This window comes from Nilaparvata lugens, chromosome 4 (genome assembly GCF_014356525.2).
Source record: "Nilaparvata lugens isolate BPH chromosome 4, ASM1435652v1, whole genome shotgun sequence".
Classification (NCBI taxonomy): domain Eukaryota; kingdom Metazoa; phylum Arthropoda; class Insecta; order Hemiptera; family Delphacidae; genus Nilaparvata; species Nilaparvata lugens.
In genome coordinates, this window is record NC_052507.1 from 52,459,716 (window position 1) to 52,516,280 (window position 56,565).

The 56,565-nt window shown below is 34.5% G+C and overlaps 2 protein-coding genes across 3 annotated transcripts; both read right to left on the reverse strand.

Annotated features, from left to right (window-relative positions):
• Positions 1–8,071: 8,071 nt before the first annotated feature.
• LOC120350849 lies at positions 8,072–13,224 on the reverse strand. Its single transcript, XM_039425812.1, has 2 exons — positions 11,232–13,224; positions 8,072–10,616 (listed from the first exon to the last, which is right to left on the reverse strand). Exons 1-2 carry the CDS (start codon positions 12,640–12,642, stop codon positions 10,480–10,482), a joined length of 1,548 nt encoding a protein of 515 aa, XP_039281746.1. The 5' UTR covers positions 12,643–13,224; the 3' UTR covers positions 8,072–10,479.
• A 4,004-nt stretch (positions 13,225–17,228) lies between these two features.
• LOC111059986 (chromatin target of PRMT1 protein-like) lies at positions 17,229–55,905 on the reverse strand. Of its 2 annotated transcripts, none has more exons than XM_039425817.1 (7): positions 55,751–55,905; positions 53,170–53,250; positions 47,518–47,674; positions 45,981–46,149; positions 26,982–27,161; positions 21,043–21,196; positions 17,229–19,373 (listed from the first exon to the last, which is right to left on the reverse strand). In XM_039425817.1, exons 2-7 carry the CDS (start codon positions 53,238–53,240, stop codon positions 19,220–19,222), a joined length of 885 nt encoding a protein of 294 aa, XP_039281751.1. In that variant the 5' UTR covers positions 53,241–53,250; positions 55,751–55,905; the 3' UTR covers positions 17,229–19,219. The 2 variants fall into 2 exon arrangements, with proteins under 2 accessions (XP_039281751.1, XP_039281752.1); XM_039425818.1 differs by lacking the exon at positions 55,751–55,905 and adding an exon at positions 55,403–55,423.
• Between the last annotated feature and the right edge of the window lie 660 nt (positions 55,906–56,565).

A 56,565-nucleotide genomic window follows, 5' to 3' on the forward strand; every position in this document is an offset into this window, starting at 1 on the left:
AATTATCTTGTGTTTGTTTCATGTTATCAATCAGAGTTGTTAATTAAAATTGTAATCTTCAATATGATATTATATGTTTTAGATAGCTAGGCTATCTATAGAGAGATTTATACAAACTTTGAACTAGTATTCCCTTGAAGGTAAATCTTGAATGTGTTTGGAGAATCTTGTTTTGTCATGTGTATGAGCATAGTTAGTTTAAAATGGGCAGCAATTTAGTATTTGATTCAATTTATGGCTAATTTTCTTAAAGAAGACTGTCAATTTTGTGAGACAGTGTTAAGTGCTTTGATTAGGTCATCAAAACTTCTGGAATTATTGTAGAATTTTTCTTTTTTTGAGATTCTGAATAGATATTGGAAACCAACAAATGAATCGCCTAATGCCAAGAATCTCAAAGTTAGAGCCAATCGTTCTTGTGGAGTTATTGCTCCCCTCATGATGATATCATTTTTTGTTTAGATAACTAGTTGAATTAGATTCAGTATATTAACAACATAATGTTTTGACAACCTAAGAAAGATTGAATTGTCAATATTATGTCATGTAGCAATTTATTTCCTTACTTCAACCTACAATCGTTCAACCCACCAACATCGTTTGTCAAGTTTTATTTTTGATTTTATTATATAAGTCATTGAAATAAAATGATACTGCTGCAATTTGTGATAACTATCTTCAATGATGGAATGACGCCATTGTTGTCATGTTGTGGAAAATCTACATTGACCATGTCTTCGTGTCGTCTGCAAATCAGTTAGCTTTTTGAATGCTGAGGCATACGTGGATCGCGTCCACAAGGACGTACAGTGAATGTTGAGGCATATGTACATACGATTGTTCGCGCGAATCTGTACGGACGTGTGTACAAGGCTTTACTGTAACACTGACTGTGCATAAGCATGGTATACTCTTTTACTTAATCTGGTATCAAGTACTTGGCTCAACTGAGATAGACCATACAGCATCCGTCGTAGCCTTTGCTTGACACACTGCATATGTGGTGCCCAACTCAGCTGATGGTCAAAAATGACCCCCAGATATTTATATTGATCCACTCTGTCAATTACCCCGCAAGCACATGATAAAGATCCAACATCCCCACATGAGTGCATTTTCACCTGTCTCAGCCCTGGGTCTGGTTGGTTTCTTGTAACAACTGGCAAGTACTTGGTTTTGCCAAGATTCACAGTGAGGTTATTATGGTCAAACCAGTTTTTTATTTTAGAAAGATCTTTAGTGGCATTTTCATAAACTTCTTCCCATTCCCTACCTGTAGAAATAACCACTGTATCGTCAGCAAATAGGAATATCCTGCTTGTAGTATTGAGCCGGGAAATATTATTAATATATATCAAGAACAGTACTGGACCCAGCGTACTACCTTGAATGACGCCATAGTCTACACCATTCCTATCACTGTCTTCATCAATCTGAACAAATTGTTGGCGTTCACAAAAATAACTTTTGAACCACTGGAGAGAAGTGTCCCTAACTCCAATAGCTTCAAGTTTATTAAGAAGCTTGTCTCTATCTACTGAATCAAACGCCTTAGCCAGGTCCAGGAATGTCATGATAACTTTATTTTTAATTTTAACTGACTCTATTATGTATTTGTTTACCTGAAATAATGCATCATTGGTGTTTTTATCTTTTTGGAAGCCGTATTGGTTATGTGCTAGAATGTTATTTTCTTTCAAATATTCCATTAACTGTATTTTAATGCATTTTTCAATGATCTTTGACAGAGTAGATAACAGAGAAATGGGTCTATAGTTTGTAGGTTCGTTTTTGGGTCCTGATTTGTGGATTGGAATGATCTTCGCTATTTTTAGGTATTCTGGGAATACCTACAATGAATAATTACAATGAAGATTGAATGCAACATTAGAATATTGATAATATAGTATTGTAATATAACTACATAAATCAGCGGTGTTTCAACAATGAATAAATGATAATTTCAATGAATAAATATACACCCCACTATATATTATATGTGTTGGGGTATAAGTAATTAGTTGCTTATTGCGTGTAATAATTACTATTTACAAACTTCATTCACTGATATGGGATTAAAGTTTTTTATAATAAAATTAGTAAAAATGTATAATACAAACAAACAAAATTATGGAATTAGTAAATAAATATTAATGTTCTATTAAGGATAATAATAAGAAAGGTATTTTTAGAAAAAGAAAAACAGTAAAGAGTGGAATGAAGAATAAATAGTTTCAATATTTACAGTCTAACTAAATTTTCACAATTTTCCACTCCAATATCAACCAACCAGGAAAATAAACTTTTCTTGAACCTGCGTCTATTGAATTCTTCCCTAATGTAACTTGGTATTGAATTATAAATTTTTGGTCCCAAATATGTGTAGTTTCTTTGCCCAAATGTAGTGTTCATCCTTGGTACTATTGAATACGTGTTTCTCTGCCTTGTTTGATGGTTATGATCTGCCAGTCTTTACTGTCCTTGAAAAGAATGTTCGTGGGGAATTGATTCTCCTTGAAGCCTATTATTTTTAGTATTCGTTTTTGAAGTTTATAGAGAGGTTCAACATGTGTAAAATTCGTAGCTCCCCAGATAATTATGACATATCTTAAAATTGATTGCACTAAAGAAAAATAAACAGTTTTTAATGTCTCATAGTTGAGGATTTTACGGAGTTGATAGAATTTGTAGAGAAGCTTCCTGATCCGGGTAATTGATAGATTAATGTGCTTGTCCTATTTGAATTTGTTGTCCACTATTGTTCCTAAATATTTTATTTCATTGACTTGTTGAATTGAAGGGCAATCACACGGGTTGTTGGTGCTTCCACAGTGATGCAGGATTATTGAAGAATCCGGTGGTCTCGTCCGTTCTGTCAGAGAAAAGGCTAAAAATTTCGTTTTTGTTGCATTTACTGTAAGCAAATTTTCTCTTAACCATTTATCGACTTTGATCAATTCTTCCTGTGCCAGATTAAAAACTTCCTCCCAGGTGTTTCCTTCAAATAGTATACACGTATCATCAGCAAAAGCTATTACTCTTCCTCTTATCTTAATTGAACATAGCTCATTTGCATATGCCAAATACAGAATTGGCCCAAGAACTGTTCCTTGGGGAATCTATTATTGTCTCCGCCATTTCTTCACCTACATTTGTGAAAAAGTTATTCATGTGGTTGAGCACAGTTTCTGGATTTTCCTTTAGATTGAAAATCCTATCATCTATTTTAATAGCATTCAATTTCATTTTTGTTTTTGATTTAGAGTCAGTAGCATCTTTGATTACTTTCCACATTTTTTTATTATCCTTTCCAGCTTCATACAATTTCTCTCTATAGTATTGGTCCTTTGTTTCATGAATTAAAGCTGTGAGTGTATTCCTATACCGACGATAGAAGTTGGTTAAGTTAATGTTGTTTGGGTCTTCCTTTCTTCTTTTGTTGAGTAGATTTCTGGTTCTTATTGCTGCTACTATACCTCTGGTGATCCATGGTTTGATGGGTTTGTACTTCTTCTGCCGCCGATGCTGCTTGATATTATTTTGTATATGTTGTCTCAGAGTTGATAAGAAGGTGTCATAAGATGTATCTGGATTATTATCTTCTAAAACATGAATCCACTCCTCATTCAGTAGTTCATTCTTCAAGCTATTAATGTCTATTTTCTCGTTTATTTCATGTGTTCCAGTTTCATTTGCACTATTTCTCGAAATATGTTGCACTCCTAGAATTGTGGTGAAGTGGTCAGTTATTGTTGATTCATAAATGATTGGAAAAAGATTATCTCTGGAGTTGGTAGCAATGTGATCTATGCAAGAAGCAGTTTCTGTTGTAGTTCTGGTTGCTTGTTTAATGCAGAGTCTGAGCCCATGCTCGCTTAGAAGATCGCAGTAGTCATTCAATTGATGATGTGGACGAATTTGAAGGGTGTTAATATTCATGTCTCCGGCACATATGACTTGTTGCCCTCTTAATTCATTCAGGATCGATTCCAAGTCACTCAGGAAATCTGTAATATCATTGAAGGACGGTGATCTACACATATTATGTTCAGATAAGATTCTCTAAAAAAAGTTGCGTACAACATTATATGCAGTGCAACATCAATTTGGTATACGGTATTACATGAAAAACAGTAAGAGTGATTCTTTTTTGAAACTTTGTTTTTCATTCATTTTATTAAATTACTACCAAAAAATGTTTTTGCCTGACATTTTTCACTTTAAGTTCAAACCATGATGTCATCCTGATTCCATTTAAGCATTGGTGGGAGATTCAAAAGTTCCTATAGTGAGGTCCATGTTATAATGGCAGTGTGTGATTTGCGTAGTGTTTAGTCAGTGTGTGTAAATTTTTTTGGGACAGTCAAGGCAGTCAAGCAGGGCCTTAATGAAGCGTACTATATTTTCTCCTTTTATTAATGCTTATATTTCTTCATTTTTTCTTATTCGCCATTGCTGTTCATTAATCAAAGTTAATGATTAATTGAAAGTTATATTTTCTGTAATTTTTATGCATAAAATCAAATTGGGAATACGGATTAATAATAATACTGTAGTATTAGAGTGAATCATTTGCTTTGGTAAGAACTACTTAGTACAATTTATTTCAACAAAAAGTAGTTATTGTTTGATTCCTCTCTAACCCTATATTTCTATGTGATATCAGTGGACTTCAAAATAACATTTTTTCTTATTTAGGATCTTATAAAGGTCTATGTGATATTAGTGGACTTCAAAATAACATTTTTTTCTTATTCAGGATCTTATAATGGTTACTTCAAATATGCAATGTTAAAAAATATAAAATAAAAACAGTTCGCAAATTATTTACTTATGAATATTCATATTTTTTCTGAGTAAACTCTAAACCAAGAAGTCAAACTATAGTCCAGTCAAATGGTCGTTTTCAGGAAACAGCCCCGGAAGAATTTTTCTTTCTCTCGACTGTTCTATATGTATTTTGGGGCGTTGAAATCAAATCTGAAATTTGCTGACATTCCAGAGTGCGGCTTCATCCCCAAACCACCCCCCCAAAAAAAACCTCAGAAAAATAATTTTCTACAAAATTAAAAATAATAAAATTTCCAATGAATTGAGTGGTCGCGCAGGATTCTACCATTTTTGGTTCTGGAGCTACGAATTTTCAATAAAGGGGGATTTTTTAAGTGGTTTTCAAAATTATGCAAACCTACCACTTCTACCCTATACAACTTGGATATTTTTCTAGTATAAATAAAAACCACACATCACGTGAAAGAACAATTAATAATTCTGAACTGGATTCCTTAGGTGTTTTCAAATTTAGTAGTGGGCGGAGGGGTAATACACCCAAAAATAGAAAACCATGCCCTACAGCCAAAATACAAATTTTTCATTATAATACTTTTTCAAGGCCTTCCTAACAAAAAATACATATTTCGGTTGAAATCATCTCACAAGGGTTATTTTCTATGAGAATCACCCGTTATATGTAAACCCGAAATATGTATTTTTTGTTAGGAAGGTTTTGAAAAGGTATTATAATGAAAAATTTATATTTTGGCTGTAGGACATGAATTTCTATTTTTGGGTGTATTCCCCCTCCCACCACTACTAAATTCGAAAACTCCTAACGAGTCCTGTTGATGTGTGGTTTTTTATCTATACTAGAAAAATATCAAAGTTGTATAGGGTAGAAGTGGTAGGTTTGCATAATTTTGAAAAACACTTGAAAAATCCCCCTTTAGGCTATTGAAAGTTCGTAGCTCCGGAACCAAAAATGGTAGAATCCTGCGTGACCACTCAATTCATTGGAAATTTTGTCATCTTTAATTTAATTATTTTTCTCCAAAAACTCGAAGTTTTCGAGATTAAATGAAAAAATTTAAAAAAGTCCGAAATTTTAGGGGGTTTTGGGGGTGAAATCGCCCTCTGGCGTGTCAGCAAATTTCAGATTCGAATTCACGCCCAAAAATAAATATAGAACCGTCGAAAAAAATTCTTTCGGGGCTGTTTCCTGAAAACGACCATTTGACTGGACTACTAATCATAGGTAAGGAAAGTATTGCTTTCTGAAAAATATTAAGGTACCCCAATTTCTAAATTTCTATTTGTTTCAAGGTCCCATGAGTCCAAAAAAGTGGTTTTTGGGTATTGGTCTGTATGTGTATGTGTGTGTGTGTGTGTGTGTGTGTGTGTATGTGCGTCTGTGTACACGATATCTCATCTGCCAATTAACGGAATGACTTGAAATTTGGAACTTAAGGTCCTTACAATATAAGGATCCGACACGAACATTTTCAATCAAATTCAATTTAAGATTGCGGCTAAAATTATGTCAAAAACAGGGTTTTTCACGATTATCTCGAAAACGGCTTCAACGATTTTGATTAAATTTATACCTAAAATAGTCATTGATAAGCTCTATCAACTGCCACAAGTCCCATATCTGTAAAATTTCCAGGAGCTCCGCCCCATCTATGCAAAGTTTAATTTCAAATTCCCAATTATCAGGCTTTAGATACAATTTAAACAAAAAATTTCGAGTGGAAAAGATTGAGTATAAAAATCTCTACAATTAACGTTCAGTAAAATTTTCACCTAGAATCTAAAATAAGCTCGAAATTTGAGAAAATGTGATTATCCAATATTGCAAACTGTTGATTCTATTAAATGATTCACTATGAAGTGATAGCAGACCTCCTGTGTCTCTAGCGTTATTGTCCTGTCACCAGCTGGCTCAGATCTTTGTTTATAAGTAGACTTGAGATGCACGTGAACACTTGTGTCAGGTGATCAATTCTCATAATGGCAAGGAAAGTTGTGCGAGTGCTCCACACCAGATTTTTTCATATATTGGTATCAAACTACCTGACTGTTGAAATCTACCTGTATCAAACTACTGTTGTATCAAACTACCTGACAATTATTGCTTGTTGAAATTTCATTACAGCGTATTTTTATTACAAATATATGAGTTTCTACTATCTCTGCATTGATAATGATGCTCTACATCACAGCCTACTATAGATAAAGTAAGCCATGCCTACACGTATACTAATCATGTGAGCCCGGTTGTCTAGGTCACTATTTTACCAACGAACGTTTACCATCATCATAGACAACAGCAGCAGCAGCAACAACAACATCATCATCAACAGCAGCAGCAACAACAACATCATCATCAACAGCAGCAGCAACAACAACATCATCATCAACAGCAGCAGCAACAACAACATCATCATCAACAGCAGCAGCAACAACAACATCATCATCAACAGCAGCAGCAACAACAACATCATCATCAACAGCAGCAGCAACAACAACATCATCATCAACAGCAGCAGCAACAACAACATCATCATCAACAGCAGCAGCAACAACAACATCATCATCAACAGCAGCAGCAACAACAACATCATCATCAACAGCAGCAGCAACAACAACATCATCATCAACAGCAGCAGCAACAACAACATCATCATCAACAGCAGCAGCAACAACAACATCATCATCAACAGCAGCAGCAACAACAACATCATCATCAACAGCAGCAGCAACAACAACATCATCATCAACAGCAGCAGCAACAACAACATCATCATCAACAGCAGCAGCAACAACAACATCATCATCAACAGCAGCAGCAACAACAACATCATCATCAACAGCAGCAGCAACAACAACATCATCATCAACAGCAGCAGCAACAACAACATCATCATCAACAGCAGCAGCAACAACAACATCATCATCAACAGCAGCAGCAACAACAACATCATCATCAACAGCAGCAGCAACAACAACATCATCATCAACAGCAGCAGCAACAACAACATCATCATCAACAGCAGCAGCAACAACAACATCATCATCAACAGCAGCAGCAACAACAACATCATCATCAACAGCAGCAGCAACAACAACATCATCATCAACAGCAGCAGCAACAACAACATCATCATCAACAGCAGCAGCAACAACAACATCATCATCAACAGCAGCAGCAACAACAACATCATCATCAACAGCAGCAGCAACAACAACATCATCATCAACAGCAGCAGCAACAACAACATCATCATCTTATTTTATTTTTAAATTGTGCATATGTGAGTAACTTAAACTTGTCAGGTGTGGAGTTGTATAGCTTTATTGACATGAAATGCCAGTTTCTCTGCGATTTGGTATGGCTGTATTGAGGAATTCTAAGTCTATGTCTATTTCGTGTATTTAAGTTATGGTGATTATTATTTGAGTCATATTTTACCAAATTTTTTTGTACATAACAAAGAATATTAAAGACATACAGAGATGGCAATGTCAGTAAGCCTAGTTCAATAAAATGCGGTTTACAATGAGCATTGAGAGGCAAATTACAAATGATCCTAATAGCTTTTTTTTGAAGGACAAAGATTGAATTAGCTCTTACACTATTAGCCCAAAGCATTATTCCGTAAGATAGGAGACTTTGTATGTGTGCGTAATATATATTTATCAGCACAGGCCTATCAACCGTTACAGATAGTCTACGAAGCATATAAAGGCCTTTAGCAAGTTTACTAGACAAGAAATCAATGTGTGCCTCCCATGATAGACAAGAATCAACCATAACACCAAGAAACTTGATAGGCGTCGTGTCCTTCTCCTTTCTAAAATTAAAAATTATATCCGAGGTTTTATCATTATTAAGAGACAGATTATTAGCTGCACACCAGTCCTTTAGAATACAATAACTGTGATTCCGTTCTCTTTCAAGATCATCTTTGGATGGACAATTTATTTTCAAACCTAAGTCATCAGCAAATAGGTAACCGTCCAGACAGTTCCTATCAATATTAATTGGTAAATCATTTATATAAATATTGAAGAGAATGGGGCCCAATATAGAGCCCTGAGGAACGCCAAACTCCAATAATCTGCCATTTGACAGAACCCCATCTTTAAAGACAAACTGATTCCTGTCACTCAAATATGATAATATAAGTTTGACTGCACCTGGTGTAAAGCCATAGAAAATTAGTTTATCCACCAAAATATCGTGTTGAATAGTGTCAAACGCTCTTGAAAAATCGTATGACCTTAGACCTACAGAATCACCTGCCTCCATGTTGCTAATAACCCCACTTACAACATTAACAATAGGATCATTTGTGCTTCTACCCGCCCTGAAACCAAATTGCTTATGAGAAAATAAATTGTTGGTCTCAAAGAAATATGACATCTGTTCATGAATCAACGTCTCAAACACTTTAGAGAAAACAGGTACTATTGCAATTGGCCTGAAATTACTTTTCTCCTTTCTGGAACCCTTCTTATGTATGGGCAAAACTTTTACATTTTTCAACTTTTCAGGATAGATACAACCAGCAATAATGCATTCATTAAATAAAAAAGCCAGAACCTCACTTATTTTATCAGCAGCTATCTTCAAAATTGAAGCATTTAGACCATAAATATCCATACACTTACTGTTGCTTAGATTTAAAATTGTATGAAAAACTTTTTCAACAGTTACTGGCTTGAAAGAAAAAATTACTCCTGGTTTTTCCAACTTACTGTAATAATAAGCTGTACTTTCAATACTGACAGGAATATTATTGCTTAGCTGCGTAATATAATCTACAAAGAAATTATTAAAGTCTTCCGAGCTTACATCATCAACTGAAGATCTATTACTACATTTCTTATTTGTTAGACTATTTACAATTCTCCATAAAGCCTTACTTTTATTAACAGAGCTACTTATAATTTTATTGTGATAGGAAATTCTTGTCTTTTTTATTTCAATCCTATATGACTTTTTTGTTTCTTTATAGCAGGAGAGTAACTCAGGTGTTTTTAAGGTTTTATATAAATGATACAGCCCATCACATTTAGCCTTCAACGCTCTTAGCCTACTATCATACCATTCATTTTTTTGCTTGAAATTATTGGGTTTACAAGTTTTCCATTGGAATGAACCATTCACAGCTCTCATGAATATTTCAAAAAATTTATTGTACCTATCATTATAATTTGTTACGGAGTACACCTCCAACCAATTTATGGATTTCAGAAAACTTAGAAAAATTCCTACATTAACATTATTAATTAATCTAAACTTAGTGTTATTTACAGTACTTTTTACATCCTTATTTATGAAGTTGAGTCTAAACAGAATTCCTTCATGATCAGAAAAGAGAGAGTGAATGATTTCAGTTGACCATAGACTATTATGAATATCTGTCAAAATATTATCAATACATGATCCATTTGAAACTCCATCAAGACCAGGTCTAGTAATATCATTAATAGTAACAGTCAAACCAAAACTCTCAAACAAATTCAATAAATCATTTTTAAAGCAATCATGACCTAAAATATTTACATTGAAATCTCCACATATGATCAAACTGTAACCATTTTTAAAAACAGCACTTAATACATTATAAAAACACGTTAAGAATTCATTAAAAAAACTTATACTTCTATTGTAGGGTCTATAAACTGACAAAATTATTATTTTATCCCTGACAAGTTCAATTGCTGAAACTTCGCATACCATTTCGATTGACATGTCTCTAATATGATCAAGAGCCCTGAATTCCAGTTGATCATGAACAAAAATCGCTGACCCACCCCGTGCTCGGTTTGTTCTACAAAAAACAGAGGCAGTTTTAAAACCAGGCAGATATGTAAAATCCACATCAGTACTATTAATCCAATGCTCAGCTATAGTAAGAACTTTTATATTGTATTTAGTACAAATAAGAGACAAGTAGTCGAATTTATTACATAGGCCTTGTATATTCAAGAAAAAACAATTAAGCTTGTCATTGCTATAATCATTATACCTGGTTACCAATGAGAAATTGTGAGAAACAGAATTAGAAATCATAATATTATCAGGCCCTCTTTCAACAATATTAACATGGGTATCAGTCCTTAATTGTAAATCTACAGCAGATATGCTTGAAGCATCTTTGTCATGAGAGTTTAATTTAAATGCTCCACAACAACTGGCATATTGGGTTCAACAGGAGGATTGTCAACATAATTAGAATCGTATTCAGATCCTAAAGTTTCATCAATTGTTATAAAAGATTGTATGATATCATTCTGACTGTCAATGGATTTTCTTCTAGAAGAAAGCTTTTCTGGACTAAATGCACGATCAATACTGGTAGGGACTACTAACTTATTTCTGTATAATTTCTCTCTGTCATACTCGCCAATTAACGCAGCTATTTTTCTACTCACACTCTGTTTACCTTTTTTGTTCAGATGCAAACCATGCTTTGTGTAGTTGGAAGGTTCAAGATACCATATATCAATTAGATGAATGCTATTCCTATGACACAAGGAACGTATTTCACTATTTAGCGCATCAATCATTTCATTCTCAGTTGAATTGAAACTTAAATCATACCTGTAAGGAACAGTTGACAATATCAAATTACAATTTCCATATTCATTTGCTAAATAACTCAACTTTCTAATGTAAGCTTCAATATCGCTTTTTTTGAAATTGTTCGACACACTATTTGTACCCGCTATAACAAACACCCAATCATTCAGACCCAGATTATGACGTCTACTACAAGAAAGCATTTCATTCGAAATTATTTCAAAAGTTGCTCCTGGCGCAACGTAAGCCTCACATGAGTAGCCAACCGGCAGTCTCTCCCATATTAAATCTCTCATTTTTCTACCCTGACTATCAGCCCACAAATAAACACTATAACGTGAATAACTTACAGTATTACCTTTAATTACTTTATTTTGTTTAGTTACTGAAGCATATGTCATATTTGAAGTCGATTTGACATTAGGGTTGGACCAAGTTAGTCTTGATGCCGCAGAAGCATTTTCCGTTATTGTGTTCCGTAGACAGAGATTATCAGCTTCCAGAGTTTCTATCGTAGTCATCATTTTCTTTATTTGATCACTCAAACCTTCAATTTCTAACTTGTGATTTTTAATTTTTTCTTTTAGGGTTGAAACATTTTCATTGACAGAAACACTTTTAGGTAAATCTATCTCAGCTACATAATTATTCACTGTATTGCATGATACGTCGACTCGCGATTTTCTGCATCTACATTTAACTGAAAACTCATTCAACCTAGTCTCCATGTCAGCAGCACGATCTACCGCTGCTTCCCACTCTATTAGACGCTTTTTAAGAGTCTCTTTAAGTTCATGAATTTCCTGCAGTAAATGAGGACAGCACTCAGAAGAAGAATCTTTCACTGACAGTTCAAAAGCCGCTGACTTTATCACTCTTACACCGTCGTTTGAAGCAGAAACCTCCTCATGTAAAGACTCAGAAAGCTCGCTATCTAATTTAGATGATATATCTACGAATGGCATCAAATTTTCCGGTAGACTGTTCAAAGAATTTTCAGGAGATTTACTTGTTATAGACGAATCATGAGTATTTGATACGCTAAAATTTCTGGATGAGGCAGGCGGTGTATTCATGTCTATTTTCTCGTGATTATGCGTTCCCGTTCTACTTTTAAGCATGACAATTTCAGCATCCGTCCTAACACTAGCACAGCAATTTCTCGCTAAGCATCTCCAAACAATATCTCCGGTGGACACCGGCCCCGCTTTTCGATATTTAAAAGAGTCAACGAGAATCGCTGGGTTGCCCTTGCTCGTAGTTGTTTTTATCATATTTATTCATAGAAAAACAGAAAATGAAAATCGTAGCTTGAAATGTTTATATGTAAATTGTTATAAAAGAATTGATTTGTTGATATTGCTGATAAACAATGATATTGTTATCATGTATATTGTTCAGTGAAACAAGAATAACCTTCATAAAAAACAGCAATTGGAAAGCACAGAGATTCAAACAAATCCGCCTGCAGACTTTGAATTGTCTCAATCGTTGATTGGTTACAAGCAAAGGTTAGTTGCTAGGCGACCGCACGAGTAAACAAAAGATACCGGTATTCAACAAGCAGCTGATCGTTGAGTCGCAAAGAACACAGTCCGAAACACAATGTTAACTAATCACAAAGTCAGATAGTGAGTCTCAAGATGACAATAACAACAACTGAAATACAGTACTGAACTTGTAAAAACTATTCTCAGTTTCTCAATACAGTGCACTTGTCCAGCAAAACTAACCTCTTGGCTACAGAAATAATCCGAAACACTTAGTGAAAATAAGGTTCGACCAATCAGGTAAATTACTGCATTAATTCACTTATAAACACTATAACAACCGTCTGAAATCACTAAATTCTGTCAATTTTTAATGAATAAAGTGTTAATTGCAAAAGCACATTTACAACATTTGTGTCGGAAGTGGGATAGAATAAAAATATCCAAAGAAGGTATGCTAGAATTTTTATCTAATATGGACAAAACTCGCAACAGAAAATCGAGAAAAATTTTTAAACAAGATTTTATCAATTTGAATTTCTTTGTCTGATTAATGAAGAATGATTTCAATCAAATAGACATACTGGGAATTGATGCAATAATAGTATAAATTGATAATGATTTGACTGATTATGAAATTGTTTTAAATATTAAATGTTACCTATTCAATGTAATGCCAAGATAAGCAGGGTACCGAATTTCTATTTCTCTAGTGAGAATATCAGAGATGAATAGTTGGAAGCAACATTGATGCCTCAAGGAAGTCACACAAAGGGTGTGTGGTTACAACATGCATGAGTAGGGTGCATAAGTGAAAAAATCAGGAGCAAGTGAGGGTGTCACTAGCTCGAATAGGACTCCTCAGTCCTCAGCATGTAGCTGAGAGGAAACACAACTCTGTCCGAAGCTGTAGAAGCATGGCTGTCTGGCGGGAAGGAAGCGTGGCTTGTTTGGAACTGCAGAAGCATGGCTATCTGGCAGGGAGGAAGTGTGTCTACCCTGAGGTTTGACTGAGCAGAGTATTGTACGATTTAGAGGTTTGAGACATCGTTGGTGGGGACGCGATGGAGCCCACAAGGTTGAGGATCAAATGCTGCTATATCCAATTGTTCAAGTTTTATTGGAAATCCGAAAAATCCAAATTTTTTGTTATTTTCAAGAATTGAATTTGGCAATTTTGAAAAAAATTGTGCTCAAAATTGAAAAGAGCAAGGAAAGGCCCGTTGTGGAAAGAAGGCTACATTGTGAAGAGGATAATATTGTGTACAGGATTAAGAAAACTGAAAAGAGAACCAAACCAAAGGTTGTACACATTAATTGTCTACCACCTTATCAAGACAAGGAAATCTGGATATTGGAGACCAACATCCCTAAGGGGGAATAGTGATGTAGGCTAGCCCTACATGGATACTAATCATGAGAACCCTGTTTCCTAGGTGACTGTTTCAGCAACGAACGTCTACAAAAATAACTAGTTAGTTTTATGAGATACGTTAAAAGATAATGTATTTTTATTCGCACGATGTCTGTCAGTTTTCGTTTTAGGCGGAGTTTACAGACCATTCACATCCTCCGAACAACTATCACTAACCACTATTGGCTCCTCCTCCAGCAGAGGAGGTTCCGCCATTTTTGTATTCATCACTTTCTTTGTGCTGCTTTTGGTACTGTCTGTACTGGGTGTAGTAGGCACTATAGTGAAGTCCACGTTATAATGGCAGTGTACAATAATTTTCAATACTGTTGCTGTCCTTTTCTATCATACAACAAAACAGATAGTGCTATTTCTCTCTAGCTTTGCAATATTGTCAGTTTGCCAGAATATTTTATTTTTAACTTTGACAGTGACTGTACAAAAGTAGACTAACAAATTCTCAGCCACCATTTTTTTTCATTCTATCAAAATACTTTGGTACACAAGTCGTATAGGTATAATTGATTTATATTGTATTTTTGAAACAATGAAATTACTTTTAGACATTACCGTATGAGAAACACAAATTAAAATACCTGAAATCAACATATTTATTTATATTTTTTACTGAGAAATTATTTGTTGTTTCCAATGTCAACTTAATGTCTATTGCTCCAGATTTCAATAGTTCATTTTGCTTACTACAGTCTATAACAACCAATGGTGCATATTCATCAAATGTTTTATACTCAATTGATGTAATTCGAATTTCATCATTGTAATTGAATGTCTGTTGAATATATGGTGTGTGAGTGATATACTCATATTTGGTAATAATCTCATCAAGATGTACACTCTGATCAACAAGTAATATATCTGACTTGACTTATTTCTTATACATTTTTATTATATATTTTTTCTTCTCAATAAAACCTGAGGTGAGTTTTCAAGTAGTTCAAACTTAGCTGGTTAAAGGCAGAGGGTCACCCCCCCTCGCCCTGTGGGGGGGGGTTAGTGCTGAGGTTGGTGTTCCTTAACAAAGGGTGCTGTGCTAGGTCTCAACATGAAAATATCATTAGAGATTCTGAGTGCTTGTTGCTCAGTTTCAGAAAAAGTTGAGTTAGGTTAGACTGATCCCTTGACAAATGGATTTGCTGAAAAAAATTATTCTTGTAGCTTTTTGATAAAATTAACGGTTTCTTAGTTATTCAAGAAATTGTATCTAATTTTTCCATAAGATCCTTATTTTCTGTTCAATCTTAACAAATTGATTTACTGGAAAAAGTTATCATTGTAATTTTTTGTAAAATTAATGGTTTCTTAGTTATTCAAGAAATTGGATCTACTTTTTCCATAAGATCCTTAGGTATTCTTAGTTATTCAAGAAATAAAAAAAGCTGAATCTAGTTTTTTCCAAAAAAGTGGGAATGAGAATCTTCATTTGAGGTTTATTGTGAGATTAGGGGTATGGCTAGGTTAAGTTAGTTCAGATTACATTGGGTTGGGCAGGGTTAGAACCAAGAATCAGCTTTGGGGTAGATTTGGGGCAGTACTCTCACTTTACCCCTACTTCTTTCCAATCGTTTTTGTCTTCTCAGCCGTTTCTTCTTCTCGTCTTCGAGAAATTTTTCAAACAAGTCTTCACTGGACAAAGAAGACGAAAACATGCTAGTATTAGTTGGTTTCTTCTCAGTGGAGGATGGCTGAACCATTTCAGTCTTCTTTTTTCTGGACTGTTTTTGTCTCAGTGTACATGCAATATTAGCCACACCAGTTCTTTGCTTGCCGTCATCCTTTTTGCTTTCGTTGCTAGAAATTGTCTCAAATCCGTTGAATGGCGCTTCATCCTTGTCCATAGGCTCTTCTTTCACTTTTTTCTACCTTTTGTCCAGTCTTCGTCCTATTCCTAGTCTTCTCCTTATCAGTTGTAGTTTTTCATTTAGAAAACCCTTTGGTCCTTATCAAGACAAGAAAATCTGGATATTGGAGACCAACATTAAACATAAGAGACCAACATAAGGGGGGGGGGATAGTGATGTAGGCTAGCCCTACATGGATACTAATCATGTGAACCCAGTTGCCTAGATGACAGTTTTAGCAACGAACGTTTACAAAAATAACTAGTTAAGAGTTTTATGATATATGTTAAAAGATGATGTTGTATTTTTTTTATCTTGTTCTATATTGTAAACGTTTAATGAATATAGTATATTTCGCACCTAGAGCAGAAAATGAGATTTTTCCAGCTCGAAATCGGTTTTCAAGTCCGAGGCCGTAGGCCGAGGACTAGAAAAGATTGAGAGCTGGAAAAACATTTTTGCCCGTGGTGCGAACGATATTTTTCGCCATACTACAGGTATTGCTGACAAAATAAATAAAGAATACAAAATAAAGAATACTCATTAAGCTATCGTACCTATCTTTTGATTTTAGTGGTAGAAGATTTGCAGTCAGGATTTCAGATTCTTTTAAAATTTCACTTGGAATACCACAGTCATCTTCAAGCATTTTTGATAATTCGGAATGCACTAATCAACAATAAATAATTGAATAAAACTGGTTGCGAAGCGAATTAGTTTGATTCGAAACTGGAACTGAAATCATGGCGACTTCAGTTGATGATGAAAGTGGACACTCGCCCGATCTAGCGGATGACTTATTAACTACTTCCATGAGCGGCTGGAAAGAGATTACTTTCTGGCCTAGACCGGAAAAGAAACCCTTTTCAGACGTCGTCTGCAAACAAGGTCTTTCAGATCTACGTAGGGACTGGAAAACAGCTGCTTTCTGTGCAGTGTGGCGAAAAAGTGTTAATTGAAAAACCACATTTACAACAATAATTTAGCATACACCTATTTTAATAAATAAAATACAATCTACAGATAAAAGTTAATCACGTTTCTTCCAAGTAAATTATATTGGTTTGTGGCATTATGCTAACAAAATAGACACAATATAAGGTTGATCATTTTAATCATTCCAGATACACCAATTGAATGAAAACTCCTGTCTATTATGATGCGAATCAAGTAGAGGAGAGCACGTAACTTTAAAATACTGTCTTATAAGGAAAACATACATAGAAAATGTGCAGCTTTACGATCTACTCGAGATACGAAGATTTAGATAGAACCAATAATGTTGAGTAGTTAAAATTATAATTATTCAAATAAATGATCAAAATTAATATGATACTGTATTACTTATTATCTAATAAGTATTTCCAGTAATACTGTTGAGGCCTGAAATTTACTTCTAAGTGTTTCGTTGATTTCGTCTTTACTGTTATCGAGTAAATGTATTTGTGTAGCATAAATTTGCTACTGTATTTGCTGCTATAGGTAGATGATACTTAGTAGAAAAAGCTGAAGCTAAATTTCAAAAATAGAACCAATTGAAATATAAATGGGATCTAGCCGAGATGTGTTTCAAGTTGTGGGAGACAACAGATAAAGAGCTATGAATGACTGGCCAGAAATACTTAACAATGCAATTGTTCTCAGTGTTCTATCTGCAAACGTCTCTGTTGAGGCATTTATGTTTTTGGAATTTGTATTGGATCTTTGATATCAATCTAAATGTTTGAATCCGAGGTGCAAATGTCTCCTGCCTCAAACATGTCCCGAGTGTTAATCGTATGTCCGTTCGAGGACCATACTGAAGCCATGCTCAAAGTGCCTTGTTAATCCAAGGATCTCCCAAATCTGCCGAAATTAATTTCCTAATCCCGAAAGGATACAAAGAAAAAGACAGCTGGATTATAAAAAAATGTTCCCAAGAGAAATTGTAACTAATTCTGAACTGTTTAATAACTCCTGAAAGCCAGGATCTCTTTCTCCAAAATACAGGTTGAATGGTTAAATAAAGGGAACCAGGAAGGAATCAAGTATAAGTAAATTCTGGACATTCATTTTTAGAAAGTGGCACATAATAAGGTAAACATTACCAGTTATATAAACAGTGGCACACATTAGTAAAATCCAGATCAAGGCAAATATTACGAGAAAGTCGTTAAAAAGAGAAAAAGACTTTGTTTCTTCAAACATTTCGGGAATAGAAATACAACAATGGAAATCTGGATAATTACATCAAATTGCTATTTATATTTTTTGTCATTAAAAATTAGTTATAGTCAGTTCTTTTTGTCAACTCTTAAGACACGATAATTGGGGTTCAGTAATAATCTAGCTTCAGCTCCTTCTTAGCGTTTGACCCACCAAGTTTCAAAACATATATATTGAAGATAAGTAATGAAAGAATCAAACTGGAACACTTAATCACAATGGACAGTACAGTCCCTGCCACACAGAGATATCTGCGATCTGAATCCTATAGGTATCTATATCTTAGAACACTCTCTCAGATATGGATATAGATACCTATAGGATCCTTTAGGATCGCAGATCGCTCTCTTTATGGTCGGTTCCTAAAATATTCAAGTTAATAGTGTACTTGTGGTATTAGTCGTTGGGAAGCCGTTTTTATTATAACAGTTACTCCAAATTACAGTATACAAGTTTATTCATGAATTTTATTTTCAAATGTCGAAAAACTTTGCTTTTCATCATTTACACCTGACATTTTGACTAACGTACAGCAATTGTTTCAACTAACGTTCACACAACGTTATATCAAGGGGAATAACACTAGATTATAATGAAAAATTAAAAAAATATTTTTCTAATAAGAATTCAATGAAGAACAATAAATTTAAAAAATTGAACTTTTGACTACCCTTTATTATTTACTCCTACAATAATTCAAAGGAGGAGTAAACGTCATCCATAAAGGAGAGGCATTAAGTGGCATTTTAAGTGACTATTTAACATTTTTCTTACAACTAATCGATGTTAATAATAATTTCTTCTTCGTCCTTTATATACACTGAGCTATATCACTTTGCTAACAGTCAGCGAGCTTAGACACACTTTTGAAAGTAGTCCAACATTAAGCCAAGTCCATTGCATTTTGGCTGCTTGCCATGTATTGGTCGAGCTGACTATCCAGTTCCTCCTTGGTGGGGACTGTACCTCGGTTGCCTCCACCCCTTCCCCTCCAGTTACCTCTGCCACCCCTCGCGCCACCACGACTGCCACGGCCTCTGCAAAAAAAATCAAACATTAAAACGGAGGCAAAATAGAAACAAGGCATTCAATGTAACCTCAAACTGGATTTGATTTGATTTGAAAGCTATTCAAATAATGAAACTATAATATCTAATATGCTTTTCTTGTGGAAGAAGTCTTTCTTTAATGTATGAATTTTTCTGTGTTTTCGCAAAATGCGACGCAAGATCTATTCGAGCTTTTGGAACGAGTGCAATACAGTCGACTACATAAGCATAAATGAAGCATGAGTATTTTGCACCAGTACCATAATAATAATATTATAAACATGTAAATTATAAATATTTGATATTGATTAATAGTAAGTTATAAAAAATATTAATAAATGATGAAGTATTGTCATATTGTTATTGAGTTGTGTTTATTTTTTCTTGTGCTATTATTGTCATGTCTTTACAGTCTAAGAATGTAACTTCCTTTTGGTTTATTGTAAATAATTTATTTTTTTTTATAAAAACCTCTCATGGTGAAAGAGAAAAAATGAATAATAAATGCTATAAATATGTCATATTTTATTTATATCTACGTACATTATTATGTGCCAGTACTTCAATACAATCTATAATTGAATGTAAATGATTTTATATTGTCAAAGCCACTAATTCATTAATTGCATCCATGGGGGTCTACTATCTTATGAAATGGAATCTAATGATTCTTGAGGACAAGAGGTAATTGTCACCAATAAAATTGGTTAGAATGGCAGTTTCATCTCTCTTGCAACCAGTGTCCAACTAACTTGACACGCAAAAATGTAACTACTGTTTTTGGTGAGATATAGCGATATTTACCCATAATCAAGATCTAGAGTATTGTCTAATAATATTTCGAGTGTATTAGTGATGAAATAATTCCTGATATTATTAGACACTATTCTAGTGTTTCATTGAAAAATATTAACTTCGCATGTTAACAAGACAGAAACAAATAAAAAGGGCTCAATGTTTTCATACTTGGGCGCAGCAAGGTACCAGCTGAATTTTTATGCGAGTCCATGGTTGAGAATTTCCAATTCAATCTATTATAACAATTTTTGAATTTCAAATTCAATTTATAATCATAAATTTTCAAGATTTCAAATTTATTATCATAAACAAAGCATTATAATATCAACATGAATGGTTTATAACGGATATTATTGATACTCTTCTACTATGATATTTATTGATATACCGTGTCCCACAAACGGTAACGTAATTCAAAGATTATTGCAGGAAAAATAAGACGAATGGTAAAATAAATACTATAGTGAGGTCCACTTTATAATGGCAGTGGATAAAGATAGGAGAATAGCGATGCCGATTCACTGCATTAATTAATTATTATTCAATTCAATTTAAATTTAATTCAATTTATTAAAAACACACAAGACAAAACAAAATTACAAAGAATTATGAAACAAATGAAACACAATAAAATGTTACAAATATAAAAAACCATGGGCTTTGTGGTTGGGTGTGTTTATATTTCTACACTGTTAAATTATATTTCTACACTGTCAAAAACATAATTGGCATCGTTGTGGACCTAGAAAAGGATATTACCACCGGCTTTGTCGAATGATAGACAAGGATAGCAAAACCAAAGTTGAACAAATACTGTCATTATAAGGTGGACCTCACTATAGTGTGAACCATGAATGACCTGAAATTGCCCCTGCCACGCTGTCCCTGGAACGAGCGTCCTCTCCAGTTGGCTCCTCCTCCCGCGCTGAATCCTCTCCGCATGCCTCTTACGCCGCCACCCCCGCCTCCGCCACCCCTCATGCCACCTCCTCTCACATTCACGCGCTCTCTCACTTCAATCAAAACATACATTAGTGGAAATAAAAATAGTAATTAATAAACTCATCCAGAAATATTATGTAGATCACTATATTACTATGGATGATTCAATCACAAGAAAAAGGTTGAAATTGGAGCGGCGTGAGGGGATCAACTACCGCGCATGCGCTCTCTTTGTTCTGCAAAAGGCGCAGTGTAGATAACCTCCCTACACTAGCCGACCTTTTTCTCGTCGGCTCAAGATTAAACCGGACCCAAGCCCGGCTTAGCATTTTAAATACTGATGTGCACTTACTGATGTGTACTTAAGTACTGATCGGTCTCTCCATTTTTCCTTTACAGACTCATACATTTTCCAAGTTCATTAATATTGTATTTTTACCACTCCGGAAAAACGCTCAAAACGCTTAATGATTTGTTCCTGACAATACAATCCTTTATATTCTTTTCATAAGATTGGATTGGTACAGTGCAATTTCAATGAATTCTAGTAAAAATTCCAAATTTATTCTATAAATGTTTCATTTTGAATTGACGTTAATCAAGTACTCCTGGATTGAAAGTTTTGAAAAATAAATAAATTTGCCTAGTGAAGCTTGTTTTCTCAATAATCGTCTGTAGTGAGATTCAAATCTCCAAGTCAGTTCTGATCATCATTGTTCACTATCCTGGTTTGTTGTTAGACGAAGCAGAAAAATATTCTTTTTCAACCCTGCACTGATGCAAAATTGTCAGTAATGTTTCATTTTGGTTTCTTGGGAGTGACTATACAGATGTAGAAAAACAATCTCCAGGTCATCCGTAATTTTCTATCTTCAATCTCAATTGAAAAAAAAATTCAGATCTATTTTCAGACAATTTTGTAATAATAAATTAATTAGCTTTAACCATAGAGAACTAAGCTTGAGCTGAGCGTATGCTATCTTTTTTCACTAGTTCAACTTAGATATAACTTTCAATAAAAATTGAAATACAAAACCGCAGAGTTTCTAATCACTTGATGTTTTCCATTTTTGCAATAATACTTTTGAAATTCACGCCGTGATTTGTAGGCAATATAGAAATAATACAGATGGAAATAAATTGGAAGTTGCATTTGTTCAAATGCTAATTAATGAATAATGATTATTAAACGAAAATATCAATTAAATGCTGTAAATCACCCCGAAGACTTCTGCTACTGCCAATATAGACAACAGGGTAAACAGATAGATAGAAATTATTCATTAATTAGCATTTGAACAAAGACAATTTCCAATTTATTTTCATCTGTAGACTGGCTGGCCGCTATGAATTTGTATAAAATGAGCGCTACTATCCAGAGATTGTCAGTTTGGTGTAAGGGTGAGCATTCCTGACTTGCCGGTGGAGGTACTGGGCTCGATTCCCGGGCTGACAAATAATTTTTGTAAATTCAATAGTCAATTTTTGTATTGCGCTCATTGAATTTCCATCTAGCTGTTTATCCTGTTGTCAATATTTTCAGTAGCAGAAGTCTTCGGTATGATTTACAGCATTTAATTGGGATTTTCGTTTAATAATAATTATAGAAATAATATTTTCAATATAATGTATAACTGGAATAAACAGAGTGGCCCAAGTTTTCAACTTTATATTTATTGTTTATCGAATAACAATGAACATCAGGAACAAGCATCAAACATAGCCTCAAACGAGTGTGTAGTTAACAGCTGTGGTAAAGAAACCTAAACAGTTGTGATTTGGTTTGCAACAACAGATGACCTTAAAAATTACTAGTGTCAACTGACATATGGGCCACCCTGTACAATATCAGTTATAAAAATGTATCCTATTATATTAAGCGAGCAATTTCTGTATATATTTGGTTATTTATATAGTTAGGCTATATATTTCTGTCCAACGGCTCTAACGATTTTCACGAAATTTGAAACATAGTAGGTAGGCCTATATGATAAGTTATAAAAATTCGATTGCACAAGGTCTCATCCATGGGAAAACTCGCTGAAGGACATGAAAAGGATAATAATTATTCATCCTTGGAAAAACACATGATAATTTCGTCGTCTGTTGATAACGGAAGATGCGAGTGCCTATTGCAATGAATCATCGGATCTCATGACAAGTATTCAATTCAAATTCAATTTATTAAAAACACACAAAACAAAATTACAAGGAATTATGAAACAAATAAAACACAATAAAATGTTACAAATATAAAAAACCATGGGCTTTGTGGTTGGGTGTGTTGGAGAAGAGAGAAAAAAAGAGAGGAAGATTTCTAGCCAACTATGGTTTCCCATGTAATAGGCAGGCAAAGAAGAGAAGAGAAGTAATGAGGGAAAAAAGTAAGGGAGAAATGGGGGGAAGGAAGAAAACAGAGGAATAGGTACTCAAAATAAAGGTAAGCGAGTCCACTGAAAAATGAAAAAACAATGCTGGAGCAGAAATCTCGAGTCATATATTTTAAATGGAAGAAGAAATTACTGTATGTCCAGTTTTTTATATCCAGTTTAATTTTTCCGCTGATCTTATTGTCCATGAGAAAGTGATTTGGAATGAGGTTTATTATTTTAGTACCTATGTAAATTAACTGCCTCCTTATACATTCAATATTAGTGTTATAGGTTACATATTTGTTAGCAGTGGTCCTTAGATTATTAAGTGTAGAGTTTATTGTGAGAGGAAAACCGGATCTATATTTTTCAAGTACTCAATTACGGTTTTTATGTATAATTGACGTATAGTCATGACCTCAAAATCACTAAAAACCATATCCGTTGGATAGAGCCTGGGTTTGCTTGATATAGTTTTAATTATCAGTTTTTTGCTACAAATAATTCAGCAATATGACAGTTGAAACAGCCTCCCCAAAAAACTATACCATACTGCAGAATTGACTTGACTAGAGCATGATACATCAATTTCAGGTGGTTCTTATTAAGAATTCTGTTAACTTGGTAAAATTTAAAAGATAAATATCAAATTTTTCTACATATGTATTTAATATGAACATCCCATTTAAGGTTTCCATCAATTATGATTCCCAAGTACTTAGCGTTATTGACTTTTTTAATGGTGGGACAATCACAATTACCCAAGTTTAAATTGCACTGAGAATGGAGTCACAAATCTTGATTCTCGTTGGGATGCCCTACTCTATTTGCAGAGAAAGTTATGTAATTCGTTTTTTCAATATTTAAACTTAAGGTATTCTTATCTAACCACTTCTTAATTAAAAGCATATTATTTTCAGCTATGGTATGAACTTCATTCCATGAATTACCGTGAAAAATAGCTGCAGTATCATCTGCAAAGGATATCACAGTTGAGTTTAGAAGTCTTAAATTTAAAAAGTCATTTACATAGAGTATGAAAAGGATGGGAGAAAGTACAGTACCTTGAGGAAGACCATAAGAAGTTAAGTTAGTTACACTAGATTGATCATTTATGGTTAGGGACTGGGTTCTATTACTCAGATAGCTTTTGAACAATTTAAGCGAGACTCCTCTGAAACCATAGGACTCCAGTTTATTGAACAAAGTATTATGAGGTATTGTATCAAAAGCTTTGCGTATATCCAGGAAGACCGCAATAGTTTTCTTATTGGAGTTTATTTTATCAGATAAAGTATTGACGAATTTTATTAGAGCGTCAGATGTACTTTTACCATTTTGGAAACCGAATTGGTTCTTGTTGATTATTTTGTTAAGATTCAAGAAAGAAACAACTCTTGACTTTATTAGTTTCTCCATTATTTTAGCAAGGTTGCTGATAAGACTAATCGGTCTATAATTACAGGGATTAGTCGGGTCACCTTGTTTGAATAGAGGTTTTATTTTGGCTGATTTGAGGTGCTCGGGAAAATATCCCTCCTCAAAGCATCTATTAAAAATGAAAGCGAGAGGTTGAGATATAAAATTGGCTATTTTCTTCAGCGTAATGTTACCTAGACTATCAATACCAGGACTGCAGTTGTTCTTTAGTTTTTAATAGTTGCCTCAACCTCAACTGGGCACGTTGGTCTCATAAAAAACGTGTTATTGATCTGTATTGCAGGAAATCGATCACCAGTATTATCAGGGATATTGATAGTTTGAGCTTGTAATTTACCCACATTTGTGAAATAATTGTTGAGGGAGTGAGCATCAAGTTTAGTACTCTTGTCCTTGATACTGTACTCACCTATAACTTCGTTTATGCACTTCCACAACTTCATGCTGTTGTTATTACAATTTTCAATTTTCCCTTTATAGTAGACTTCCTTTGCATGATTTATGATCTTATTCAAACCATTACGATAAACTTTATATTCATTTTTTAAAATATTGTTATTAGGATCTCTTCTGAGTTTAGAATGCATTTTGTCCCGCGTGATTATTGATCTTATGATGCCTTCAGATATCCAGGGCTTCAGGGGACGAAGTCTGTTAGGTATCTCTTTTACCTTCCTGCATTGATTGATGAGACTGGTCAAACGATCGACAAATTTATCCATAATAGTGTCAATGCTTCCATTCACGGTATAGATTTCTTCCCAATCTTCATTCCTTATGCGTTCCAATAGTGCATGATAGTTGGTTCTAGTTAATGTGTTTATCAATACGTTTCTATTATACTTATTGATAGGAACCTTCACCAAGTTCAGTACAACCGCGTAGTGGTCAGTTATGGTTGTCCTAAATATAGCTCCTTTAATGAACATAGAATGGTTGCCTGAATTTTTATAAAAAATGTGGTCAATGCAAGAATTTGTTGTGGTTGTTACTCTGGTATCACCAGTTATGTAAGACTTATAGCCATTACTATTGAAAATATGCAGATAATCTTGAACAGGAACACTAGTTGAATGTGTATTTATATTCATGTCTCCCGCCACACATACATTTATTCCATTAGGAATTTTACTGATTTCATTACTCAGACCATTAAGAAAATTATCAATATTTTGATTACTTGGTGATCTATAAACCCCAGTCACCTTCACAATAAAATCATCAATTCTTAAGTCAGCACTAACTACATTGGCATCAGTAATATCGAGTGAAACTTCATTGAATCTTATACAATCCTTTATGTGCATGCATAATCCATCACATTTATTCTGTTTAGTGTACTTATTTATTGCCGTATATCCAGGAATGTTGAAAATGAACGGCATATCTGCAGTCAACCAGGTCTCCGTTAATATTATAATGTGAATATCAGTTTTCAATTCATTGAGGCAGCAAATAAACTGATCGAAATTAGCATTCAAACTACGTATATTGATAGACATAATATTGAAACACTCAGCATCTTTATTTCTGTCCTCGAGAAAGTGATAGTTCAAATAATCGTCGATTACATCTGTTTCATTTTCTGTTTCTAAAATATTCAGAACTTCTTCAGTGTCACTCATAACTTATATCATCAGGTTCACTTCTCTTTTCCTTGTTCCATTTAACAATTATTATTTGGCAATATACAGAGTGTTTCAGCAGTAGTGTCGAACATTCTAGGGTAATGTTCCTGGATGATAGGAGACTACAAATGTAGTATTTGAAGTGTCCAAAACTCAGCGGTTATCCTTATAGCTGCCATTTTGTTTTTTCACTTAGGAATTTTTATCTCAAGAACGAAATATTGTATTGATCTGAAATTTGGCATGAATATTTATGCTATAAAGGAGACTCAACTTTAAAAAATAAAATGAAAAAATTTCGATGTAAATTTTCAAAATGGCGGCCATTTTAAATTTTTGATTGCAAATTTCACGAAAACCGTTCACTTATCTTAATGAAGGTATCTTTCTTTATATGTATTATATGTTTCACTTACTCCAATTAGCACCTGGTCCTCCTCCTCCTCCTCTCCTGAAAGCGACTGCCCCTGCTCCTCCTCGGCGCATGTTGCCTCCGCTGGGCGCAAGCGAACGCACGCGAGACCTCGAACGCGATCTGGAACGCATGCGCTGTTGCGTGTTCGAGCCATTCAACGACTGCATGCTTTGACTGCGACCTGCCAAACATACATCATGCATTTTCATCAACGTAAAAATGAAATCAAAACAAATCAATTCATTTCCTAGAATGTTACATGAAAAAATCTGGTGTGGTGCACTCACACAACTTTCCTTGCCGTTATGAAAATTGATCAACTGACGCTAGTGTTCCCGCGCATCTCAAGTCTACTTTTCTAAGATCTGAGCCAGCTGGTGACAGGACAATAGCGCTGCAGACACACGAAGTCTGCTATCTCTTCATAGTGAATGATTTAATAGAATAAACAGTTGCCAACAGTTCGCAATTGAATTATCACATTTTCTCGAATTTTGAGCTTATTTTCAATTTTAGGTGAAAATGCTACTGAACATTAATTGTAGAGATTTTCATGCTCATTCTTTTCCACTTAAATTTTTTTGTTCAAATTGTATCTGAAGCCTCATAATTGGGAATCTAAAATCAAACTTTGCATAGATGGTGCAGTGCTCCTGAAATTTTTACAGATATGGGACTTGTGGCAGTTGATAGAGCTTATCAATGACTTTTCTAAGTATGAATTTAATCAAAATCGTTGGAGCCGTTTTCGAGAAAATCGCGAAAACCCTGTTTTCGACAACATTTTCGCCATTTTAGCAGCCATCTTGAATTGCATTTGATCGAAATTGTTCGTGTCTGATCCTTATAGTGTAAGGACCTTAAGTTCCAAATTTCAAGTCATTCCGTTGATTGGGAGATGAGATATCGTGTACACAGACGCACATACACTCATATACACACACACACACATACAGACCAATACCCAAAAACCACTTTTTTGGACTCAGGGGACCTTGAAACGTATAGAAATTAAGAAATTGGGGTACCTTAATTTTTTTCGGAAAGCAATACTTTCCTTACCTATGGTAATAGGGCAAGGAAAGTAAAATGAGATATTGATAACAGTAAGCTTAGTTTGGCTTTTCTGCAGTTCTTTGAGAAATTCAATTCTCTGTTTAATAGTATTTTCCACTGAGATCAAAACGGCCTACTGTGAATGTGGAAAAGTAGCAGAGGTTGAAAAAGAATGTTCAGAGCTTATGGTACACAGCTGAGTTGGCCAATATTAAAGCCTTAGTGACTCTGGCAAATAGTCTTTTTAAGTCTGTCACCACTGATGAACATAGGAATATATACAAACTCATTCTGAAACTGCTTGCCAATTCAATACGGAACATTTCAAGGCAGTTGAATTCGGAAAGAGAAATAGTTTATTTTTTTAATTTTATGTTTGCAGTGATAGAAGTGACAACTCCAATAAGCTTTTCTTCTAATAATCGAATTCATAGAATGTGTACAACAGTATCTGTGATTGCACTACTTCCCCGCCCGCTTCAAGGTGGTTTCAATGTTCAATAAGGTATTAGCTGTCGGGTACGATCACGACAACCAGACCCCTCATAGGCCTATCCAGCAGGGGATTTACTGTCGGGGAGACTAGTTGACGACAATTGTATACTTTGCCAGGGGATTTACTGTCGGGGAGACTAGTTGACGACAATGGTATACTTTGCCAGGGGATTTACTGACGCCTAAAAATCAAAATAGCGAGGAGACTAGTTGTCGGGGAGACAGGTTGGCGGCAACCCGTTCGTATAGCATCATCACCATACTTGGAGCATTGTCGCCCGCTGTTCAGGAGGCTGGGAATACTCACTGTCTTCAGTCAATATGTGCTGAACTCCCTTTGCTTCTGAAAGGCCAACTTCACACACTCCAAGCAAAAGGCCAGATACACAACTATTCAACTAGAGGGCGAGACAACATTGACCTTCCCTACTCTAGATTGGCTAAGCTGCACACTTGCCACCCAATGCGCGCATTAAAAATCTACAATAGACTTCCACTGCATGTGCGGGAGCTGGAGGCGAGTGTTCAAGAAAGTCCTCCAAGAGAAGCTAATTAACCTCCCTCTCTATTCTTTGAGTGAGGAGGAGATTGTATGTTTTGTCAGTCTCTTCGATCGGCCATCTTGAGATTAGTGTAAATATTTGAACTTATATGTTTTCATTAATCGACAAGGTCTATCCGGTATATACACTGGTCACAGACAGAAGAAAAATTAAATTAAATTGAATTGAATAGAGTTACGTTTAAAATTATTTATATAAGGGAACCCCGTACAAGACTACAGGTCTGTGTATAGGAGGAAACCTTCTCAAATGGAATAAAATTAAACATTCGACTGAGTCATTGTCAATATTGTAGAACCGTTTCATAATTGGATAAAAACACACATAAATGTTGTCAATTAAAAAAAAAAAATTTATTCGACCAATCAACATACATTGTACAAAATATTTCAGAAAAAACACTCTTAACTGGTGTAGCAAACACCTTCACATGCACAATACATTGTATATCAAAGTATAAATGAAACCCCCCAAGGTAATCCTGTGTGGGGCCCTTCTTCATACTTTTATTCACAATAGAAAAAAATGAAATGAAAATAAATAAAAACCAAATGAAAATATAGTCATACTTGGATATTACCATAGCCACCTCTAATACAGGTGGCTATGATATTACACATACATTTAAAAACTGTAAAATTTTGAAAAAGAATTACTAGAGAAAAAAATGAACATAAAAAAAATTAAATTCATAAAGTAATAAAACAGGTTTTTGTGCGGGCAGCACATTCTGAGTGATCATTAGTGTTGTTCAACTAACAGAAAAAGCCATGATAATTGAAAGTGCTATGACACAAAATTACATTATAGAATTCACGTTTTCAAGCATAAGATAACAATATCAAATTAGATACAAACAGGTGAATATCGACCTTAGATTATGGAATCCTCTTATATAAATATCATTGATTTCAGCAATGTATTTTTTTCAGTCTGGCCTTAACCGCTCGGTTATATTGGCACTTTTGTAAGTCAGATTGCAAGGCGTTAAAAAGCTTACAACCTACATACTTGAAAAATCGTCTGTTATGTTCAAGCCTAGGTCTTGGTTCAAGATGGCTGCGGACGCTGTTAACAAGTCTCTATGTGGTCACTGTAATAAATCTATTAATTCTAATGATGGTGCAATCATGTGTGATGTTCTCTGTGACATGTGGTTTCACTCGAATGTGCTAATATTTCTTCAAGTGATCTTTCGAAGATTGATGAACAAGGAGATCTTTCTAGATTGTTTTGTCCAACATGTAATTTGAGGTTAGAAAAACTTCGTGAGTTACAGATTAATACGAGTAGTCTAGTAGACTTTGATTGTAAATTGAGTCAGGTTCACAAAAAATTGAGTGCAGTGGAACAGGAAAATGTAAGAGTGAATGAAAAGTTGAATTCTATTTTGGCTTTATTAATTAATATAAATGGTAAGTCAACCCAATTTGACTTGAATGATGACACCGGTAACGGACTTGTTGATCATGACACGGACTGTTCCAGTTCAAATTTCAAAACAAAATCAAACATGAGCGTGACTGTCGATTCTGATTTGAATCGACATGCTGGTGGTGACACTGCCCGATTGTCAGGTCGAAAAAGATCGATAGTTACTATCGATTTGGTTGACAAGAATTCCTCGAGTTCGATTAAAGCTATTGAGGTTAGGAATTCCAACTCGGAGAATCAAAATCAATCATTGTCAAGTAATGCTAGGAATAATTATAAAATCGATTCCTTATCTTTTCCACCCTTGAACACTACTAATGATTCAGTAGAAAATGCTGGAGGTATATTAATCTTATCATCTCAACCTTGTTTGACACTTCTTATCTGAATGATATCTTCTAATAAGTTGTTATGAATTATGCTGGTCTATAGCTCTACACATTTAAAGTTATCAAAATTTTATAGGTAGTGAATTATCAATATTTGAAATATAAAAGTTACAATAGAATGTTATAGAATGAACAAAAAGGATTTGCGATCACGAATCTTTCAATTTATTATTATTGCTCAATTTTTCATCCTACATGTTTATTGAGTACTCAAGGCTACCTTGTGTTTTTATCCCATGGTTTTTTATTCTTTTTTTCTGACAGGGCAATTCAAGCCGTTCAGGCTCTGGTAGATTTTTCTATCCGTTTGAATATTCAATTCTTATCTTATATAGAATTATTATGAGTTAATGCATTCTTTGAATCTATGAATAATTTTGTATTTTACCTATATTCTATTGTGGGTGCTGACACACATGTTGAAGAGAATCAAGTTTTTCTCTCTTTCACCTCCTTTGTGTCTTTTGACCATTTCATTTTCTTTTTCTATATGCTATTTCTTATTTTATTCAAGTGTGTGAGTGTGTGTATGTGAATGAAATTCCAATGAAGGTAAATTAATTCGATATTCATTTTGAATTTCTGGTGTGCCACATCGAATATTGTTTAAATTCTATGAGTTATGATGGAGGATGAAAATAGTTGTCTTGTTGAGTTCTATTGATGAAGTTAATATTTCTCATATTTCATCAAGTCATAGTTTTACGATCTTCCATCAAAACATACAAAGTATAAGCAGCAATTTTGATAAGTTTGTCACATATATTAGTTGCTGGAAAGTGAGGCCAGCTATTATAGCGTTGACTGAGGTGTGGTTGGATACAGATGAGCAGGTGTCCCAGTATTATATTCATGGCTATGAATCTTGTTCAAGTATTTCCTCTTTCACAAGAGCCAACGGCTTGATTGTTTATTTTTCCACTGAATTAGTTGGTTTCAACTGCAGTGTAAAGGAATGTGAATTGGATGGTGCGGACGCTCTCTATCTTCAGTGCACCTTATCGAACTATAAATTCAATCTAATCGTTCTTTATGGATGACATGACTTTGAATGCGATAGGTTTCTTACCAGTCTTGACACTATTTTAAACATTCCTTCGTCTTGTGATACTGTCATAATAGGTGATGTTAATATCAACATTTTGGCGACTGGTGATAATAAAGTTGATGATTACTTAGAAGTTCTTAGCTACTACGGTTTTGAATCGATTATAGACATACCTACTAGAGTAACGGAAATAACATCTACTTGCATTGATCACGTATTTATGAGATCACAAAATGTTTCACACTTTGAATAATGTGCAGTTATTGAGGAATTAATTGGTGATCATAGAGCTATAACATTGACAATAATCTTAACTATAAATTTGATAAATTTTTTGAGGTATTTAAAAATTATATTGATTGTTCAAAGGTGAGAGTCGAATCCAAAATAAAATAAATGAATTCAAAGAAGCTCAAACCATGGATAACTGATGGTCCATGTGCAGCAATCCACTCTCGTGATAAAATATTTAAAATAATGAAAAGAAAACCTTCTAACTTAAGAATAAAAAATAACTTAAAAACTTTTTATATAAAAATAAAGAATTGGATTAAAATTGGAAAAAAGAAAGTATTATTCTTCATTAAATCTAATGCCTCCACGGCAAAAATGGCAAGTTTTAAATAAGCTGTGTGGAAATCCGAAAAAATGTAAACCCCTAAAAGAATTAAAAATAGAACACAGGGATGAAATTGTTAGTGATGCAAAAACATTGTCAAATCTTTTTAATGAGTTTTTTGTAAGCATTGGCAGAGATGTCGCTGCTAATTCTAATGGCGGAGCTGATAACATGGACTATCATAATATCTTCAAGGAAACTAATAAGCAGAAGTCTATATTCCTTGAAGCTGTTACCTATGATGAGCTCTTAGTTTACATTAGAGGATTAGAAAATGGTAAATCTTGTGGGGACGACGGTATATCTTCTGGATTATTGAAGAATGTTGCGCTTTCCATAGTTCCCATTCTAGTTTATATTTTCAATTGAGTCTCTCTACAGGGGTGTTTCCTTCTGGGATGAAGCTAGCGAGAGTGGTGCCAGTTTTCAAGTCAGGTTCTCGATTGAAGTTGAACAATTATAGACCTATATCCCTGCTGACAGTATTTTCAAAGTTGTTAGAGACGATAATGAAAGGGAGACTTCTAGAATTTTTTGATTCATGTAATTTTTTCTGTAGTAACCAATTTGGCTTTCGTGAATGTATGAATACTGAAATGGCTCTTGAAAGGTTTATGGCAGTTGTTTTCTCTGGTCTCAACTTCAGGCCAGCACGCTGTGTCGCGCAGGACTGTTTCTAGATATAGACAGGGAGTTTGCAGGACTGGGGAATATAGACTAACTCTGCCCCGTTAGGTCGGCAGCTCATCCCTGGGTAGGATTATTACGAGACTTGTGATTATTATTATTAACTTTCACGACGAAATGACACACTCCAATACTATAACGAAGCAGCAGACACCTAGTCCGCGAATTTCAACAAGAAATTATCTTAAAATGAAGCTTCTAGAGACAAATGATAAAAAAACATTGATAGACAAAGGTCACAGTGTTAGAAAGAATGTGGATAAACAAGTAATTAATAAAACATCAAAAAATAAAAATATAGTGACTGATGAGGTTCTCCAAATCTATTTCAGCGCAATGAATAATTCTATCAACAATAGACTCTCTACATGTATATTAAATCCTGTAATTGTTCAAGCAATAGAATGCCTCGACGATATTTCTCAGTTAGTGTCACCATTGAAATTAGAGGACCAAGAAACATATTTTCACCTATAAATGATGCTAAGAGCACTGAATTGAAAGAGGAAGGCTGCCATTGGAGTCTTGTAGTTTATGTTAGGGCTCTCAATGAATACGTCCATTTCGATTCGATTGGAAAACACAATTTGAAAGATGCATCTATAGTAACAAAGAAATTGGCTAAATATATTAACGTTGATTCAAATATGAACATACCTTTATTGCCTAAATTAACTCCTCAGCAAAGTAACACGGTGGATTGTGGTGTTTATGTGGTCTTAATGACGGAAACAATCATCTCGAGAATACTCAGAGCTGAATTCGGATTTTTCGATGAAAACATTCTCACATTACCCACTTTCACTGATGTTCGAAATATGGACAAAACGTGCACAAGTTGCTTCTACATTGTATACTTATGACACATCAGTATATTCGGTAAAAAAATTATGGATATGCTGCTAAGAAGATGCGACGAATCAGTTAATAATGAACACAATAATATGGAGTTAATTCGAAAAATGGAGAATAAAATAAAGACTTTGGAAGATCAAATTCAGCGGTACACTAGACAATTGCATGAACAGGATTTAAAATTACAGAAATTGAAAGGTGAAATGGATGTGCGAGACAATAGTGATAAAACTAGTGTCAAATCGAAATCGAAGAAGTTGATTGGGAAACGAATCCATGGAAACGAACATCAAGCATCAGAAACAATGTTCAAACACTGTTAGAAGCAAATAAGACTGGAAACAAGTTTAAACAAGTTAGAGTAAGGTGTTTCTCTGACAGTCAGGGAAGACAGGTCACAAATAGGATCAGGTCAAAGAGTAATTATGAAGTGTTTAATATGATGAAGCCAGGGGCGAAATTTGAAAGTCACAGAGGAGAGTGAAAGTATGTGCTCTGATATGGGTAATGAAGACCTCGCTGTGTTTATCGCCGGAACAAACGATGTGGCATGTAACGAATCTAATCGTCTGATTCAATCGTGTAAGCGGAGACTCACAAATATGCGCCACACCAATGTATTGATATTCTCAGTTCCACATAGATATGATCTACCGAGATGGTCATGTGTGAACAAGGAGATTAAAAGAACCAATGAACGCTTGGGAAAAATAACCAAACACTTCTCCAATGTGTGTTTCTCAGACTTAAGTTCTTTAGGGCCAAGATTTCATACATCACACGGTCTTCACTTGAACTATCTGGAGAAAAAATTCATTGCGAATACCATATTGAACACCGGATCGAGAATCACGGAAGCCATGGAGTCACCTAACCAGCCAATCCCTTTAGGACAACAGAGTGAAAACAATAGCATTTTTTTAGACTGAACGGCTCAACTACTGACCTATTGCCACCTTCCACGACTTCAAGATGCATTGCGAAAGCAACAGTGAATAATAGTTATATAAGAACTCAAATTGGGGGTTGCCAGAGCACTGAAGTGAACATAATTTTATGGAACTGCCAGGGTTTAATGAATAAAATCAATTACCTAGAAGTAATCGCTCTTGAAAATAAATCTGACATGTTAGAACTAAGTGAGCACTGGATGAGTGATGACGAAATTGTTATTTTATGTGCTGATTTCAATGTTAATTTTAATCAAGAATCTAGTCAAAGAGATGATCTTCTCAATTTACTAATTAGCTTTAATATACAAATAACAACAAATGAGACAACAAGACCTAGTGCAACTGGTGGCTCTTGCATTGACAATATTGCTACTGACATTCATTTTAGTAGATGGGAAAGTAAAATAAGAAACACAATTTTCTCAGATCATTTCGCTATTGGGCTGTCAATAAAACTGGAAAATACAATAAATTAAGACAAGAATAAGAATATAATTGTGACTAGAGTAATAAGCGATGACAGTATATTCACCTTTAAGAAATGCCTTCAAGAAATAAACTGGATAAGTGTATATGAGCTGAAAGATGTTGCTTTACAAATAAAAGAATTCCAAAAGCTTCTCATGTGGGCGGTAAACCTAACTTTTCCATTAATTAAAAAGAGAAGTTCATCTTCAACTAGGTCGAAAAATGGCTGGTACAATTCCGAATTATTAGCTTAGAAAATGAGGTGTAAGCAAATGTATTATCTGAATAGAAATTCCAATAGTGATGTCTTCAAATTGGAATATTATAGGATAAGAAGGGAATACAGGTCTGCAATAAAAAAGCCAAGCTTGATTATAATAATAAGTATATAAAGAACAGCCGGAATAAGACGAAAGCAGCATGGGAAGTTATAAATAAGCATGCTACTAAAATCAGTAAAGCACTGAGAAATAAGTGTAAAATGTCCATAGATGATATCAATGTGTTTTTTCTAAAAAAAGTAGAATTGATTAGCAAAAATATTCCCCAGAGCAAATTTGATCATAATTATTACCTTGAGAAAATTGAAAAACCAGAGTCTAATTTCAAGTTTGTACATTTTAGGGTAGAAGACGTTTTTGACACAATTAATAAACTAAGCAATAGCAATTGTTTAGATATACATGGATTGAATTCTTCAATAATTAGCAGCTTCATACATTTCAGAGGTTTTGACTGACTTATTCAATAAGTGCTTGGACTTGGAGATTTTCCCAGATGAATTGAAGAAGGTGAAGGTGATGCCTGTATACAAGAATGGTGATAAAGCAGATATAGAAAATTATAGACCGATTTGTATAATATATAGACCGATTTTGTATAATATAAATGGGTTTTTACCTGTTGCCCCCATGAATAAAATTATTCATTTATTATTTATTATAAATATAATATCTAAAATCTTCGAAAAGGTTATTTCATTGCAGTTGACAGCCTATTTTGAACAAATTAATTTGTTCTCAAGTGAACAATATGGGTTTCAGAAAGAATCGTAGCACATGTAACAATGTCTCAAGACTTATACAAGAAGTAATGGATGATCTTGAGAACAAAAAATATGTAAATTTTACTAGTTATGACATGACCAAGGCTTTCGAAACTATTGAACATATTAAATTGTGTCAGAAACTGTCCTATTATGGTTTAGATCACTCGGCTGTTAATTTTATTTTTTCCTATCTCTCAGGGAGGGAACAATTCGTTTTCGAGAATGGAAAGTATTCAAGGGGTGAAATAGTCAAGTTTGGGGTACCACAAGGTTCAATTCTTGGGCCTCTATTATTCATCATATACATAAATAATGATCTGCCAAATATAATCAATGTATGGGAAAGAGGCGGTAGTCCTTATTTATATGCAGACGACTTAGGACTTAAAGTAAGTAGCAGCGTTAAGGATGATATACATTCTATCATCTGTAAAATAATTCAACTATAGAAGATTGGTGTGCAGCCAATAACCTCAGTCTAAACATTAAGAAAACAAAGCATATGATATTCAGTTGTGACACGAGAATAGTTAATAAAGAGTCATTGAATTTCCTTGGAGTGAATATCGACACAAATTTAAATTGGAAGTGCCATACCAGTTACATTGCTAAAAAAGTGAATAGAGGTATATTCCTTCTGCGAAGACTTAATGGAATTGTGGGTTTACCTGTACTAATGAATGTGTATTTTTCTTACATTCAGAGTAATTTTGTGTATGGTATCCGTTTATTGGGAAATTGCTCTACTGCAATAATTCTTTTCAGGTTACAGAAAAAATCATTGAGAATTTTATGTAGAAAGCCCCCTCGCACACCATGTAGGAATTTGTTCATAGAAAGGGGTGACTTAACATTGCCATCTTTATATGTATTTGAATGTTTGCTTTACATTAGGAAAAACATTCGAGATTTTGAGATAAACTCTGACTTCCATAGTCACAACACTCGTAACAAGTACAACGTTAGAGTTAGACACTGCCGTTACAATGTATCTAAACAGAGCTGGCAGCAGATGTCCATAAAATTGTTCAACTGCCTACCTGAGTCCGTGAGAATGATGGATATCGCATCTTACAGGACGTATTTGAGGGACTTGTTAATCGGGAAATGTCTTTATACGGTGGATGAGTTTTTCGCAGTTGAATTTTGATTGGCGTGTTATATGTTTTTGTGTTAATATTTTTAGTCAATACCTTGACGTTGTTGTAACATTTTCCAATGTTTTTTTTAACAATAAATGATTTGGCTATTTGTGTGGTAAGCAGGTTAGTTTTGCAAGTGCACTATGTTGAGAAACTGAGAATAGCTTTTACAAGTATATTACTGTATTGCAGTTGTTGTCAGCTTGAGACTCACTAACTAACCGTCCTGTGATTAGATAACATGGTGTTGCGGACTGTGTTCTCTGCGACTCAACGATCAGCTGCTTTTTGAATAACGGTAACTTTTGTTTACTCGTGCGGTAACCTAGCAACCAACCAAGTAGCCTCTGCTTGTAGACCAATCAACGATTGAGACGGTTTAAAGTCTGCAGGCGGTTTTTAGTTTGAATTGCTGTGCTTTCCACTTGATGCTGTTTTTAGGAAGGTTCTGATACAGTGTTATTCTTCAATCAATAAATAATATAAGAATATCTGATAACATGAACTCGGCAATAAAGCAGTGCAAAACGGCCAAAGGTATTCCGGCTATATTATACAGGGGTATTAAATTTGGGAAGGATTCATACACGGGTAAAGGGGATGTTACGTGGAAATGCCTAAAAAAGAACTGTACTGTTTTAATAAAAACGAATTCAGATACTTCTGTGATTAGAAGTGTAACGGGTCAACATGCGCATGAAGTTGTGTCGTATACCGAGAATGACGCTGCTCTCAGCTTGGAGCAAGAGAATGAACATTTAAAAGCGCGTATGAAGGTATTGGAGGAACAGTGGAACGCCGCAATTGATCGCTCTATGGATCTCGATATTCGCCTCATGGAATTATCATCTTGTGAGTCGCGATTGAATGATAAAACGGAAAATACTGACAAGCTCACACATGTAAATCCACTTGTAGATCGTTTGAGCCAGTTTCTTAGAACAGAACTCCTTTCGGATGCGGACATTGATTGTTATTGTAGTTTTTTAATTGATTCGTTTCCTGGAAATTATGTGGTCCTGCCAGCAATAACGGCAATGATTATCAATGATGAGGAAGCTGATTTATCTTCATAAGTAATAGTGTTAAAGAAAATAATTTTACTGCTTTTGTAATAAATGACGGTCGGCAGGCAGAAGCAATTGACGGATGGTGCGGTTCCCATTGGAGTATTGTTATTTATGATTCTTTTAATTGTAAATTTTATATAATGGACTCGATGAAAAGATGTAATGAGAAAATCTCCATGTCTCTGATAAGAAGAGTTGGCTCAATCTTAAACTACAAGGAAATAATTATCCTTCCATGTCCTCAACAGACTAATAATTACGATTGCGGAATTTTTGCTATGTATTTTCTAGAGGAAGTATTTAAATATAGGAAAATGAATAGGAGTTTAACCTGTCTGGAAAATGGCCTCTCTCTTAATGTAAACTTTGATGCTACTGTATATAGGTGGAAAATTCTATGTAAAGTTTGTAGTTTTTTAAAACCCAAGTCTTTTGACTTGATGATTTTCAATGATTCCCAATGCAGTAAAAATTCAATGTCATATCCTAGCTCTAAAGAGACAATAATTTCCAAGTATAGAGATACTTCTCTTGGAAATACATCCACAAAGAAAGCTAGCACTAAGACAGTTGGAAAGGTTGTTAGAATATTTGGTGATAGTCATGGTCGTGATTTGGTGAATGGTTTGAATGGAGCCGTACCGGAAAATTCAACTAGTGGCTTTATCATGCCAGGTGCTAAATTTGAACCAATTGTAGATAATATTAAGAGTGGTACTAGTAATCTTACCAATAGTGACCATGTGGTTATTGTAGGAGGAGCAAATAATGTATACTGTAATCAGGCCGCTAATTTTTTAAAAAGTATGCTTTCCCTTCTTCAGGTATTGAGTTTCACTAATGTATTAATTTCAACAATACCTATAAGACATGATCTACCTGAATGGTCTTGTGTAAACAAAGAGATAAGGAAAACTAATAGTAAAATAAAAAGGTATTGTGGAAGAATGCATAATGTTCAGGTGATAGATCTTACTGAACTTAAGAGGGAACATTTTACCAGGCATGGGCTACACCTGAATTGGAGAGGTAAGAAGAGGATGACGGAAAAAATTATTGGATTGATGGAAAATAAGATAAATGAAGAAGTTATTGGTCTTGAATATGACCTCAACTCCCCGGAAAACTAGTGGTTGGTCCTGTTGATATAAGTATTAACAGAAAAATCTTGGAAGGTAATAGAAAACAGGACCGTAGCTCTAATTTTCCACCTGCTTCTGAACCCACTCATAGTAGTAATTTGAAGTATTTTCACTGGAATGTGCAATGTCTTAGGAATAAGTTGGATTCGATTGAGTACTATTTACATTCTAATAGGATTGATATTGCATGCTTGGTTGAAACCTGGCTCGAAATTGATGAGGTGGAGTTGTATAGAATTAAAAATTACTCAGTTGCGAGTTCATATTGTAGGTCTCTCAGGAGACATGGTGGTTCAATTATTTATGTTGAAAACAAAATTACATTTAAGCCACTTGAGGTTATTAACAGTATGTCTCTGGAAATGGTTATTGAAGTATCAGCGGTGTTGCTAAACGAGTATAATACTATAGTGGTATCGCTATATAGACCTAATACAAATAATACACGGCAGTGTTTTATGATCTTCATGGAAAGGTTGGCTTGCATTCTTGAATATTTGAGTAAACACAATTCTAAAATAGTTTTCTGTGGATATTTTAATGTTGATTTCAGGAAAAGAGGTGACATTGTTTCTGAATTGAGAAATATTTTTTTATCTTATGGATTAAGTTATTGTTTTGAGGGTATTACTAGGCCTGGGAAAAATTATGACACGTGCATAGATAACATTTTTACCAATGTGGAAAATCATTTTTTGTCTTGTGAAATAGTAAAAACTCTTGTTTCTGATCACTGGGCTCTTCTTCTAGCAGTCAAATGTAAAAATGAAGGTAAAACTAAGAAAAAAACAAATGCAGCAACAGTTGAACGTTTAGTGCGTAGCATGAATAACAAAAACATTTATGCTTATGAGTGTCTACTGAGTGCTGTAGATTGGTATAAAATTTATCTGAATAATTCATTGGACATGAAGGTTGATTACTTTCTCGAAATTTTTTTTAAATGTAATAAATAAAGCTTTTCCGCTTAAAAGAGTTAGGTATAAGACCACTTTGCCAAAACAAAATAGAGTATACAATCCCGAGTTGAATTGCTTAAAGGATAAATGTGACTGGCTTTATGATATATACTCAAGAACAGGTTCATCTCATGCTAAAGCGATGCTTAAGAAATATAAGAAATCGTTTAAAAAATTGCTTGAAGAAACTAGGCGCAAAAAGAATGACAACTTCATAGAATCTTCTAGCAATAAGAGTAAAGCGATATGGAGTATTATTAATAGTGAATGTAATAAAGAGGGTCAAATCAAAGTATCTGATAGCGAATTAGATCCATTTGAATTTAATAATTTCTTTGTTGATAAGATCAACTATTTGTGTAGTAGCTTAAAACCATCTTGTTCATTTAAGTTCAGTTTAGTTAGTAAGGGTGAAGTTGAAAGCGCTATCAATACCATGAAAGCAGGTAGATGTGAGGATGTTTATGGAATAAACACCTTGGTTGTGAAACTAGGAATGAATTATTTGAGTGATGTTTTGACTCATATTATAAACAGTTGTATATTGAGCTCCATCTTTCCAGATGCACTTAAGCGTATAAAAGTGATTCCCATATTCAAAAAAGGATGCAAATCTGAGTGCAATAGCTTCAGACCTATTTCACTTGTTCCTATTATTTCCAAGGTGTTCGAAAAAGTATTGAATAAACAAATAGTTCAGTATTTTGAAGTCAATCGTCTTTTTAGTGACTGCCAATATGGCTATAGAGCAGGACTGGGAACTGTCAAAGCAACTGTTTCTCTCTTTAATTTTCTTATTGAGTCATTGGAGAAGAAAAATCCAACTGAAATAAGACTATTTGACCTCTCAAGAGCTTTTGACACGGTATCTCATGAAATTCTTTTGAACAAACTGGAGTATTATGGTTTTGAGAAGTCTGCAAGCAATCTCATACGTTCTTATTTGAGCAATAGGTTGCAAAAGGTAGCTTTCAATGGTAATGAGTCTAGTTACTTGCCTGTTTCCTATGGTGTGCCACAAGGCTCTATTTTAGGCCCAATTCTGTTTATTATTTATGTAAATGACATGCCAAAAGTAATTGGACCATCAGCTAAAGGATACCTGTTTGCTGATGATCTAGCGATTTGTGTTAGCACAAAGACCCTTTTCAACTAACGACAGACCAATAAATGAGATGACTCTTATGGTTGAGAACTGGTGTAATGCGAACCTGTTGTGTCTAAATTCAGATAAAATTCAAAAGCTCAGTGTTTCGTATAGCAATAGTTTACATGATGGTGGCCAAAGCATGGTTAATTTTCTTGGATTTATCATAGACTCAAAATTGAAGTGGAACAGTCATATTGATAAAACGGCGAATAAGATGAGTAAAGGACTTTTTATGCTGAGAAAGTTGAGAACAATTGTGAACTTACAGGTCTTAAGAACTGTATACTTTTCACATTTGCACAGCCATCTGTCCTATGGAACTTTAATTTGGGGCTCTCAGAAATATAGCAGTAAATTATTCAGGTTGCAGAAGAAAGCGGTAAGATTGATTTGTGGTCTTCCTTACAGAGGTCACTGTAGAGAGAGTTTCAAATCCATTTGTATTATGACACTTCCCTCATTATATATTTATCAATGTTTAGTTTATGTTAAGGAAAACCATAGCTCATATGTTCAACAGGGTGTGTGTCATAAATATAATACCAGGAGGAAGAACAATCTTGCTATAAATTTTTGCAATTACTCTAGGTCACAAAAAACATTTTACTACATAGCTATTAAGCTTTTCAATGCTTTACCTGAGAGGATGCAAAGTTTACCATTGAATGTATTTTCAAAAATTATCAAAAGATTCCTGTTAAAGAATGCGTTCTATACATTGGAAGAGTATTATGAAAGTGTGTGTTCTATGAATATTTTCCATGACAATGCATCATAATTGTACTGTAGTTACCTCCTGTAATGTGTTTAATGTATTGAGACTGTTATTGATTGCTATTTGGATTTTCTTATTAGTTAATAGTGAGACTCTGTTGCTTGTATGTTTAATGTGTTTTTTGTTGATTGTATCTTTGACTTGTGTAATGCCCTTGATGTCCTCAAGGGTTTCTGCAAATAAAGAAAATTTTGAATTTTGAATTTTATATGAAGCTACGCTGACCAGCAGTAGTCAATAATCTAGGAACAGTAACCAGACCTGACTCCTCCCGTCTTGTAATAGCACAATCCGTTCTATTAATGAAATGAAAAAGTGATAGCTTCTTATAATATAATATGATGTGTTTCAGGTATATCTGTCTAATCGGTAGAACTGAAAATTCCAAAAAAGCCAATCTTGTTGAATACATTTGGGTGTGATTGTTGACGAAAAGCTCACTTGTTCCCATCGTATTACTAATATAAAAAGCCATCTGCTGTTAATACTGAGGAAGTTCTACTTTTTGAATAAATTTCTCCCTATGAGTGTCCAGAGGCAGCTATATTTTGCACTTGTGGATTCAAAATCAGCTACGGTATAAATTGTTGGGGCTCCACTTACATTAGTCACTTGAAGCCCTAATCAACTATACAAAAATCCATTGTTCGTGCCATCAAGAAGGAGGGTAGATATGAACATTCTTTTTCTATTTTTCAGAGTCTCAGATGCTTGCCTCTCAGATATATCTCTGTTTTCAAGGTATTGTATATGTTTTATGTTATGTCTGGAAACTGTGGTCATGCGCTGTTCAGGGATGTTCCTAGTTATCAAACTAGAAGAGTGACATCTGATTTACTAAGACTTCCTAAATCGTATACTTGTTTCCAGAAATCGTTTGTATTTCTCGTCCCTAAGTTTTTCAACAATATTCCTCTTGAAATAAAGAGAACACAAAATCGACTTGTTTTTAAAACAAAAGTTCTTGGATGGCTTAGAGGTCTTATGCTGGACTATTAGAGACCTTATTCAATGTGGTTTCATAGTTAAAATACTCTGATAATGGTGGTTATGCATTGGGAAAAGGAGCCGGATTTGGAAAGTGAGCATGGTTAGTGTGAATGTGTGAGTGATTGGTTGCTAATTTTTCTTTCTTTCTTCTTTTTCTACTTCTCCATAAATCAATAAATTATCACATATTCATTCCTGCTTGCAGACGTAGAGTTTTGTACTCTCAGCAAGCAGTATTTTTCTATCCAAATTCACAAATTAGTCCTGATTTAGCATGTTCGAATTCTTGTCTGAAGTTATTGTTTAATAAATTAGACTTTTTTATACTTTATAATATAACTTATTACTCTAATATTGTTAAGCTGTATGATTTTTTTCTCATAATTTGTAAATATTGTGAATTGGATTGAATAAAATTTGAATTTGAAATTTGTTAATTTGTATTCATGATAAACTTTAATAAATTTGCTATTATGATCTTCCTTGAAATTGTTGTCACATGGAACGTTGCTGTTAGTGAATGAGGGGTGACATTCATCTCATCAAGAATCAGTCCGGGTAGGCAACTTCAGTACGTCCGAAACTGAGACCCTCCCTGAATGAGTACAATCGATTCATTTCACTAGTTTTAACCAAGCACATATTGAACCTTGACCAATCTCGTCATTCAATAAAATATGTCTGTAAATAATAGATTTGTCTTTAACAAGCCTGAAAGGAATTGGTTTTAGCTAGCAGCTTAGCAATCCAGTCCAGTCTAGCAATAATACTGTATTCTGTGAATAACAATTAATAGCCAACCAATAAGTCGACAGTAGAGCAAGTAATAATTACTCTATGAAGAGCTACTAGGAAGATTCTATTTCTTCTCTACAAATTAAATTATCTACACTATAATGATCTCTATAGCTGGTTATTAGCTACCACCAAAGATATTATAGTAGGCTAAGATAGGGGTAGGTCGAGACGCAATAAAGTGCAATATACTAGGATTTGCAGATGATCTGGCCGTATTGTCGGTGAATATGAGAGAAGTTAGATCACAGATTGAGAGTCTTGAACGAATTTCACAGAAGATTTGTTTCAACATATCGTATGAGAAAACTGAAATTATGGCAATGGATCCTCTTTGTGTGAACAAGATCAAAATAATAAAGAATTAAAAGTGGTTGATCATTTCAAGTACTTGGGAGAAATTATTCACTGCACATTGAAAGAGAACCGAACATGGCAGAACCGAATAATGAAAATGAAGAGAGCCCAACATTTGACTTGAAATATTTACAATAAAAAATGTCTCTCTATAAAATAAAAAATTCGCCACTATAATAGTGTAGTCCGTCCAGAAGCGCTTTATGCGTGTGAAACTCTCTTACAAATCAAAAATGTGAACAAGACAGATCAGGTGAGCAAAACATAGAGACGGTCTATAAGAACCATCATAAATAAAAGTTATCAAAAGAATGGAGTCTGGAAAATTGCAACCAATGAGACAGTCTATAAGGAAGTAGAGCCCATCCTCAGTATAATGAAAAAACAAAGAATTTCTCATTTTTTCCATGTTCTGCGAATGCCTGAGAATCGAGTTCTGAAACAGCTTGTAATGCGTAATTTAAAAAGAGAAAATGTGGCAAGTATGTTGATTAATTAAAACAGGATCTTCAAGAAATAGGCTTGGAAGTTGAGGATGCCATTGATAAAGTTTTACTTAAAACGCACATATTCAATTTGCAAAAATGCACAGGGAGATTGTAATCACTGATGCAGAAAGACGACAACGATCCGAGAGAATGAAGAAATATTGTGCTGATAGAAAAGCCAGACAGCTTCAGAACCATGGACGTTTTTAGTTGATTGACTCAAGTGGTCCTATGTGGCCAAAAATGCGAAAAAAATTATAGTAGGCTATCTCCACTACACTAAACTATTTTCAGAAATATCAATTAAAGGGCCCATAGTGAGATAAAAATAACATGGAAATAAAAGAATTGAACTGAGTTTTTGAAGGTAACGCCAAAAAATAAATAACATTTTTGTTCCTTTTAGTTTCATGCCGTTAAATGAAATGTAGTTCAAATCATTTGAATCATTTGAATTTTTTGTAAGGCATTTAATTTGATACATAATTTTGAGTCGTGAATCGAGATAATTACTCACTTAATCCACCTCCAATTTGCCTTCGTCCCCTGGTACGTCCCCTCCGCTGCAGGCCGGCGGCTATCTGATTCAAGCGTCCACCTCTGAGGCTGCCGCGTCTGGTCAACGTCAGCCGGTCTTTGATGCTGCCGAAGCTCGTTGTCTGGCCTAGTCGCTGTTTCAGGCTCCTCTAAAACAATATAACAAATTATGATTTTACACAATCTCTAAGGTAATCTTGTTTTGTCTAGCATTTTTGTATATTATAATATCCCATTTCCTTCAATATTGAATGCTCTTGCCGACACACATCACCGAATGAAAAATTGGAAGTAATCCAAGGACAGCCAATGTGCCTACGGAGCTGATTTGTGAACAAAACACTTTACAGATTGACTGAATCCTCCGCGTTGCTGCGTCTATTAATAAACATTTATTTCGTATTGCCAAACATTTGGAAACATACACTAGTCATGTATTGAAGAATAAATCAATTGAAATATTGATATGATAAACAAATGCAGATAGAATGCTTTAATACAGTAATGCCTAGCCTATTCTAACCATGCCAACAATTTCAATGTTTTTTTTGACATTTGTGGTATACCATTCCGTTCAGTTTGGTCCTTTTCGATGTTTAGCCTAGTATACATTATTTGTGCAAAAATACAGTTCAAGAATGCTTTCATGTGAATCAACGAGTAGGCTACATCTGATAATCCGGTCCTTTTGCTGTTCCGGCCTAGCACCCGGGGTCCCATAGGGGACGAATTAGCATGAAATTAGCACGTAAATTTAATGTAAAATACATGTTTTTTCTGAATCTATATTAGAATATGGAATATGTTGTCCGTTCGGAAAATGCAAGTGCATTTTTAATGTAACATTTTCAAAAAATACACTAACCTTAAAACTTACACTACTCAACTCTAGAATAACATTTATTTTGGCACAATTTCATTCATTGCAAACATTTCTAATAGGTAACAGATTCCTCTTCTACTCGACCCCAACAGTTCAAGTTGAGTTGGAAACTTTGAAATTACAAATTCCTTCCATTGAAGGCTTGTCTAAGGTTTCCATTACTGCCACTATGTAGTTACTATCTATTATCACAGAGACATCTAGACTATCTACATGCTCAGTCTGTTGAGACTATCTAGTATAAACAGTTCACTGTTTAAAGTCATCATCTAGTATACGGTCTTCTAGCACAATATCATAATTTGCATATAGCATAAATAGCATAATTTGCGTAATGAATTCACGTTCATAATTAATTTTGATGTAGTTATGTTCGTTATTATGTTGTTACTCCCGAACAGTATTATACGCGAATAAATTATGAATTAAATACAAAAAATTTATATATATTTTTCTTTGAAACTAATCCAAATATGTAGTAATACATTCAGTCTCTATCTAGTATTAGAGCTTGATGCAAGTCGATCGAAGAGACTAGATTCTAGATATGTTACTACATATTACTGAGTAATGTAGCTCTTATTTTAACAAACGATTTTTCTTAGAACTGTAGCAACATGAAAAATGAACCAACCTTTTTGATCTTGAGAGCAGCCATGACCGCGGGACGGCGTTCCATCTGCTGCGCGAGTCGTCGATTCTTGGAGGTGATGGCCGCTACAGTCTGCCTCTGTCCGCCTCCGCTGCCCCCGGCTCCAGCCTCCGCCGACTGACTCCGAAGGTACGTGAAACTGCCGTCAATAGCACACAACAAATCAGGCTGCGCCTCTCTCTACTTAAACGCTCGCTAATACCAACCCAGTCGTCGACCAACTCTGCATTGCCAGATTATTCATGTGTAGCTCCATCATAACAAATAATCATAAGTGTTGCCACATTAATCGACACATGCGTGTCTCAAGTTCATAAGTATTTCCAGATATTGCATAATTCAAAATAGCACAATGCATTCAATAATAATAATCATTGCATTCAAGTATTCAATCAATTCAGACCTCGACATCACCTCACTCGATATATATCATCTCTATAGATATTTGAATCTTCACATAATTAAAAAAATATATCGCTCACTATTGAGAAATGTTGAATCCTCGTCTCAATTCATTTTCCAATTTGCAAATAACATTTAACGCAGATTGCATAATTGAATCCTCATCACAATTCCTTTTCCAACATTTATTGCAGGTACTTCCTTGTATGAACCACTTAACCTGGACGTTAGCTTCTTATCAAAATATTATTGTAATCGTACAGTTTCTCAAGTGCCATGTCGATTCATTTTACAAAATTGGAGGTGAGTGATAAACATGTCCTGGCCAACATGCGTGACGCGAATCAGATTTCCGCTCTTCTCTTGTCATTGAGACATATATTTCAGATACCTCTTGATCAAAATTGATTAAAACTTCTGGGAAACTCTCCACAATATTCAGATATCGAGTGTCTTACTTGGATGCCGGTTGTCTCATTACTATACTGTTTGCATTGTTAAAGAAGGTGGCCGATTGATTGAAACCAAGATAGAATGATGCGGTGGCCGATTGATTGAAACCAAGATAGAATGATGCGAAAATATGTGTGCTGGAATTTTTAATTGAGAACTTCATCTTATGTTACTGAGAACTTCTATCTCCTGTAACAGATTGCCTTCATCATCTAATAATGGCAGATTCATTTTCCTAATATCAATGCTTTTTGGCTGAAGCATGAATTTTCATCCAGCAAATGAAAGATTTATATTCATCATTAGCGTTAATTATCAACACAAGACTTCTTCTACAGCAGCTCAAAAATGTTAAACATCAATATGATAGATTTTATGAGTGGCTTTGATCACGAGCTAAGGTTCGAATTGAAGTGATTGAAAATCTTCTTCATTTTACTTTATCAAGACATAAGCTGCTCTGCTCTAGATCTTACAATTTCAACCGCTCAAAACTGTTTTCAATCACGTATAAAAAAGAAAATACCTCTTCCAAGATATTAAACGCTCTAGATGAATAAACTCATCAATATTTGAAGGAAATTGAATTAACATTGAACATACGTCTATCATTGACAATTATGTGACTACATTTTAGTTACGGTAATAATCTGGCGTTGGTCTGGGTTGTATTAGAATTAGCCATTAAGCATAGAGACAACATAGAATTATATGTTAGCAGAGGTGTTAGATTTATGTATTCAGAGCCCAAGTGTCATAGATTGTACAGATAGTAATAAAATGCGGCAGCGTTTTGAGAGCCAAATATCAAATAGCCACTCATAAAATCAAGAATAGTCATCAACTGTACTGTGAATAAACTTGAAAACCTCTCTGCCCATCATTTTCAAATGCATAAGTATACTTTTCAAAAAATTGCGATAAGACAAGTAGGCTCTATTCTGTTTCACTACATGAATGTATTTTCAAACCAAACGGAAAAACAATGACTGATTTTCACTGTCACAATCGTGAAACATTTTTTTTTTGTCAAGTATTTAGACACTGACAATTCTATTTTCCTTCATCTCCTTCGTGTCAAGTCATCTCCGTCTCTAGTCATCTATTTTTAAATTGCCAATTTTAATATAAAACGTTTAATTTATAACAATTCAGCTTCACTTATCTAGCCACAACCTAATTGCTCGATTTTTTAAATTTCAACTAAGAATTGTTTACATATACTTGGAAAATTGAAATAGCAAATTCAAGTTCCAGAACTTCTAAAATTATTGACTTTTTACATAACGGTTCTAGTAAATAACTCAAAGGCTGTTAATTGGTATCATTTTTAGATTTAAGTTTAGTAGGTGGTTTTATTTGTATTGCAGGCAATAATATGCATTAAGTTACAGGTTGAAAAATCGATAGCACCAAGTTGAGCATCGATATCAATTTAAGTCGATTGTTATAATAAGTCGAATAGGTTTCTTTACATTCTCAGTTTCTCACAATGTAACAATATAATTCCTTAATCTTTGAGTATAAACTAAATAAGTAATATTATTGGTGGTCTTAATGATTTAATAATTATCTTTTAGAACGTTATACAAATACTTATATATTTTACACAACATTACTTCAAGTGAAAAAACACCATCTTAGCATAGCATAAAATTGTGGAGAAGTTGGAACTCTAGACGTACTTTTAAAGAAGAACATATTAGAATACTCTTCCCAATTTGTGCAAAGCCAAAAAACAGAAACTAAAATAATTGAGTAAATTGTATACAAATTAAATTTTATTCAATTTAGAAAAGGATATTTGAGAGCAACATAACACGAGATCCTAATCGTTTGACAAATTTTAAACTGGTCTTTATTGTCCTTATATTTAGCAAGAGATGGAGTCAGTGATTAAGCAAACCTCGTAGAAAAAATTGGAGAGGACCATCTTGAGATAGAAATTACTTCTCTGTGAGAAGCCAGCAAGGATTTTGAAGAGCGCAAGATCTACTACTACAGCAGTTTTATCGCTGGTGAAAGGGCTTTGGATGCTTTTGAGGCTGGAGATTCCTTGGGATAGGTGCAGTGTGATTTGAATAAGGCTTCTGATTGTGTCTGCTATGAGAATTGATATAATGTGTTGTTTCTGATGTGGCACTCAACACTCTACCTTAAAAATAAGAAGGAAAATGCACAGGCAGCTGAACTGCATTTACCACACCGAGTCCCATAAGGATTAGGGCTTGGACTTAGACCGCTTTTGTTTTTGATTCTGGTCAATGACCTGGAATCATTCACTTTGAATGACCTGGTCATTCACTTTGAATTCCGACGAAAAAACCGCTGTTGGCAATGGGTAGGTAAGAACCGTATGAGTAGATGAAAAGGAGTGTAACAGACATCTTACTGAGGCTAAGGGCTGCTTCAGGAGAATATGCTTAAATTTAATATGATACAGAGATACAGTATGTACTTTGAGAAATTCTAGTTCTGAATTAGTTTAATTGTTTAGCCTAGCTGTTTTTCGAAATAAATAGATAATCAAAAGTACTGGCTCAGTTAGATCATTGGGATTTTAGACCTATCTCAAGCTGATTTGGATTGAGCATGCATTGCAGATTGCAGTTGTGATGCAAGCTTTCAAGAGAAATCCATTTCCAATAAACGTTGAAGACATCTGTCTCAGCCATTATCTTGTAACAAATTAATATATTGCTGCTACAGAAGCTGCAGGCTGCGAGGATATAATCAGCAGGGAGGATAGATTATTAATGTCCACAATGTCCAAAGTTGTTGAAATTATAATGAAGCAACAATTGGTGGAATGCTTCGAAATGAACAACCTCTTCAACAACACTCAAAATGGCTTTAGGAATAACCGCTCAACAACAAGTGCCCTCATTGCTCTCACAAATGAAATTCAAAATGCTTTTGATACAGGTGATAAACTAGCCCTGACACTTTTTGACCTGAGTAAGGCTTTTGACTGAGTTCCACACAACATCTTTGTCAGTAAGCTGAAAGGATAAGGGATTGGAGGACAAGTCCTAAAGGCCATCATCAGCTATCTTGAGAACCGAAAACAAGTTATCTCAATAAAAGGTGCAAGTTCTCAGATCATATATATAAATCATAGAGTTCCGCAGGGTTCTGTATTGGGCCCAACAGAACAAGTAATTTCACACCATCTAACGACTTCTTACTATTCGCCGATGACACGACAATTATGTCAAGAGGAAGTACAAGCAACCAAGTCCATGCAAGAAATGAAATTCTCACCCGTAAGGCAAAGGGATGGTTCCTGACAAATCGATTGAAACTAAATAAAGAGAAATTCCAAATTCTCATTTGCTCCTTAAAAAATGAAGTTTAGAATGGTGAAAATGAGCCAGTAAAATTATTGGGATTTTTGATTGAAAGGAAGCTGAAATGGAATACACTCATCACTCAGACTTGCACGAAACTTTCAAGAGTACATCATCTACTCAGAAAGCTGATATATGTGGTGACAATGGAATATTTGGTTAACAGCGTACCATTCACTGTTCCACAGCCATATAACCTATAGGATTTTGATTTAGGGGCATGCTTTGACTGAATCGGACGTGTTGCTGCTTCAAGAAAAGGCAATCAGGATTATAACCTTCTCGGACTGCCTGGAACATTGCAGGCCACTCTTCAGGAAACTGGAATCCTGGCAATGTTCAGCCAGTACATATACCCCGTAGCAGACTGACAGGGACTCAAAAGAGCTTCCATATAGCGGCACTTGTTCAATCAGCTCCCAAAGTCTGTGAAGGGTGCTGAAAAAAATATTTTTAAATGCACGATAAAGAAGAGACTGGTGAAGCGGCCCATCTATTCGCTGATGGAACTGGAGGATGAGCCTTTATTTTCCAATGAGGTCCATGGCTTCACCAGAATCTGAGGAGAGGTACCCATAGTCTTCCTTAACACAGTCTGTCTAGTCATCCCAGCCAATGACGAAGGATTCAAATATCAAGCAAGAATAAAATTTCAAGAGGATTTCAACATTCTCATGAAAGAACTAGACAGAGATGGTGGCAAAATGTTAAGGCCGATATGATCAGGCTTGGAACTACAGAAGAATGTGTTTGAGATCTATCAACCTGGAGGCTTTTTGTTGGTGCGGCTGGATATCAACGTAAATATAGAATACGTAGAATTTAAAAAAATTGCTTACAGTAGAATTATTATATGAAATTTGCAAATGATTTCAATTAACAGCCTTATATTGATGAAACAAAACAGAAATTAAAAACAAAAAAGTAACATCCTATTTCTCAGCATTTTCTTGTGTGATGGACGGACTCTAAAGAGCAAGTGATTTTTAATACAATATCATATTCAATGCTATAACATATTATTTTATGGTCTTCATTATTATCGTTCTTGAATAGTACTCTCTTTTCTATTCCAGAGTAGACATTTGCAATATTAATGTTTTATTCTGTTGTGCTTTGGCATTTATTATTACCGGCACTTATGAGTTCATACATCATTGTCCAATCTCGAATTTCAACAAGTGAACAGCATTTTCCCAGCATATGTTAATATATTGGACTATGACACAGAATGAATTGTTTCAATTAACATGAATCCAACGTTTCAATTAACATGAATCATGAGCATCCAACGTTACGTTGTTCAAAGAGGTATTTTACAAACTTGTCTCAGGTGTGATAGAAATTGTAAATTAGCCAACGCAAATTCATAGGGCAACAGATCCATAGAGGACTCCTAATGAAAACCACGAGGTTCGTAGAAACCCACCGTTCGTGAAGACTCATCTTCGTAGAGCTGTTGAGAATTACTTTCTGCATCGGTCTGTTCATAAACGCCATTTTCTATAATCTGAAAACATAGAAACCATCCATATTAGGCTACTGGAGCTATACAAACAAAATTCTACTAACATTAATTAATTATTTTCAATTATCAATTTTATGATTAAAATGGTAAAATTTATAAATAATGGTAAATTTATACTTCCGTTTGGTGATCACTTCAAGAGCCTAATAATAATCACCGTCAAGTGGGGTGACTATGGTCAAAAAACGCACATTTTCATTTGTAACTTTGTTAATTCTCAACATAATTCTATGTGCATGGTATATATTTATACCCCCAATCTTGTTGCTTATTGGAAGTTATAGAAAAATGATTAACCTGGAAGGAGATTGGAGAAAAAAATTTTTTGGCTGACCATTGTCACCCTGCAAGTGGGGTGACTCTGGTCACACCTATTAGTACTGCATACACTCTCTTCACTGATGTGGGGCTACAATGGTCAGAAAGAGCAGACTTTTGGCTACAATTTGGTATAATTTTGACGTGACAACGTCTTATAAATTGGTTTGCCGGGAGACACTTCAAGAAACTGCGTTACGTTCCCACGTTATGCGCTCACAATGAGAGCGAGTGAGAGCGTTCGTTCCGGTTCACGGTCGTCTGGAAAGAGCACGAATAGGAGCAGTGGCGAGCAATGCCGCACCAACCCGAAGGCATTCACCTGGAGAGAGAGAGTGAAACGGAGCAGTCAACCTGCGCAGGCGCCGCAAGCAATCTCCTGCGACTGCGCCACTAATTCAAAATGTCAAGTCAATGGTTGTCTCTCTCGCTCTTAGGTGGGCGCGGGCTAACCATGCCCGAGTGGAAGGGACGCGTGCCTCTCACTCACTCTCATTGTGAGTTATTATTTCATCCTTCTTCGTACTATACGAATGAATATTCACATTAAAATTATTTTACCACTCAAAGTCGTTGTCACGTAAAACTTTCGCCCGTATACCGACTTTACAGGCAACCATGCAATTTTTTTGTTCAAAAATGTTACTCCTAAGTATACAAAAATTGAGATTTCGATAAAATGGGGACTTTAAACAAAAAAATCATACAATAATAATAATAGGCACTATAAATTTGAAAATTGGCAGTTTTAAAGATAAATATACATAGTTTATTGGGAGGAAATATCATTAAGTTATAAGTTTTAGATAAAAAGTTATAACCTTTGGAAAATTGTTGTAAATTTTTCGGTGAGGAAAGACCGCAAAACTTAGTCTGTTTATGAAAATACTAAAATAATATAAGAAGTCCTTCACACTAACCATTTTTATAGATTAATGAACAGTTTATCATGAAGAAATATCACAAGGTTCTATAAAATCAGTCATCGCTATGAAGCGGCTGTGAGCAGTTGATTGTTGTTGAGCTCTGTTATCAGTTTTCTTGTTCTATCATTTCTACAGTGCTACGATGTTCCAACTTGTTATTTCACCTTCCCAGCCGCAAATTTCAAGTGAAAAAATTGAAATAGCCTACTTGTTTCAACATTCTAAGTAAGTATCTTCGCATATAGTTTGTGCTCACTGACTGAATATAAGTGAATATTAAGTGAGTAAATGTGAAAATAAGTGAGTATTAGCTGAATGAAATTTTGCATTTCATCAAGTATAGTATAAAAGGAAAAAGGAGCCTCCTTCATACGCCAATATTAGAGTAAAAATCAGACTATAGATTTATTCATCATAAATCAGCTGACAAGTGATTACACAGATGTGTGGAGAAGCCAGTCTATTGCTGTATTTCCGTAAGGTCTATAGTTTCAATCAGGTACTTGTGGATGAGAATACTGCGTGAGGTCTACTGTTCACAGAACTACTAATGGAGAATGGGTGGGTATTTTTCATTATTTCATAATAGCTTTACTTGTTTCCAAGGAAATCAATATAATAACAAATCTTCAAATTTGACCATAGGTACCCCTGAAGACCATAGTCACCCCGCTTGACGGCAGTGTCCCCGTTCACTAAGTAGGCCGTATAATCCTGGAGCTTATGTCACCTTATGTAGACATTAGCCTACCCTCATCATAAGATAGTTTCATCAAATGAAAACTATTTCCATCTTTTCATTTCTATATTAATTCTAAATTATGTTTAGATTAAATCGAAAAGAGCATCAATTAAAGTAGGGCGTGTAATTGGTTGAAAGTTATTAGTACCTTATAGAAGAAATCTTATGCTGATTGCAAGTATCAACTGGAATAACTTACAAGAATTATCACATACGCCTGATACGGTAAATATAATTCAGCTAATTATTAGGTAACTTATTACAGTAACAAGGGAGCAACACTTAGCCTAATAAAACATTTACCTATCAATGACATTTACAGAAGAAAAATATAAGTAACCTATTTTTAGATAATGATTCACATTCATTTTGATGCAATTGGATTCTAAGTCAATTGCAAAATGGCCATTGCCATTCAACTTCTCAATAAAACAGCTTATATATCAATTGCTTAAAAACCGCAATGTACACCCAAAAACTTAATAAAGATTCTTACCTTAAATTCTCTAACAAAACTTAATAAATATTATCACTTTAGAAAAGTTTACACAAGAAAGTTGAAAAACAACTAATAGAACTTTAATGTAATGACGCCATAATCCGAAATCACATCCACCAGTGCCAAAAACTCACAAACCAGAGACCTCTCGGTCTCAGACAGCACCGTATCGCGCATGCGTTAGTAACGGTTTTTTCTCGTTCCATTCAGTCAGTTCTATGAATGTAACGTTCTTTGTGATGATGGCTACCGAGCACCGTAACTGGAGCCGTCATTCCATTTTGATGGTGATATTATTATCCAATGATGATTAATTTATCATTAAATTCGATTCAATATTCAACATATTATCATCATTTCATTCAATAAAAGAAAGAGTACTTTTCAATAATATAATTAATAAAATATAACAGTTGTTATTTAACTAATGTTAAAAAAATACACTAAGTCAGCATATATATTGTCATTCCAAAGCAAAAACTCAACCCCCTAACCTCCCTTTCTATATTTGAAACATTAATAAAAATAAATCTTAGTGAAAACTCGTGATCCCTTCCAGCATATTGCAATTTCAAAGCAAAATCCTAACCCCCTAACCTATCTTTTCACCTTTGAAATATCAAAAACCATAATTCCATCTGCACCCTAGCCCTTTCTAGCATATTGCAATTTTAAAACAAAAACCTCACCTGTCTATCCTAACCCCCTAACCTATATTTTCACCTTTGAAATATCAAAAATCATAATTTTACCTGTACCCTAGCCCTTTCTAGCATATTGCAATTTCAAAGCAAAAACCTAACCTAGCCTTA

Coding starts and splice junctions, on each gene's coding strand:
- LOC120350849 (XM_039425812.1), bottom strand. CDS start 12,642: ATGATAAAAACAACTACGAGCAAGGGCAACCCAGCGATTCTCGTTGAC. Junction 10,617..11,231: donor TTTGCATCTGAACAAAAAAG/GTAAACAGAGTG, acceptor TGTTTTTTGTAG/AACAAACCGAGCACGGGGTG.
- LOC111059986 (XM_039425817.1), bottom strand. CDS start 53,240: ATGGCGTTTATGAACAGACCGATGCAGAAAGTAATTCTCAACAGCTCT. Junction 47,675..53,169: donor AAGATGAGTCTTCACGAACG/GTGGGTTTCTAC, acceptor TATTGACGGCAG/TTTCACGTACCTTCGGAGTC. Junction 27,162..45,980: donor GCAAATTGGAGGTGGATTAA/GTGAGTAATTAT, acceptor TATGTTTGGCAG/GTCGCAGTCAAAGCATGCAG.